The 60970-nt window shown below is 43.2% G+C and overlaps 2 protein-coding genes across 13 annotated transcripts; one reads left to right on the plus strand and one right to left on the minus strand.

Moving 5' to 3' along the window:
* Positions 1–15655: 15655 nt before the first annotated feature.
* On the plus strand, positions 15656–25904 carry M6PR (mannose-6-phosphate receptor, cation dependent). 7 transcript variants are annotated; one of them, XM_032270368.1, is made up of 8 exons: positions 15656–16273; positions 19260–19856; positions 20458–20624; positions 22112–22221; positions 22487–22617; positions 23447–23573; positions 24351–24469; positions 25378–25904. In XM_032270368.1, the coding sequence occupies exons 2-8, from the start codon at positions 19678–19680 to the stop codon at positions 25604–25606; spliced, it is 1062 nt and encodes a 353-aa protein (XP_032126259.1). In that variant the 5' UTR covers positions 15656–16273; positions 19260–19677; the 3' UTR covers positions 25607–25904. The 7 variants fall into 7 exon arrangements, with proteins under 7 accessions (XP_032126259.1, XP_032126258.1, XP_032126263.1 ...); XM_032270367.1 differs by having other exon boundaries at positions 19677–19856; XM_032270372.1 differs by having other exon boundaries at positions 19695–19856.
* On the minus strand, positions 24837–53641 carry PHC1 (polyhomeotic homolog 1). 6 transcript variants are annotated; one of them, XM_032270362.1, is made up of 16 exons: positions 53324–53593; positions 51753–51761; positions 49714–49874; positions 47949–48059; positions 46769–46849; positions 46084–46233; positions 45042–45197; positions 35791–36283; positions 33396–34174; positions 32425–32572; positions 31958–32169; positions 30944–31058; positions 29224–29332; positions 28865–29015; positions 28198–28429; positions 25966–26969 (listed from the first exon to the last, which is right to left on the minus strand). In XM_032270362.1, exons 2-16 carry the CDS (start codon positions 51754–51756, stop codon positions 26815–26817), a joined length of 3057 nt encoding a protein of 1018 aa, XP_032126253.1. In that variant the 5' UTR covers positions 51757–51761; positions 53324–53593; the 3' UTR covers positions 25966–26814. The 6 variants fall into 6 exon arrangements, with proteins under 6 accessions (XP_032126255.1, XP_032126252.1, XP_032126253.1 ...); XM_032270364.1 differs by lacking the exon at positions 51753–51761 and having other exon boundaries at positions 24837–26969; positions 53324–53641; XM_032270361.1 differs by lacking the exon at positions 53324–53593 and having other exon boundaries at positions 25965–26969; positions 51753–52393.
* Between the last annotated feature and the right edge of the window lie 7329 nt (positions 53642–60970).

Below are 60970 nucleotides of genomic sequence, written 5' to 3' on the forward strand. Positions count from 1 at the left end.
TTATTTCTTAATTTTTTCTACTGTTAAAAAAGCATGTTTTGTGGAAAAGCTCTAGATAGATTTCCACTGGAATAAATTTGTCAAAGCCCAAATGAATAACATAAAAGGGATAGAATGAAGGTCTCCTTAAGAGCACAACATCCATTTTGCTGTATTGTATATTAGGAGTGAGATCAAGTAGACCTAAATTAACAACATTTTCATTTAATATAACAGATATGACAGAGAGAACAACTAGAATAAATTGCCAGCAAGTAAAACAGAGTGGGTTTATTTAGAAGATGTATTAATAGAAGATAAACTATTCACATGAAAAACCAGAGGTACTTAAGCAACATCAGCCACTAAAAAAATATAGTGTTAGCAGAATAAAAAAAAAAAAATACAAAGTTTCAGTTATGCAAGATGAGTAAGTTCTGGAGATCTAATGTATAGCTAGGTGACTACAGTTTACAATCTGTACTGTATCCTTAAATTTTGCTAAGAAGGTAGATTTTAAGTGTCTCATTATGAAAAAAAATGTGATGAGTATGTTAATTACCTTGATCGTAATATTTCTCAATGCACACATATATCAAAACATCAAGTCATGTACCTTAAATATCTACATTTTTAGTTGTCAATTACATCTCAATAATGCTGGAAAAAAGTCTCTCCTATTCAGTTTGGCAAGGACAAAATAAAAATGAAAATAATGATAAATTTTTTTAATGTGTAAAAAAATAATTTTTTGAATATGTATTATCAGCGCCTGGCCAATAACACACATTTGTAAAAGACTGATCAAGAAACAAAGAGAAAAAACAGGTCAGAAGTGGTGGCTCATGCCTGTAATCCCAGCAATTTGGGAGGCTGAGGCGAGCAGATCACTTACGTTCAGGAGCTCGAGGCCAGCCTGGCGAACACGGTGAAACCCCATCTCTACTAAAAATACAAAAATTAGGTGTGTGCCTGTAATCCCAGCTACTTGGGAGGCTGAGGCAGGAGAATCACTTGAACCTGGGAGGCAGAAGTTGTGGTGGGCCAAGATGGAGCTGCTGCACTCCAGCCTGGGCAACAGAGCAAGACTCTGTCTCAAAAAAAAAAAAAGATTAATACAAATAAAAATAACAAAGAGAAAAAAACACAAATTACCAATATCAAGAATGGAGTGGATATATTCCTATAGATTTTGGACATTAAAAGTATAATAAGGTAATATTGTATCTTCATGTCAATAAATTTAACAAGTTAGATTAAGTAGACAAATTATTTTTAAAAAATACAATTTACTCTTTTCCTCCATGGCCCTCTGAGGATAGGCCACCATCATAAATGACACAGTAACTATCCACACTAGAAAGGTCATGACCAACCGACTACTTCAGAGGAAACAAATGGTCATTGATGTCCTTCACCCTGGCAAGGCAACAGTGCCTAAGACAGAAATTTCAGAAAAACTAGCCAAAATGTACAAGACCGCACTGGATGTCATCTTCTAATTAGGATTCAGAACCCATTTTGGTGGTGCCAAGACAACTGGCTTTGGCATGACTGATGATTCCCTGGATTATATAAAGAAAAATGAACCCAACACGGACTTGCAAGACGTGGCCTGTGTGAGAAGAAAAAGACCTCAAGAAAGCAACAAGGAACGCAGGAACAGAATGAAGGAAGTTGGGGGGCTGCAAAGGCCAATGTTGGCAATGGCAAAAAGTGAGCTGGAGATTGGGTCATAGCCGAAGGAGTAAAGGTGCTGCAATAATGTTATCTGTGGCCATTGTGGATTTTTCACTAGAAGAGTAATAAATTAAAAACTTTCCAAATAAAACCACAATTTAACAAACTGACACACACACAAAATAAATTTTTGAATAGCTCTGTTACCACTTTAAAAAAAATGGAATTGATTAATACAAATCTACCCACAAAGAAAACTTCGTGCTCAGGTGACTTCAACAGCATACCATATTAAACTTTAAGAAATAAATAAACGCCGGGCGCGGTGGCTCACGCCTGTAATCCCAGCACTTTGGGAGGCCGAGGCGGGTGGATCGCGAGGTCAAGAGATCAAGACCATCCTGGTCAACGTGGTGAAACCCCGTCTCTACTAAAACTACAAAAAATTAGCTGGGCATGGTGGCGCATGCCTTTAATCCCAGCTACTCAGGAGGCTGAGGCAGGAGAATTGCCTGAACCCAGGAGGCGGAGGTTGCGGTGAGCCGAGATCACGCCATTGCACTCCAGCCTGGGTGACATGAGTGAAACTCCGTCTCAAAAAAAAAAAAAAAAGAAATAAATAAACGTCTCCTTAAAAAAATAGAAAATGTAAGTATGCTCTCCCAATTTGGTTTAGGAGGCCATTATGACTCTGATTACCAAACCTGACCAAAAAAATTGCAAGAAAAGAAAATTACAGACACTCCACCTTCAAGATTATAGACACAAAAATCTTTAACAAAATATCTATAAAAACATAAAAGAAAGAAATAATCATGACAAAGTACAGTTTATCCCAGAAATGTACAATGTAGGTTTAACGTTATAAAAACAATCAATGTAGTTCGCCATATTAACATAATGAAAAAGAAAAAAGATTTAGATCATGTGAACTGAAGCAGAAAGAAGTATGAAAAAAAAATTCAACATCCATTCAGAATAAAAAAGGTCTGCAGAAGAACAGAAGGAAACTTTCTCAATCTGATAATGGCTTCTACATAAAACCTACAACTAATCTAACACACTTAAGGTGAAATATTGAATGTTATCTCAATGGCATTAAGAACAAGGCAAGGATGTCAGATTTCAGGAACTCTGTGCAACACTGTACTAAAATCCTACAGAAAAGCAAATAAATAAAAGATGAAAAGGAAGAGGTGGGATTTACCAGTGAAGCCATCTGGACCCAAAGTTTTCATTGTGGGAAAACTATATAAATTCAAATTCTTCAGGGGATGGGGAATATATAGGCTATCTATGTTTCCTTGAGTGACTTTGGTAGTTAGTGTCTGTCAATGAATTTGTTCTTTTCATCTAAGTCAGAGGTCAGCAAACATTTTCTGTAAAAAGTCACATAGTAAATATCTCAGGCTTTTCTGGCAATGTGGTCTCCCATAACGACTCACTTCTGCCACTACAGTACAAAAACAGCCATAGATAAAATGTAAATAGTTGTGTCTGTGTTCCAACAAAACTTGACTCACAAAAGAGATGGCAAGCCAGATCTGGCACACAAGCCAGACTTTACCAACCGCTTACTGTCGGTTTTTGTTTGTTTGTTTGTTTGTTGAGACAAGTTCTCCCTCTGTCACCCGGACTGGTGGGCAGTGGCACAGTCACGGCTCACTGCAGCCTTGACCTCCCAGGCTCAGGCAATCCTCCCACCTCAGTCTCCAGAGTAGCTGGGATCACAGGCATGCACCCCCATACCTGGCTAACTTTGGTATTTTTTGTAGAGATGGGGTTTCACCATGTTGTCCAGTCTGGTCTCAAACTCCTGGGCACAAGTGATCCATTCGCCTTGGCCTCCCAAAGTGTTGAGATTACAGGCATGAGCCCCACTGTGCCCGGCCCTTATTATTCTTTTCATGGCTTGGAATCTATAGTGATTTTACCTCTATGATTCCTGATAAATGGAAATGTGTGCCTTTCTTCTAATCAGTTTGTCAACATTTTATCAATTTTATTGATCACTGCAAAAAACTAGATTATACCTTCATTTTCTCTGTTGTTTTTCTATTTTCTATTCCATAGATGTCTTGTGCCTCTTATTAGGTTCTTCCTTTTGTCTACTTTAAGTGGAATTTGCTCCTCTTCTTCTCATTCCTCAATGTGAAAGCTTTGATCATTGATTTGAGACTTTTTTTATTTTCCTAGAATAAGCAAGCTCAACCAGAATTTCCACACTTTCAACTGCTACCATAGGCAGCCCACTGCCAAGGAGAAGCCAGCGACCTCAGAGGTGGAACACCTTCAAATCCATGACACTGGGTTCTTTCTCCACACCTCCTTTTCTTTGCTATCTCCTACACCAAGCCCCCTCAAATAATCAAACTACCTCAAAACACTGAGTGGGTCAAATGAAAGGAGACCTTAGGGAATCTCCTTTGAGCTTAGGGAATCTGAATTTTTTATAATGTGCTACAAGCAGTATTATATTTTGTCCCAAAAGGATACATGATATTTATTATACTGGACAATAAACAAATCTGCCCTTGGCCCCAGAAGGAGACACTATTTCTGTATTCTAAGGCTGTTCATTATTCAAATATCCTTGAAAAGACAGCGTGGAACAAAAGGTCAGTTAGTGTCTCTGCTCATAAGACATGTAAAAATGTAAGTGATCCATGGAGAACTGTTTCCCACCATATTAAAGCTTTATCAGGGCTTTATATAAATTTAGTGCTAATTTGAACCTGCTAGTGAGTCAAAAGTCTTCTCGGAACTTTACTGAAAACCCCATACATTTAGAACATCTTTCCACTCTGGTAGGTGAAAACACTGACTATTCCTAGCCCTGTGTGAGATCTAGTTGTTCTGCCTACTCCTTTGAAGTGGTTCGGCTCAGAACTCAACCAAAGGCTTGAGAGGATTCCTCTGTAGTTACCTAGAGCTCACTCTGCAAATCTCTCCTCTCTCTGGTACTCTGACCCACAAATCTTCGCTGCCTTAGTCTTCTCACACTCCACACTCTCTCCCTCTGAAGCTCAGTGAAACTGCTAGGCTCTGTTTGGGTCTCCTTCCTGCACTGCACCTTAGATTGTGTCTCCATGCATTAAGCAGGGGGAATTGTGGTTCTCACCTAACTCCCCTCCTCTCAGGAATCACTGTCTTGTGTTATCTGCTGTCCAATATCAGAAAGCCATTGTTCCATATATTTCCCCCGGTTTGCCAGTTTTTTAAGACGGAAGAATAAATCCAGTCCCAGTTATACCATCATGAACAGAAGCAGAAGTCTGAAAATAGATATTAACTAGCAGAGAAATTTGTTGTCTATATATAAAATCCTAACAAATCTAAAAAGCAACTGCCAAAATAAGTAGCAAGGTAAAAGAATACAGTTACAAATACAAAAACCAATTGTGTTTCTATCTACCACCAGCAAACATTCATGAAATATTTTTCACAATAACTTCATTTATAAACATCAAAAAATAAAGTACTTTGCGGGGATGGGGACTCGCAGCCCTGCAGCCTCATCAGGCTCATCCCCACCCAATAAAAAAAATTTTTAATAAAAAGTAAATAAATAAAGTACTTTGGGACAAATGTAACAAAAGACAGATAAGTCCTCTACACTGAAAACTGTAAACATTGCTGAAAAAAATTAAGACCTACCTATATAGAGTTGTACCCTATTTGTCACATCCCAAGGGGCTCTTCTTGCCTGCTGCCCTGAAAAAAAAATGAGAATAGCAGGTGTTGCAGCAAAGAGTTTAATAATCGCAGGGCCAGCCAAGTCAGGAGGAGAGACACTTTTCAAACTCATCCCCCTCCAAGAATTCAGAGGCTAGGGTTTTTTAACCACTATTTTGGCAGGCAGTGGGCTGGAGAAGTGAAACAACTGAGTGACCAGGAATGAAATCACAGGGGCGTCTAAAACTGTGTTCACGCAGCCAAGTCATTTCCTGGGACGGGGCTCAGGACCACGTGGCGTCTCTTGGTCTGCTGAAATGCTAAATCTGAAAAATGTCTCAAAGACCAGTTCTTTAGGTTTCACAATAGTAATATTGCCTATAGGAGTAGTTGGAGAAGCTCTGAATCTTGCCACCCCGGATACATGACTCTGGGGCAGTAAGCAACTTATATAACAAAAACAAGCTAAGCAATGGCAGATCATTGTTTAACTATGCCTATTCTTTAGCAAAATTCAAGCCCCTACCATAATTTTAACTTTGTCTTATTAATGCAGCTTCAATCTCTGAACAGAAGTGGGGTGGGTTTTCCTTGTCTCAAAGTTTAACTGTAAACTAAATTCCTCATAGTTACCTTGGCCCCCACATTAGAATGAATAATGAAAAAAAAAAAAACAATTTAACCTGTGAGGTTAGAGCAAGATGGACTCAACCATACTAGATTTCTCTCATTACTCATAGTTCTGCAAATGTGGTTTCACATTCATTAACTATAAGACTCAACATTAAGATGTCAACCTTCCCCAAATTTATCTACAGATTCATATCAACCCCAATTGTAACCCCAGCAGGATTTTTTTTTTAATACAGGGTATCTCTCTGTTGCCCGGCTGGAGTGCAGTGGTGCAACCACAGCTCTCTGCAGCCTTGACCTCCTGGACTCAAGTGATCCTTCTACTTTAGCCTCCCAAGTAACTGGGACCACAGGCACATGCCACCATGTTCTGCTAAGTTTTAGTTTTTTTTGTAGAGACAGAGTCTCGCTATGTTGCCCAAGCTCGTCTTGAACTCCTCAGCCCAAGTGATCCTCCCATCTCAGCCTCCCAAAGCACTGGGATTACAAGTGTGAGCCACTGTGACTTCCTCCAGCAGGATTTTCTAACAGAAATTGACAAGTTGCCTCTAAAGTATATATGGAAATGCAAAGGACCTAGACTAGCCAAAACAACCTTGAAAAGACAAGAAAGACTTATAGTACCTTTCTTCAAGACTTAATATAAAACTAGAAGAATCAAGACAGTGTGTTATTAGCATAAAAATAAACAAAGATATCAATTAAACAGAATTAAGTCCAGAAATAGAACTATATTTATACAATCGAGTGTCAACAAAGCTCTGAACTAATTAAGGGAGAAAAAAATAGTCAACAAATGTTGTAGGAAGTTATTATCTATCCATATGGAAAAAAAACCCTCAGCCCTACCTCAACCATACACAAAAATTAATTCAAAATAGATCATAGGACAGGCACACTGGCTCATGCCTGTAATCCCAACACTTCGGGGGGCCAAGTTGGGAGGATCACTTGAGGCCAGGAGTTTGAGACCAGCCTGGGCACTATAGCAAGTCCCTGTCTCTACAAAATTTAAAAAATAAATTACAGACATAAACATAAAACTATAAGGATTCTTAAAAGAAAACGTAGAACTCAAATGCCTACCAAAACAAGAATGAATAATATGAGAAATACAATAGTTCCTCACCCTTATCTGCAGTTTTGCACTTTTTTTTTGAGACAGAGTCTCATTCTGTCACCAAGCTGGATGGAATACAATGGCGCGATCTCCGCTCACTGCAACCTCCACCTCCCGATTCAAGCAATTCTCCTGCCTCAGCCTAATAAGTAGCTGGGGCTACAGGTGCATGCCACCATGCCCAGCTAATTTTTGTATTTTTAGTAGAGATGGGGTTTCGCCATGTTGAACAAAATGGTCTCGATCTCTTGGCCTCGTGATCCACCCTCCTCAGTCTCCCTAAGTGCTGGGATTACAGACGTGAGCCACCGTGCCTGGCCTGCAGTTTTGCATTCTACAACTTCAGTTACCAGTGATCAGTGAAGGCCTAAAAATACCAGATGAAAAATTCCAGAAATAAACTACTCATAAGTTTTAAATTGCATGCTGTTCTGAGTACTGTGATAAAATTGTGCACTGTCCTGCTCCATCTCCCCTGGGACATGCATCACCCCTTCATCCAGTGGAGCCACGCTGTGGCCACTCCCTGCCCATTACCATCCCTCTCAATTATCAGATTGACTGCCGCAGTATTGCAGTGCAAGTAACTCTTATTTTACTTAATAATGGCCACAAAGTGCAAGAGTAGTAATGCTGGCTATGCAGATATGCCAAAGAGAAGTGTAAAGTGCTTCCTTTAAATAAAGGAAGTGTAAAGTGCTTCCTTTAAATAAAAATGTGAAGGTTCGTGACTTACAAAAAAAAAAAAAAAACCAACTGTATTCCGAGGTTGCTAACATCTATGGTAAGAATAAATCCTCTATCTGTTAAATTGTGAAGAAGGGAAAAGAAATGTGTGCTAGTTTTGCTGTCACAACTCAAACTGCAAAAGTTACTGCCATGGGCTATGGTAAGTGCTTAGTTAAGATGGAAAAGGCATTAAATTTATGGGAAGAAGATATAAATAGAATGAGATATAAACATATTCTCATTGAAGGCAACTGGGTTAGATGCTGTCCATGCCAGGGGCCTTGGGACACGTCCCCTGAGAAGGGAAGCCTACTGTACTCACCAAAACACAAAACAAAACCTACAACTGATACATACAATGTCACAGATATTACACTGAAAGGAGTCAAACAAACAAATGCAAAAGGAACATGGTATTGACACAGGATTTTTTTATGTCGTTCCACAGCTAGAGACCTCCACAGCTGAGGCAGGGCGCGGGGAGAGACCATTTTCAAAATTCACTCATGACTACTGGGCTGGCTCCACCCACTGGGCTTGGCAGGCTGTGCTTGGCTCACTTGGCTCACACTGCTGGCCCAGATCTCACACCTGCCAAGGGCAAGCCAGGCATGCTAGCTGCTACAGCAGGGCAGGCACCTCCAGGCACCAGCTTCATGTGAAGCTGTAGCTGGATCAGGTATACTGCAAGCAGCTTCTGCTTTGGGCTCTGGTGAATGGACAAACAGAATGCACTGGTGCCGCAAAAAAACTCAGAGACACCAGCAACCATGGAATCTCAAAGGCTGGGTGTGGTGGTTCATGCCTGTAATCCCCACACTTTTGGAGGCTGAGGCGGGCAGATCACTTGAGATCAGGAGTTTGAGACCAGCCTGGCCAACATGGCAAAATCCTGTCTCTACTAAAAATACAAAAAATTAGCTGGGTCTGGTGGCAGGTGCCTATAATCCCAGCTACTCAGGAGGCTGAGCAGGAGAATCACTTGAACCCGGGAGGCAGAAGTTGCAGTGGGCCACAATCGCACCACTGTACTCTAGCCTGGGTGGCAGAGCAAGACTCTGTCTGGAAAAAAAAAAAAAAAAAAAAAAAGTGTGTGTGGTGGGGGTGTTACAGCTCTGGGTTAGGGAATCCAGAGGTGTGCACCCCAGAAGAATCTCAGCTCATTTCTGTTACAGTTCATTTGTTTCTACCATCCACAAGCTTCAGCAAATGGGAGCAAGTCCCAACTTGTTCAGTCCTGCCAGCCTGCAGCTCCTGGCTGGCCTGGCCCCACCATCACTTCCTGTAATGTGGGGTAGCCACGTGGTGCCAGGAGAGGGCAGAATGGTTACAGCATTACAGCTTCTTTTGCAACTGCTGTTCAGCAGGTCCCAGGCTCTTGTCCCACATCCAAGAAGAATGAGGTTACACTGACAACTGCAGAGTAACCAAGGTGGAGAGAATGTTCATTGAGGACAGAGCAGCTCTCAGGGAAGAGGAGACCCAAAGGTGGGTAGTCCCACTGTGTGGCTGAGTTGGCGTGTGTGTCGGGGCGGGGGGAGTTATGGGCTCAGAATAAGGGAGTGCATGCTGATTGGTCCATAGGTGGCCTGTAAAAAGCACCATTTGATTGGCTAAAAGACATTGAGGAAATTTTCACTTGGATCTTGGATTCTACCCAGAACCGGCAACCAGTTTTGCAGGCTTCAGGCTGTCTTTGGCTTGAAGGTCGAGTTTCACCACAGACCTGCCCCTATTTGCCTAGGAATTTGTCTACTTCCCACCACTATCAGTATCTGTCCATTTATACTAAGTTCTAAAATAGATGAAACTAATCTACAGTTAAAAAAAACTTTTTAAGACCAGGCTTGGTGGCTCATGCCTATAATCTCAGCACTTTGGGAGGCTGTGGTGGAAAGATTACTTGAGCCCAGGAATTCAAGACCAGCTTGGGCAAAATAGGGAAACCTTATCTCTACAAAAACTTAAAAAATTATCCTAGCATAGTGGTGCATGCCTGTGGTCCCAGCTACTTCACAGGATAGGGTGGGAGGACTATTTGACCCTGGGAAGGCAGTTAACGCAGTGACCCATGTTTGCACCATCACACTTCAGCTTGAGTGATAGAGACTCTGTATCAAAAAAAAAAAAAAAGTCAGATTGATAGTTGCCTCTAGGACTAGGAGAAAATGATTAGAAAGGAACATGAAGAAATTTTCTTGGATGATGAAAATCTTCTAAATCATGATTACAGGGGGATGACAGCTATGATGCATTTGTTGAAATTAATTGAATTGTATCCTTAAGAGTTGTACATTCCATTATGCAGTCATCAAAAACGATGAGTTCGTGTCCTTTGTAGGGACATGGATGAACCTGGAAACCATCATTCTCAGCAAACTGACACAAGAACAGAAAATCAAACACCGCATGTTCTCACTCATAGGCGGGTGTTGAACAATGAGAACACACGGACATAGGGAGGGGAGCACTACACACTGGGGTCTGTTGGGGGGAAATGTGGGAGGGACAGTGGGGGGAGGGGAGTTGGGGAGAGATAGCATGGGGAGAAATGCCAGATATAGGTGAAGGGGAGGAAGGCAGCAAATCACGTTGCCATGTGTGTACCTATGCAACAATCTTGCATGTTCTTCACATGTACCCCAAAACCTAAAATGCAATAAAAAAAAGAAAAAGAAAAAAAAAAAGAGTTGTACATTCCATGATTTATATATTTTGCCTTAACAAGAGAAAACAGAACTTTAAACAAATACAGAACTCTTGCTAATAGGCTTGCTCTACACAATCGTATGGCTTGTATGGCTTATCAGTTATAAAATCACTTCTTGTGCTTTCTTATCTGTGAATAAATATATATATATATATATATATGTGTGTGTATATATATATATATAGAGAGAGAGAGAGAGCATAATGGGAACTTGGTTCACTCTTGGAAATACACAATTTCCTAGCTCTGTCTGCTGAGAAGGACTGAAGCAGTGACACACAAGTAGCAACAAACACAACTCATAAACACATCTTGGTGTCGCAATACCATTTTCCACTAAAAGAACCAGGACCCCTTGGTGAAACAACTGACTCTAGGATAAGGGTAAGAGAACTAAACGACTTTTTTTTTTTAATATACATTTGAGGCACACAGCAGGATATTTTGATACACATATACATAGTGAAGTAATTACTATAGTCAAGCAAATTAACAAATTTATTATCTCATGTAGTTTTCTTTTTTCTTTTTTTTTTTTGGTGTTAAGAGTACTCTCCTGGCAAAGTACCAGTATACAATACAATATTAACTACAGTCCTCATGTTATCCACTAGAATTTAACTGTAACTTTGTACCTTTTGACCTACATCTTCCCATTTTCCCTACCCCCACCCCTGGTAACGATCTTCCTACTCTGTTTCTATGGTGATTTTTTTTTAAAGATTCTACATACAACTGAGATCATTTGGTATTTTTCTTCCTGTGTGTGGTTTATTTCATTGAGCATGATGTCCTCCAGGTCCATTCATGCTGAACGCTACAAGATAAACATGGAACACCTTATGTGCCTGAAAGTAAAGAATTCCTCAAAAAATGATATGGACATGTCAGAAGGATAAAGGAGCCACCAGTAAAAGGCTCCCATTGGCTGTTCAACAGACCCACAATCTCCAGCAACTTCTCTGCCTCATCAGTGGGTGGGCTGCATGTTCCTGTGGTGGGAACCACACCCTCCCTTCAGATATCTGAATCTCGAATCTTGCAGTTGGGTTAGGGAGCATTTCCTTTAAGTAACTCCTTTGTTAACACTTCTTCAGCCCTAGAAGTAACAGCTCCTTTTTGTAGCTGCTACTTCTGTGTAAGAGAATCCTCTTTTAGTAACTGATCATCTTTTACTAGAAAACAATTATTTAAATTTTTCCTGTTGAAATCACCAATATGGTATCTGTTTCCAAATAAACCCTGACTGATAGAAAAATGTATCACTTCTCTTGCATTTCTATCCAAAAAAATGCTTACTTAAATATAATCGTGAGGAAATCATAGCGGCAGGAGGCAGACAAATGCCTAGGCAGACAAGAGTAGGTCCACAGTGAAACCCCATCTCTAAGCTGAAGACAGTTTAAAGCCTGAAAGCCAAGCTACAAGTCAAATCCAAGGACCGGATTAAGAACCTCTCTTCCTAATTGGCACATTTTTCTCTGATCGATCCCCACTTTTCACCTATTTTACATATACCTACCCTTTCCTAATTGGTTTTCTCCACTGTTGTGCCCACCTTTCAGTGGTGTCTTCATTTTAACTTTTTTTGCATACTCACAAACCAGTCAGCACAAACTTCTCATTCTGAACCCATGAAAGCCCAGACCCAGCCACACTGGGTAAGAAACCACCTGACTGCAGGGGTAGGGGACAACCTCTACCCAGGCATCCCCTATCCACTGAAGAGCTGTTCCATCACTCAATAAAATTCTTCTTCATCTTCATCCTTCAAATTGTGAGCATATCCTCATTCTTCCTGTAAGCAAGACAAGAGTTCAGGAACCACCGAACACGCAGGTACAAACTAAACCCAGGCAGCAGGCTGAGTGAGGCCTGGGGGCAGGGAGGGTCACTAGCCATGGAGGGGTCCCCAGTTGGCAAAGTGACCGAGAAAAATCCTACATCAGAAAATATTAGACAAAACCAAAATGAAAGACATCCTACAAAACAAGTGGCCAGTACCTATCAAAATTTCAAAGTAAAGTAAGATCAATGACAATTAATTATAATGTGTGATTCTGGCTTGGTTCCTATGATTGTTGGGAAATGGGAAGTAATTATACAGAGCATCTATTGAAACACATGATAAAATTCTGAATACAGACCATGGATCTGATAATAATATTGTATTAACATTGTAGTTCCTAATTTTGATAAGAGGATATCCTTGTTTCTAGGAAATACATACTGACATATTTAGAACGGTAATGGGAAGTTTATTCTCAACCTGTCCAAAATTAACTAATGTACATGGAAAGGAAAGAGGTGAATTTTTTAAGTAGAGTGTGTACCAGAGTTCTTTGTGCTATCCTTGCGTCTTCCCTATAAATGATAAATTACATGAAAATTGAAAGTTATCAAAAATTATATTAAGTCCTTGAAATATGGTAAACATGATCATTTTGAAAAGCATCTGATCCAGGCCTAGTGGCTCATACCTGTAATCCCAGCACTTCAGAAGGCTGAGGCAAGCAGATTATTTGAGTTTAGAAGTTTGAGAGCATCCTGGGAAAAATGTGAGACCCTGTCTCTACAAAAAATACAAAAATTAGCTGAGCATGGTGGCTTGCGCCTGTGGCCCAGCTACTCAGGAATCTGAGGTTCCGGGTCTGTTAGTTACCTTCCTCTCTTAGGATAATACTGAACAGGAGGCATCCTTCCCATTTGATTTCAGGACAACAATCCTAGGGCTGCTTTCTAAACAAAGTGAACAATTTACCTTGTGTGAGAGAAGGGAGTGTGGGTATAGGTTTATTGTGGGGATTGTGCTAGAAAATGAGGCTAGAAAAGAGGCAGGCCAGTAATGCAAGTAACAACAGCAACCAAACCCCTGCTCATTGCGATTTTTGCCCCAGCAAGAACCTCGAACTCAGTTCTCAGAGGTGAGATTTTTAACACAGAGAGCACCCAGAAGGGGCACTGAGGTCTGAGAAGCAAGGAAGTGACCCAGGTTGTTTGCCTCTGGTTGGAAAGGGAAACCCACCCTACTTCCACTCTGACAGCAAACAAGTTAGTCAACCTACTCAATTGCATTTCTGGCCCATTCCCCATTTCCAACATAAAACACTTCCTCCTTTCTAGCCCAATGCTACTCTAGGCAGTAACCAAGAGGCAAGATTTCTTAAATCAAAAGTTGAATTCACCAACAAACGAACATCAATTCCAGAATAGATTGTAACAGGGATTTTTGTCTTTCTTCTCTGTTGTATCCCCAAGACCTATATTATACATTATGTGGTTTGGGCACATAGTAATTGCTTGGTAAAGCTGTGTTGAATTACTTGATAAAAGCAAGTCAGTAGAAATAAATGTTCAACATTGGTGGTATTGGTTAAATAGCAATGCATAGAACTAAATATTATGTTATTAAAAAGTTTATTTGTAAAGTTAAGGAGATGGAAAAATATTTGACATAAACCTATTTTTGAGATAGGTGCTCACTCTGTCACCCAGGCTGCAGGGCAGTGGCACAATCATAGCTCACTGCAGCCTCCAACTGCAGCAATCTTCCAGCCTCAGGCTCCCAAGCAGCTGGGGCTACAGGTATGCGCCATCATGCCCAGCTAATTTTTTTTTTTTTTTTTTTTTTGAGAGAAGGGGTCTTACTATGTTACCCAGGCTAGTCTTGAATTCCTGGCCTCAAGTGATCCTCCTGCCTCGGAATCCCAAAGTGCTGGAATTATGGGCATAAGCCAGTGTGAGGCTGATACATGAAATTTTTGAAAAAAGGAAACAACATATATTCATTAAGGAAATACACACCTTCCTGGTGAGTTTATGTATGATTTTTGTTTTGTTGTTTTCTGGGTTACCTGATCACAAATTACTTTTATTTTCAGAAAGAAAATAATCTTTCAATTTTATTTTTTGATTGAGGAAACATCCAACCTAGATATGATTACTACCCAGCCTGAACTGAATGTATTGCTAATAAAGAAACGCAGAAGGGCATACAGTAGGTACAGCGTAGTGCTCCATATTTAAATACTGGCTCCGTAACTTAATAGCTGTGGGACCCACGGTGTTACTCAGCTTCTATCTGCTTTAATTTCCTCATCTGTCAATTTGGGAAAAGATACTTCTCATAAGGTTGGTGTGAAGATCAAGTGAATTAATTATCGCTTAAAGCATTTATAAAAGTGCGGGGCACCACTGAGGGATGCATCCGTTAGCTTTTGTTATTATTAGACTCAAAACACTGTAGTAGCTCCAATAAGAGAGGTAAGAATCAAAATCCACTCATCCGTATACAGCCAGTGAGGCACACATAAAAGCAACGTTAAGAGAGGAAGTGGAATGAAAACATGCTAAAGCTGGGTAGGTACAAGCCACAAGTGGGGGTCCACAGTTAATTCTGAAGAGTGAATCCAGGAAGTTACAGGAGCAATAATTTTTGAACAGTGTTTAAGAACGAGCAGGACTTCAACAAGTGGCCAATAAGACACAAGGAACCCGCCAAGGATCTTAGCAGAGGCACAAAGACTACCATCGGGTTGCTCGTTTCTACCTACCTTGCAAAAGAAACCTCTGGCGAACAGAGGTGGTTGCAGAGCATGCTTATCAAACAAAACGCCACGAGGCAGTAAGGAACGACAGAGGTAACAGTAACAGTCATAATTCACCCCAAGGTACTCAACTGGGAAAAGGAAGTACAGAGGAGAGGTGTCGTTAAGAAAGTCAGGACATAAGCCGGGCGCGGGGGCTCAGGGCTGTAATCCCAGCACTTTGGGAGCCTGAGGCGGGCGGAGTGCCTGACCTGAGGAGTTCAAGACCAGCCTGGGCAACACGGTGAAACCCCGTCTGTATTAAAATACAACAAAATTAGCTGGGCGTGGTGGCGGACGCCTGTAGTCCCAGCTACTCCGGAGGCTGAGGCAGGAGAATTGCTTGAACCCGGAAGGCAAAGGTTGCAGTGAGCTGAGATCGCGCCACTGCACTCCAGCCTGTGCGACAGAGTAAGACGACTCCTCAAAGAAAAAAAAAAGACAAAGAAAAAGAAAGCCAGGACGCACATGGCCCCGTCGCTGCACTACTCTAGTCCAGGGGCCAGCAGTGGAGTAGAGACTCGAAGCTTGCACGCGGCGGAACAGCGTCCCTCTCAGGCGGCGAACGGTGTAGGAAAGCGTACGGAGGAGACCTAGCGCGAGAACTACAACTCCCGCCGAGCCCGAGGGCGAGCTGTGCGTAACTTCCGCTTCCGCCGCCCCTCTCACCCTCGTCTCTCGGACCCTAACCGAGTAGCGGTCCGGCGCGTGACCCCGCGTGACCAGGGCGCGCGAGCCGAGAGGCCCTGGAGGCGGAACTTTGGGACCCCCATTGGGAGAAAGACGAGCAGAAAAGGCGAAACGAGACAACCTCGATAGTGATTGGAACTAATGGAACGAGGGCGGAGCTAAACCTACAGATCACTGGCCAATCAGAGTTTACGATTATCAGGGAGACCGGGAAGGGGAAAGGGGCGAAGTGGTTCTGTGGTCACATGGTGCAGGGTTTGGTGGGAGGAGCGGCTGCCCAGCGGCCTCTTGGCGCTTCCTGTTTCCGGTTCCCAGAGTGGGGCACAACGAGGCGCTAGGGGCGACGCTGGCCTCTGACACTAGCTCCGGGACCGGGGTCTGCGGCCGGCTTCTAGCAGGCCCCGTCTCCCATCCCCAGACGCATATTCACTGGGAATTGTGAGCTTTGGCTGCTCCAGTTTCCCGCGACACGTGAGTGTGAGGGGCGTGGAGGAGGCGGGCTGGGGTGCGCTCACACCTCAGCGTCTGTGACAGGAGCCGGGATTGCAAAGTCTCCCTTGACCATGGTTCTAGCCAAGAATCTGGCCGAGGAGCCCTAACGGTAGAATGGAGGCGGAGGCGTGAGGGTTGAGAGTCACGGAGTTCCGAAAGGTTTGAGAAAGGACTTCCAAGACCACAGAGAGGATTTACGATATTTGGAAAGTAAGATTCCCCAAGTATGGAGTCCGTTGGAGGTGTTCGTGGATTTATTTATGGAAGGAATTTTAGCCTGCTTCACGGTGGGAGGTCAAGTGGCATCATTTGGAGAAGATAACGGCTCCAAGCAGTTGGAAAGTCGGGACACTAGACGGAGCGAGAATTTCTAGCACCCTGGGAGAGGTTTGAGGGGATGCGACTATGGTGTGGCTGATGGAGGGATTATCGTGTGTTCTCTCTTGTGGGGAGCTTCCGCTCTTGGGACATAGCCGCTACTTCTCAGAGGCTCCTTCTCTCTTGAGTTCTTTCAGCATTAGGCCTTTTAGCCAGTTGAGGCTGCTTTTCTAAAAGTGTAGGCTGCTGGAGGAAGAGGGATAAAGGCTACATCAGAAAGGAGCCCGCGGGAAGACGGTAGAAATTCCACTGGAAAATGGCCATGGCGGTCTTAACAGATGGGGAAGTGAGTACTACAGAGGCCCAGTGGTGTAAGCTGCTTCCCAGTTGCTGGCTTTGTCATTGGCCACCCTATTAAAGGAGAATTTTTAGCATTGCCAAGTAAAAGATGTGTTGTTACAGAATAAGAAAATTGAAAGAGATTTTTCAATATCATAAAATCCTGCTTGTTTCCAACGTATCTAGACAAACTCTTGTACCTTGAGAATCTAATTGTAGCATATTAAAAAGGGGCCACCCATCCCTTGCATTTCAGTATTTTTTTGATTGCTGCACCCCTGTATTTATAAGTTTTCCAGCAGATAGCTTTATGCCACGAATCATCTAAATTGCCCCAGTAACTTCACACACATTTAATATCTCTGTAATGTACAGCAAGTAATTTAACAAGTAATTCTGTAAAGCATCTGTTTTCTCGTCTTTGAAGTATGAAAAAGTATACCTATTTTTCTGGTTCGTGAAGATTAATGAATATAATCTAGGTAAAACATTTAGCACTTATGCCATTGAATCAAAGAGAAGCAGCTTAAATTTATAGCTAACCCTTAAGCAGGAAAGAAGAATAGAGTATGAATTTGTTATCGTCCTAACTTTGTGAATAATAAGCGAATGAAAGATAGTTCAACTCAACTAATGAGGTGTTTAACCTTTCATTCTTCCCAATTTTGTGAGATTCTTTGTTCTAATTTAGGAAAAGAAATCATCAACTGTCAGTTTTTAATTACGTCCTGAGAGAATGTAAGGAAAATGGCAGGCTAAGTCAGTCTAGAAAAAGGAGTGAATTTCTTTTTAGTGAATCAGCTGGTCAAGTTGTGTGTTGAGCAGTGGGTTAACCTAGGGAAGGTGGAGTTTGAGGTCTGAGTTCTTTATTTCACCTCATTCAGTCAGCTGTGTGAGGAATCACTTCCCCTTCACTTCTTAGTCGGCAGGGGGAATAAAAAGAACCCACAGTTTTGGCTGCCTACTGTCGTCTCCAGAAACTTATTATTTTCAGAGTGGAAATACACATATAGTGGTTAAACATAGACCATGAGTTTTGGAGCCAGACTCTCTGACTCACTCCACTAGCTGTGTCTCAGTTTTATTATTGGTAGAATACCAACAATAATTGTATTTACTCATAGGGTTGTTGTGAGGATTAATTAGTTAATTATTATATGTTAAGTGCTTGGAACAGCACCTGGCCCAAGGCAGTAGTCTATTGTTTCCTGCTGTTGTGGTTTCAGTGCTTTAAATGTGTTATGAGGGCCTTGGACCTCTTGGCTAGATATGATTATTCTGTGGAAAATACCATAATATTACAGTAGAGAATTGATGTTTGGAGTACAAGAAGTCAAGTAGACGATTGCCCAGCATTTGTTGCCCTAGTGAGTGTGGGAAATAGAAGGTCAGATGTTAGTTTGTTTAGGGGAATGGGGTAAGTGCATTCAGGGTCAGGGTCGGAGCTTCCATATCCCATCTTTAAACTCACTGATACTCATGAAAATTCTGCCTACTTCAAGTTTTATGTTTTAAAAATGCGGTGGAGTCAGTGGATCAGCATGAGAAAGAACTAGAGGACTTTAAAAGAGTATTTAAACCAGCCAGGCATGGTGGCTCACACCTGTAATTCCAGCACTTTGGGAGACCAATGTGGGTGGATTACAAGGTCAGGAGTTCAAGACCAGCCTGGCCAATATGGTGAAACCAGGTCTCTACTAAAAATATAAAATATTAATTTATTAACATAAAAAATTAATTAAAACATAAATTAATATAAAATATAAATTAGCCTGGTTTGGTGGCATGCACCTGTAGTCCCAGCTACTCCGGGGGGCTGAGAATTGCTTGAACCCAGGAGGCGGAGGTTGCAGTGAGCCGAGATCACACCACAACACTCCAGCCTGGGCGACAGAGCAAGACTCTGTTTCAAAAAAAAGAGAGTATTCAAACCAAAGTCCAGACTTGCAGCATTTTATTGTAAGTAAGAAAAGTTTAGAAAAGTTAAATCAGGAAATTTTTTGTGAGACTGTTGGAATAAACAAGTAGCAATGGCCTGACAGATCATTAACAGATATCAGAGTGAACTGTTTTGCAAGGGTAAATCAGTCCTGGGTATGAAAGTGGTAAGAGAAAAGAAAATATTAGTGGTTTTTTTGTTTTGTTTTGTTTTATTGCCAAAACCCAAAAACCTTTGCACCAACCTAGTAAGTTTGGGATAGAGAGCTGTGTGTTTTTATTTCTAGAGCAGTATAAGCAGCAGGTGAATTGAATTTACAAAATTGTAAAGTGGCTTGGTGATTCCCACTTTGTTGTCACTGATTTGCAGTGTAGAAAGACAACTGTACTTATTGTAAGTCTAGAAACCCTTGAGATTTGTGACCTGTAAAGGCCGAAGAGGTTTCAGAAGACTTCATCAAGCCATCAAACAGTAAAGTGGCAAAGATGGCTCCATCTAAGCTGTCATCCTTCTTTTTTGTTCTTTCCTCATTACCCTCTTTTCAACCTTGTAGTTTGTTCTGAAAGACTCACCTATACATTCGACTAAAAGTTACATATAAATGAGTTTTCTGCTGCAGGTGCTCTTGTTACAGAGATATTAAAATGTACTGTGTTGCATATGCCAGAGAATCTTGTACTTTCTGCATAATCAAAGTGCCATCCATTTATTAACATTCATATGCTTCATCTCTTTCCCCTCTCCTGATCCTACCCGCCCTCCCCAACACACACTCTCTCCCAAAAGGATGTTCCCCTTCTACAGCTCCTGGAGGACTAGACTGCTGCTGCTGCTACTCCTGGCTGTGGCAGTGAGAGAATCTTGGCAGACAGAAGAAAAAACTTGCGACTTGGTAGGAGAAAAGGGCAAAGAATCAGAGAAAGAGTTGGCTCTAGTGAAGAGGTTGAAACCACTGTTTAATAAAAGGTAAATGAGAAGAACCTTAAAGAGCTTGAGAAAATATTAAAGTGTCTTACTGATTTTATTTCATAACGTGCTCTATTTTATAATATAGAGTGAATTCACAGCCCAGTTTTTAGTTGCCATGTGCAGTTTTCTCATCTTTCACAGAAAAGTAGCTGCTTCCAAGACTGGATCCAAGAGACCAGCTTGTAGAAATTTAAGCATTATTTGGTATCTACATATAGGACTTTAGAAATAGCAGATAAACATATTTAGGTCTACACATGTCATTGTAAGTGTGAGGAATCTTCAGATACATAAATCTGAAGTTGGTCACTAAGAAATGAGAGTATCCCATGAACATGGACCTTTATTCATGGGCACGTGGTTACTAACAGGTATTCTAAAAATAACTAGAATATCGAGCTGTCTTGGGTGGTGCATTTTAATAATTCATCATTAGCAATAATCTGTCAAGGTTATGAATATCTTACAATTAAACAAATATTCACTCAGCCATGACCTCAGATAAGTAAATCGAGCACATTGTTACATTTTGTTTTAATTAAAGGAAAGGGATGCTGTTATTCCTAACTGTCCTCTTTCTTCCCACTTTTCTTTACAGCTTTGAGAGCACTGTGGGCCAGGGCTCAGAAACATACATCTACATATTCAGGGTGTGCCGGGAAGCTGGCAACCACACTTCTGGGGCAGGCCTCGTGCAAATCAACAAAAGTAATGGGAAGGAGACAGTGGTAGGGAGGCTCAATGAGACTCACATCTTCAATGGAAGTAAGAAAACTCCCCTTCTTACCATTGATTGACTGATTGATCCCAAGTCAATCCCTCTGACAATCTTATATGTCTTGGCCCTTTCCAGGCTCTTCAGTATATCATGTGCGGTTTGACACACCTGAGACTATAAAATGCCACAGGATGCCTAATTCCACAGCTCCTCTGTAGCCACAGCTCAGGACATTTGTGCATTAAAGTGAAAAATTTATGCAAAAAGAAGACTCCAGCCAGAATTCTATAGCCTGGAGTCCTTTTATTCACCCAAATACTTTTTTTTTTTTTTTTTGAGACGGAGTTTCACTCTTGTTACCCAGGCTGGAGTGCAATGGCCTGATCTCGGCTCACCGCAACCTCCGCCTCCTGGGTTCAGGCAATTCTCCTGCCTCAGCCTCCTGAGTAGCTGGGATTACAGGCACATGCCACCATGCCCAGCTAATTTTTTTTGTATTTTTAGTAGAGACGGGGTTTCACCATGTTGACCGGGATGGTCTCGATCTCTTGACCTCGTGATCCACCCGCCTCGGCCTCCCAAAGTGCTGGGATTACAGGCTTGAGCCACCGCGCCCGGCCCAAATACTTTTAATGAGTTTCACACTAGACTTAAAAATATCAACCACCACCATTTTTCATCAAATTAATCAAAGTTTACCAGTTAAATTTTAAGAGGTCAAACTTTTTTTGCAAACTAGTCAGTCTACAAAACTTTACCCACTGACTTTTGTGCTATGGTGGTGATATTTCTTAAAAGTCATATTGCTGGAGGGGACTAAGTAAACACCTATGGCCCAATTCCCTCCCATACAGATAAATAACTAAATTATACAGGGTAGCTATTTACTCCTGATAAATAATACAATTAAAAAATAACAAAAGGATTTGGGGGTCATGTGACCAGGTTCTCCTCCTATTTCCTAATCCTGTGACTAAAAAGTCATATCACCTTTTGACCTTTTCTCATGGGCAAAACTAGGAGCGGAATCTTCACTTTATTCTCCTCACAATTATTGAATCAAATGATATTTTGCAAAAGAACTTTGAAATGCTAAAGATAAATGCATTCCAGTCTTAAATATTAACCATTTTGAATTTTTCTGGGGCTAAGTTGAAATCTTAGATGGGCTTACCTCTTGTGCTTAGCAATTGTATGAAACCTCTTTTTTTGCTTTTAGCAGGTATTCAGAAAATGAATCAGTGTTAAGGTATAGATCATAATGGTTTTGCATTGTCAGTTGCCTACCTTTAGTGTTAAAAATTAAGATTATTCTTAAATGAGTATCTGATTCTTGTTGTCTTAAGGGAACACAAGGCTTTGTAAGGAAATAAGTTTTAGTTTGGCATTTCTGATATACCAAATTTGTACTGATGAGGGTTGTTTTATTTATAACCAATTGCAGTGAATTACTCAATACCACTCTGCCATACCACCCAGATCTGCCTCTGCTTTTCCCCCACCCCATAGCTCCATTTTCCTTGTCCCTCCTCAGGTAATTGGATCATGCTGATCTATAAAGGGGGTGATGAATATGACAACCACTGTGGCAAGGAGCAGCGTCGTGCAGTGGTGATGATCTCCTGCAATCGACACACCCTAGCGGTGAGGCGCCCTGGGTTGTATGAGCCTAGGGAGGAGATGAGAAAGGAATGACCTGAGGTGGGGGAGAATATCCAGAGGGGACACGATCCATTGGGATGGACATGAGAAAACTAGGAGCTCAGTTTCTGTGTCAGACAAGCATCTTCCATGGAAAATAGGCTGCTGAACCAGGAAGAAGCAGATGTTTTTTGGGTTTTTTATTTTGTTGAATAGGAGTCAAAATATTTTACCACCTAAATGTTGCGCTATGCCATTTCATTATCAGGACAATTTTAACCCTGTGTCTGAGGAGCGAGGCAAAGTCCAAGATTGTTTCTACCTCTTTGAGATGGATAGCAGCCTGGCCTGTTCCCCAGAGATCTCCCACCTCAGCGTGGGTTCTATCTTACTTGTCACGTGAGTATGCCTTCCTTTATCAGAACAGACCTTCCTTTTGTTTTTAAGGTCAGTAATTATATGGTGATAAATGAGCACAACTTGTATGTGTATATGTTATGCTATAATTGACGGGGATGACTTTTAAATCCTCTGGCTATAAAATCATTCTGCAGTGGCTCACACCTGTAATCCCAACACTTTGGGAGGCCAAGGCGGGCAGATCACCTTAGGGCATGAGTTCAAGACCAGCCTAATGTGGTGAAACCCCATCTCTACTAAAAATGCAATATTAGCCAGGCATAGTGGCACATGCCTGTAATCCCAGCTACTTGGGAGGCTGAGGCAGTAGAATCACTTGAACCCAGGAGGTAGAGGTTGCAGTGAGCCGAGGTTGTGCCTTTGCACTCCAGCCTGGGCAACAAGAGCAAAACTCCATCTCAAAAAAAATTCTGACTATGCAAGTTTCTTAAAAATGAGATTTAATGTTTAGTTTCCAGTATAGATTTGCATTTGGAGGTGCTTTTTTCCCCTACTGGAGGACTAGGCAATTTTTAATAGTGATTAGATTATTAGAACTTTTAGAGAATGTAATCATATACTTAATGGTGATTATTCTTGGCCATAGTCAGAATCTCACACTCACATTTTGTCTGAGCCTTTGCTTCCCTTGGACTAACGGCACTCTAATTGATTTTCTGAGTTACCAGCCTCCATTTTCATTTAATATTACTACTTATTTTTCCTTTTCAGGGAATGTAGTTTAGGAAACAGCTAACAATAAATATAGACGTTAACCTGAGTTTTACTGTTACTCAGTTCTTAAGTATAGATGTCTCTTTCTATACAGGTTTGCATCACTGGTTGCTGTTTATGTTGTTGGGGGGTTCCTATACCAGCGACTGGTGGTGGGAGCCAAAGGAATGGAGCAGTTTCCCCACTTAGCCTTCTGGCAGGATCTTGGCAACCTGGTGGCAGTAAGTAACAGGGCAGCTGGTGGAATTGGTAGCCTGCAAGCAAGCCTGGGTGACCAGCCATCCTGGTTTGCTCACACTGAGGGGGTTCCTGGGACAGAACATTGAGTGCTAAAACCACAAAAGTCCCAGCCAACAAGATAGTCAGTTGCTGTACTACAAAGTGGTAAGTAGCATAGCCTCTGTTTCTGGCCTCAAGACACTGCTGAAAGAACAACACAATGACCACGTGGGCTCTTCTAAATCTGATTTAGCTTTTAAGTGGGCCTGGGTAGGAAGAAGGTGAGGCCTAATTAGAAGAAACTTTTTCTCCTGATGCCCCAAATTGAATTTAGGCCAATCATCAGATCTTTTAGGTTTTCTCATTATCCCTGTAGAAAACCAATTCTTGGCCGGGCGCGGTGGCTCAAGCCTGTAATCCCAGCACTTTGGGAGGCCGAGGCGGGTGGATCACGAGGTCAAGAGATCGAGACCATCCTGGTCAACATGGTGAAACCCCGTCTCTACTAAAATTACAAAAAATTAGCTGGGCATGGTGGTGTGTGCCTGTAATCCCAGCTACTCAGGAGGCTGAGGCAGGAGAATTGCCTGAACCCAGGAGGCGGAGGTTGCGGTGAGCCGAGATCGCGCCATTGCACTCCAGCCTGGGTAACATGAGTGAAACTCCATCTAAAAAAAAAAAAAAAAACCAATTCTTGCCACATTTCTCGACCTTATGTACACTTTCTCATACTCTAAGTCGGATGCTCCAAATTATTTCCTTCTTTTTTTTCCCTACAGGATGGCTGTGACTTTGTCTGCCGTTCTAAACCTCGAAATGTGCCTGCAGCGTATCGCGGTGTGGGGGATGACCAGCTGGGGGAAGAGTCAGAAGAAAGGGATGACCATTTATTACCAATGTAGATTGCACTTTTTATGTCCAGCCGCTTCCTTGGTCCCCCAAACCAAAGCTACATAGCCAGATTTCTCAAGCAGTCTCAACTCCAGTCTCTCATTTCACCCTTACTACTGTTCTTGCTTTCCAGTTTGCTTTTAATTTGCATCTTCTCACTAGTAGAACTGCCTTCCCTTTGTTCTCTATTTTGTTTTTTCTCTAGAGAGGTACAGTTGTGAGAGTTAGTATCATAGGGCCTGTGAAAACAGAGGCTTTTGCACTCTGTTGACATCAGAAGGTACAATAGGCATATGGGCAGACTGATGTGACAGGCTCACCGGCCCTTTGTTTTTTAAACACATTTTCACAAGTTTTGAGACACTGGATTTCTTTAATTAAAAAAAAAAAAAAACCGCCAGAAACATTATTTATACAGGTTTGATTGCTTTCATGTTGTTACTCTGTACCCTATAGTAGTCTCCATGAGAATCTGGTATTTCTTGCTGCTTGGAACTACTTTGCAGTGATTATTTGGTTGCAGTCCAAGTACTTTCGTTTAGTCTGAGCCTGGAGATGTTCTAGACTTGCTTCTCCCACCTCTGGGATTAGGACAGGAAAAATGTGAAATTTCCGTATTACAGGATCATAAGGTACCATCACATCATTTGTGGAAATCGGGGTGACTATAGCTGGGACTGGGCCATGGATTGTGGTCTTATCTGTCCACATATAGCCTCTCCAGAAATCCAGTCTGTTGGAAAGGAACATTGGAACTCCTGTGCCACAGGTGTTCCAGAAAAGGGAGGTCAGTTTACCTTGTGGTGGGATCCTGATGGCTTTCTTCTTCCATTTGTAGTAAAAGCTGGTAAAGCTTTTCTTACTCCTGTTTCCCTATGCCAGTATTTCTAAACATGTGTCGCACTTTCTTCACAGGCATGTGGTTTTGACCTTTTTTTTCAATCTTCTGGAAAGGGAATGGAAGCAGAAGGGGGACATTGAGGGCTCTGCTGTCTTCTGCGCTGGGTGTGGATTGCTGCTGCACCTGTCCCTTCTGCTGGCTCAGGGAAGTGTCTTCTTGCCCACATTTCTGTGGGGAAAGGTTTTTAATCCTCTGATGCTTCCATCTTCCTGTTTAGGCCATGTGCCCAGAAACCTGGACTGATCTTTCTGTAATAGTGAACCCCTGGGCCACTGAAGAGTAACATGGCTCCACTGGACACAAAAGAGGGATGGAATCAATAGGCAGGGGCATTTTATAAGCCTTAGGAAAAGAAAATGATATCTTTGGACTTTTCAATACTATTGGAGTGATTTTTTTTCTTTCTAAATGGGAAATGTTATAAAAGCATCTTTTTTGTTATTTGTTTGCATCCCTCCCCCACACCCTGGTGTTTTAAAATGAAGAAAAAAATATCACTTTTTGTACAAAAACTCTTAATGATTAAAAAACAAACAAAACACACTGGCCTAGTCATTTGTGTGAAAGTGGGCAGAGACTGGAATAGAGTAAGACAACTGAGACCAATTTTCATCCTTTTACTGAGGAAGAAAAAATAATATTTTTGTTGTATAAGGAATAGCGCCTAAGGCAGGTACTCATACTCCTGATCTCAGCCCCACACACTCTGGTTTTATAAAGCTATAGGACAGAGCAGAGTTGGAACTGAAAAGCAGGGTACAAAATAACACATAAGTTGGAGGGGAACAGTGGGATGCAGAAAGAATGACAACAGCCACCTGTGTCCCGGTCAAACACTTTTTCAGTCCCTGCAGCATAAGAAAGACGCCAACCAAGTCTCTACACTGGCTGGAGATCCTGCCATGGATGCAGGACAAAATCTTCAATCATAAGGGAGTCAGTGACAGCAAAGAGAAGGCTCTGAGCCACAGCTACACTGGGACAAACCAGAGGGAAGAGGGGAAGTACCAGATTTTCCTACTTGTGTCTCACAAGCTAGAAAAACCCTACCTCTCCCATTGGGGAGGCAACCTATATTCCACCCATTTCCTTGCCTTACCATACTACGTAATTCTCCCCTTGGAGAATTGAGACCTGGGCTATGCTCCACTCCAGGATAAGGCCGAGCAGTCCTAGTTCTCTAGACTGCCTCTCATAAAGATTGGGTTAAGGTAGGTTGAAATGGTGAGAATTGTAAAATAAAACAGAACCCAGAGAAAATGTCAAAGCTGCCGCCATGTAGCACCAGCAACTAATTCTTGCACTTTTCTTCCCTGTCTCAATAATCCCCTACGAAAGGTTACATGATTGGAACAGCTCTTATCTTCCCTGCAAAGTCTCTGCTGGTACCAGGTTATAACCTGGACAGTGGGGAGTGTCTGCCTTAGGCTGGTTTGTGCAAGAGGGCCACCTTAGGTCTCCTTGAGGACATTTATCTTGGCGCAGATCTTGAGGGCAGGGCCCAGCTTGATGTTCATGGCACTCATTAGATGTTCTTCTTTAAGCAATAAAAGGGCCTGTCCATCAATCTCCTGGGAACGAAATTCCTCGGCAATCTCTTGGCAGCCTAGAAGAAATGGTGAGAACATGTACGTAGCACCAGATGACAGGCGGAGGGAAACGAAGTGAAACAGGTCTAGCAATGATTAGTTCCAAAGTACTTGTCCTAAATTCAGTAATACGAAGTCGGATGGCAAGCTTTAAAAGCAAAATGAAATCAGAAAGTAACTGGCTATTTTAAAAAATGGCCAGATGCAGAGGCTCACGTCTGTAATCCCGGCATTTTGGGAGACCAGGATGGGCAGATTACTTGAGAGCCCAGGAGTTCAAGACCATCCTGGACAACATGGCAAAACCTTGACTCTACAAAACATACAAAAATTAGCTGGGCATGGTGATGCATGCCTACAGTTCCAGCTATTTGGGAAGCTGAGGCAGGAGGATCATTTTAAGCCCGGGATGCAGAAGTTGCAATGTGCCAAAATTCATGCCACAGCACTCCAGCCTGGGCGACAGAGTGAGACTGTCTCAAAACAACAAAAACCAAGGTCCGAGATCAAGAAAGGAAAAGCAACTAAACTGTTTAAACATAGAAATAACTTCAAATAGCTTGGAGATAGGGGAAAGGGAGAGGACAAAAATAAAAACACGTTTTCTTTTGTACTGGCAAAAAGATTCTTTGTGATATTTTTGTTTAAGGGCCCAGAATTCAGACAAATATCAAGAAGGGAAGGGTGATTTTCTTTTCCAGAGAAAACTCTTTGTCAAGAATAGCATATTAGGCTGAGTGCAGTGGCTCATACCTATAATCCCAGCACTTTGGGAGGCCAAGGCAAGAGGTCTCTTGAGCCCAGGACTTCAAGACCAGCCTGGGCAACACAAGAAGACCCTGTCTCTGTTTTTTTAAAAAAAAGAATAGCAAACAAGCCCTCTCTGAAGAGTGGGGCAACAATGGCCACTTAGTTTCTAACACCCTGCTCCACTGAAAAGTTTTCTCCATGGGAGGTATCGTAGTTAATTATATATAAAAAATATTTTATCCAAAAATTTAGTGAGAAATGCAGCTACATCATAAGATACAGGAATCAAACACTGTAAAATTGCTGACACTATAGAAGATAATGTCAACCCAGAAAAAAATTAGGAAGTCAACTTGAATAAATTATCAGGAGTAGAGCCTCTATATTAGCATTCAAACTCCTACTGCTTAACAGTCAATTACTGTCCCTCTTATCAAGGCTCCTGTGGAATGACATAGAAAACAACCTGGGTTCTGTTGAAGAGAGGGTCAGTACCTTGGAGAGAAGCAATAAACTCATACACCTCTTCTACACTCCAACGGCTGGGATTACTAGACAGGAACACAGGGTTGATGCCATGTAATTCCGGTGTAGGTGGAGCTGTATTGGGGTTCCCCAGGTCACGTTCTCCATGCCCGGCTCTTACTGATAAAGGCCCAGGAGATGTTGGAGAGAGTGCTTCATCATAACTGGAATTATCTGAACCCCGGCTAGAGTCCTCTTGACCCTGTAGGGAAAACCAGCAGACCAGTGAGGTCAGGAACAACAGTGTCATAAGTTGGTTTCTCTCTCTTCGCTAACCACCCTGGGTTGGGCGTAGGGGAAAAACTATGTGAAATAAGCCGCACTTTATTTGCAAACGCCCGAAATCTACTCTCAAGTGTCGCTCAAATAGAAATAACTTCCCTGATTCTCCCCAGGACCTACGGTGGATCTAGATTTTCTCTACTCAAGTACAGTATGAGGATTAATGGATACATGAACCAGTAGTTAGGTAAGAGGAGACAAAGGGGGTCAGAATCTCTTGGAATTTGGAGTAATGCAACCAATGTGAAACCAGAGTTCTCATCTCACACGCTCTTACCTGGGCAAACATATTGCCCTGCAGGGAAAGAAAAAAGACCCAGTTTAAAGGCATCTGGCTCTGCAACAAGCAGCTCACCCGGTGGCACTTGCCCTGAATCTTGGCACGGGCAATGTCAGAGGAGCTGCGGCGGGGCCCACGCCTGCGAACTCGAGCATAGTTGGCTTCTTGAAACTCTTTCATTTTTTTCCTCTTCAGCCGGAACTGATGGCTACAGCTCACATTGTACCTACAGGACAGGGCATATATAGGATGTCAATGGTGCTACAGAAGACTACCCTGCTCTAAATGTGAGTGGCTGTTTATGAGCTGATTTGGGGAAGGGAATAAAAGCAAGGAGGGAGACATGAAGTATCAGCTATGAGGTGATCCTGGGGAAGGGATGTAACATTAGATGGAGAGAACAGTGCTGAGGGCAAGGAGGGCGCCCAAAGTACCTCTTAGCGCAAGTCATGGAGCAGAACCTCTTAGAGCCACGAAATTGCTCTGCGGGGGCGTACTTCCCACAGTACTCGCACTTCAGGAGATTCGCCTTCTTATCTAACTCTAAAAAACAAGGCATGCTGGACAGTCAGCATGGGTTTCTGCTGCCCCTCAGGAAATCATTAGGTTCAGAGCTGGATTTTAAGATTATTCTCAGGGTTTATTCCAAAAAACGTACACAACCTAGGTTGAGAATCCCTAAAACACAAAGTTCAAAATCTAAAACCATGAAGACTTGTCCCTTGGGAACTTTATGAAGTCTTCCTAACCTTAAGACAAACTGTTTACATTTTAAATGTCTTTTTTTTTTTTTTCTTTTTTTTTGAGACGGAGTTTCGCTCTTGTTACCCAGGCTGAAGTGCAATGGCGCCACCTCGGCTCACCACAACCTCCGCCTCCTGGGTTCAGGCAATTCTCCTGCCTCAGCCTCCTGAGTAGCTGGGACTACAGGCACGCGCCACCATGCCCAGCTAATTTTTTGTAGTTTTAGTAGAGACGGGGGTTTCACCATGTTGACCAGGATGGTCTCGATCTCTTGACCTCGTGATCCACCCGCCTCGGCCTCCCAAAGTGCTGGGATTACAGGCATGAGCCACCGCGCCCGGCCCATTTTAGATGTCTTACTAATTTTATCCTAATTCATAGTCTGAGATTTCAGATAGGATTCCATTTCTGAGTAGGAGAGAAGAACTAATTATTAATGCCTAGAAAGATACAAGATCTTTCTACCACAAAGATTTCCAAAAGCACGGAGAAAACGTAAATAAGAGTCCTTAAGATAGATTATAAAATCCACAATAAGGAGAACTGGAGCTTAAGGATATAAATGTTCTATTTTAGATCATCCTTTGAAAAAAAAAATTTTTTTTGAGACAGGGTCTCACTCAGGGTCACCCAGGCTGAAGTGCTGTGGCACTCTCTTGGCTCACTCCACCTCCCGGGCTCAAGTGATCCTCCCACCTTGGTGTCCAACGTAGCTGGGACTACAGGCATTAACAATACCCAGCTAATTTTTATATTTTTTTGTAGAGACGAGGTTTTGCTATGTTGCTCAGGTTGGTCTCAAACTCCTGAGCTCAAGCAATCCTCCCAAAGTGCTGGGATTATAGGTGAAAGTCATCACATGCAGTCAAAAAATACATCTTTAAAGAATAATTCTAAAGGTTACTTTAGCTGGATAAAATTCCCCTTATCTTATATAACTCCTTTTCTATGATTCTACATACTCTTGATATATAATATGGTTTCTATGTGTAGATGGACTTCACTTTATTCCTTTTTTTTTTTTTGAGACAGAGTCTTGCTCTATCGCCCAGGCTGGAGTGCAGTGGCACGATCTCAGCTCACTGCAACCTCTGCCCCCCAGGTTCAAGTGATTCTCCTGCCTCAGCCTCCCAAGTAGCTGAGACTACAGGCGCATGCTACCACACCAGGCTTATTTTTGTGTTTCAGCAGAAATGGGGTTTTACCATGTTGGCCAGGCCGGTCTTGAACTCCTGACCTCAGGTGATCCACCCACCTCAGCCTCCCAAAGTGATGGGATTACAGGCATGAGCCACCGGGCCCGGCCTTATTTCTACTTTAAATAAATAGGTAACTACTATTTTATACTGAGTCCTCAAACACATCTCCATGAGCCTCCTTCCCCAAATGGGTCTCTAAATAAATACTCACCGGCAGATGGGCTGTCCACTCCCAAAGAGCCACCTGACTGATTCTCAGTCAGCCCGGTCGGAAGGCCAGTCTGTAGTGGCTTTTCAGACTCCTTTAGTAACTGAGAACAACCCACCTGTCCCAGAAAATGTTAAGAGTTAAGTTAGCCTGATTCCTTTCTGCCTCTCTATAGCTTTCCTCAACATTTCCCAATCAATATTATGTCTTTACTTGGATCTCTGAGTTAATGACCAAGTCTGGTTCAGAGAGAATCACTTTCAATATGATAATCAAGGGTAACAACTGGTCTCTACAAAATGTTTGGAAATGGAAAAAAAAAAAAGTCACTGGCTTTTTTTTCCCCAGATAAGCCATTGGAGAACAGGATTCCACACTGGCTACCTATTTTGTCCTCTTCCTTCCTGTGGTGCTGCGAATGCACTAGGAGTCAAGACACCTGGTTCTGCAAATCCTAGGAAAGCTCCTTAACTTCTCTATTGTAATTTTATTCATTATAAAACAAACTAGTTTATCTAACTAAACATTATAGTTTTAAAGGTTACTTTCTTCCTTTTTTTCTATTCTTCCTTTTCCTTTCCTTCTTTAACTAAATAGCATATTGAATCACTCTCTAATTAAATAGTTCTGTGCCTTTTTTTTTTTTTGAGATGGAGTTTTGCTCTGTCGCTCAGGCTGGAGTGCAGTGGCATGATGTCAGCTCACTGCAACCTCCGCCTCCTGAGTTCAAGTGATTCTCATGGCTCTGCCTCCAAGTAGCTGGGACTACAGGCGCATACCGCCACACCTGGCTAAATTTTATATTTTTAGTAGAGACGAGGTTTCACCACATTGGTCAGGCTGGTCTCGAACTCCTCCTGACCTCAGGATCCACCTGCCTCGGCCACCCAAAGTACTGGGATGACAGGCGTGGGCCCCTGCTCCCGGCCTGTGCCTTTTATTTGTACTGGAGTTTGAAAAGACGGCAATCAGACTAAGTCCCCACTTCAAAGTCCCACATTATGGCCCTGCCCTCACCGGGAAAGGTTCTGCTCCTTCCTGGATAACAAAGCCTTCAATGATGTGGGTGAGAATCTGGGGCTTCACGATGGCCTGTGGGGGTTTTGAGTCACCCATTTGTCTAGACACCATGGCTAATGTAGGAGGTGGTACTGATGGGGCGGGGGTCAAGGCTACTAGTTCACTGCTTGGGGTATTAGCATTCACATTAGCCACTGGTTCAGCTTTTTCTGGAAAACAAACACAGATTAAGCAACAGACATGAGATGACATATTGATCCACGTATTAGTTGAGGCAGCATGATCTTCCACAATAACCTATGTTCACTCTTGCCAATTCACTCTGAATTCCCTGTTTTTGGATCTATTTATTTGTCCACCAACTTCTGGCCCATATTCTACTCAACCAGATTTATCTTTTAGCTCACTCAGAATATTTCTCTACTGTGTGCACTCCAACAGCACTTTAGAAGTCAGTTACTCACCTCCAACAGTGCTCTTGTCCTCCATGACTTGTGGGCTCTCTGCTACTGGAGATGCCTTGGCAGGAAACATTGAACCCAATGTGGAGACATCATCTCTCTCCTCCTCAGAGTCAGCCTTGCGTTTGACAGCCAATGTCTGGGGTTTACCCTATATAGTAAAGGAAACAAAGATGTACAAATGAAGGATAATAAAGAACCACAATTATTACTATACTTTCAAAGAAACTTTTCTTGGTTCCAGATTTCCCAATTTGTCTACTTCCCACGGCACACTAAAATTCCTGGTCATTCCTAATAACTTTACATCAGGACAAAAGAAAATGTAACATGATTGAGTCCTGACCTAGGTCTTGAGACCCTGTATTCATGCAGACCAACCACGAACTGCTATTTTTTTCAAAGACTGATTTGGTTAAGGCTATCTTGATCTAATGTATTACATATCAAAAAAGCCAGAATAGATGGCGGGTGCAGTGGCTCACGCCTGTAATCCCAGCACTTTGGGAGGCCGAGGCGGGTGGATCACGAGGTCAAGAGATCGAGACCATCCTGGTCAACATGGTGAAACCCCGTCTCTACTAAAAACACAAAACATTAGCTGGGCATGGTAGCGCATGCCTGTAATCCCAGCTACTCAGGAGGTTGAGGCAGGAGAATTGCCTGAACCCGGGAGCGGAGGTTGCGGTGAGCCGAGATCGCGCCATTGCACTCCAGCCTGGGTAACAAGAGTGAAACTCCGTCTCAAAAAAAAAAAAAAAAAAAAATCCAGAATAATATCAGTAACACATTTAGGAGTATAAAGTTCTGATATTATATACAATAATGTCACTCTCTTACAGAAGCAGCAGATAAATACCAGTATTAACCCTCTTAACTCTTTATTCCCCTATTAAACTAAGTTCTATTTCCACTCGGCCCCAGGTCCACTTTCATGCATAACAGTGCCCTCAAAACCATCAGACATCACTCACCGGCAAGTGCACAGACTGCATATAGAAGGCAGCAGGGACCTGAGCTACAACAGGTGAGGAGGTGGTAGCCCCACCCTTTACTACATGTGCTGTCCCCTGCACAGGAGCAAGGGTCATCCCAGGGGCCAATGTGGGAGGGCACTCCTGCAGCGCACCAGGAGCCTGGGATGAGGGCGGCGAGGAGGCCAAATGGGCCTGACCAGACTGCACTGTACCTGGCATCCCCCGGGAATTGGGTACAGCAGCTGCCAGCTGTGCCAGTCCCAAAGCCTGTGCCTGGGCTGTGCCTGGCTGTCGAGTGCCTACAACTTGCACAGGGATATGGGGTGGTGGTTGCTGGGTAGCTGACATCTTGGCAGCCCCTAATTGAGGTGGCTTGATAGGTGCTACAGGTGGTTTGGACTGGATGGGAATTGGTGGCTTAGGAGCTGCATCAGGTGGAAGGGACAAGGGTGAAGACTGAAGCATGGGCTGAACGACCAGGGTTTGGGCTTGCTGCTGAGACTGGGAAGGTGGGACCTGCTGAGTGGGTGGGACCTGTGGTGGCTGAGGGGCAGTGAGGGTTGTGGCTTGTGGCTGCTGCTGCTGCTGCTGCTGCTGCTGCTGCTGCTGGGCCAACTGGAGGTGTGTAGCTGTGTGAAGGAGCTGGGACTGACGGTGCTGGAACTGCTGCTGGTGGTGGATGGCAATCTGCTGCTGGATCACCACCTGTTTCTGCTGGAGGTGGATCTGCTGCTGTTGCTGAATCAGTGAATGGGGCTGGATCTGTGTGTAGGTGGCTGGAGGAACAATCCCAGAATAGAACAAAGAGAAAAAAGAGCAGAGAATAACAATCATTCTAAATTCAAAGTACAATCATTTTTCCAAGATATACCTAGTTTTGGAATCGTGCAGTCAAAACTAATTTAGCCACTATAAAACTTGGACATCACTTCATCCATACTCTTTCCACTGAATCACACATTACCAACTGCCACTAGTCTTAAAGACCTCAAAGAAAGAACTCCCTTGCTCAATCATTTCAAGATCTTTAGCAATTTCTTGTGCCTCTTATCTTTGCCATACTTAAATATTGTATTCTTTTACTCTATACTCAGCAAAGAAGAATGGTTAGCCCCTCCTCCATTAGAGTTGGAATTTCTCAAAGACTAAATCCATGTTTTATTCATTTTCACATCCCTGGAACACAGCCCAGGGACTGACACTTCAGAAGCACTTAATATGCACTGAAAGAATAGATACCCAGAGTTAAAGATAGCAATGTCTTCCCATCGATGACTTGGATTTTACAAATCATCAGCTTAGATCACCATCTAAGAAGTCTTAAGAGTCAGCACCTGTGAGCGCTGATCTAACTCAGTTTCCTCCATTGTAAACTGGGGTTCACAATCTCTGCTTCTCCATATTGTACCAGATTGCCCAAAGATCAAAGCATGTGATAAGAAAGGACTTTAGAAACAGAATTGCTACAGTATGTAAATACCAAGTATAGTAATAAGTAAGTAACTCAATTTTTTGTGAGTAAATTATCTAAATATATCAACGACTAAGGTGCTAGAAACAAAAAAAGGCAAAGATCAACATTACCAAGTAAGATATACACATCTAACCACATCTAACCCGCAGTCTGAAGGCAAGTATAAACTATCAGAGTCTTCCCCTGTTGCCCGGGCTGGAGTGCAGTGGTGTGATCCTGGCTCACTGCAGCCTCTGCCTCCCCGGTTCAAACTTTCTCCTGCTTCAGCCTCCCAAGTAGCTGAGACTACAGGCATGCACCACCACACCCAGTTAATTTTTGTGTTTTTAGTAGACAGGGTTTCACCATGATGGCCAGGCTAGTATCGAACTCTGACCTCAAGTGATCCACCCACCTCAGCCACCCAAAGTGCAGGGATTACAGGTGTGAGCCACCGCACCCCGCCTCTCTGTCTAGTAGTCTTAAGTGCTCTAAGGCATTTGTACTGTATCTGCTCTACAGTGGACCAAGTAACCACATTAAACAATGAGGAGAGAATTCATCCCTCATAGTAAATGTTAAGTTACACAAAGACAGGGAATCTGCTTTCCAAAAACGTATCCCTAGTAATTCCTAGAACACAGTAGGCAATCCAGTAAGATAGGATGAATGAATAGGCAGTGATAAACTGAAGAACTCATGGCCTAAGAAAGTGGACACGGCAACTTGGAAGCAGACGACTGCCTGGTAGAAACAGTTAAGATCTGTTTCTGTCACTTGTCCTCCTGACCCTGAACTAATATGTTCAAGGCTGATACGATTCCCATTCCTTCCACTATTTAGGGGCCAACAGAAACAGGCAGGGGGAAGGCAAAGAATATACTCTGAATATTTCACATGAATTCTGAGAGAATAATGACATTATGAGTGACAATTTACCTGAGCTAATAAGTGTCTGACTGGGCGCAGGCGTGGCTGTCCGTGTCAGGTTCATGCCCACGTTCTGCTGCCCTCCACCATCTGCTTCTGCCTTCTTGGCTGCTGCACTTTCTGCCTCTGTCTGGCTGCCCTGGCTCACAGTCACTGTTTGGGCTGCAGGCAAGGGCTGCACTACTCCTGTGCCCTTCCTGGGACAGCTCCCACCACCCATTCCTGAGGAAGGCAACTGACCCAGGCCACCATGTGCCTGGCCACCTCCACCTGGACCCATGGACCCTGGGATGCTATTCCCACTGCCTCCACCAGCTTGACTAAGGTTAAGGGACTGGCTTGAGGCCCCAGAGGAAGCCTGTGCCACAGCCAGGGCCTGGCTAGAGGCCTGGGAGAGGCCAGAGACAGGGGAGGCTCCTGGAGGAATGGCCTTCTGAGTTGAGCCTTGCATTTGAGGTCCTTGGGCTGAGGCCTGTTGATTCCTTACTGCCAAGTTCTGCACCTGAAAGACAGGAAAAAACAGATTGAGAAAAGGAGGACTAGAGGCATGAAGGTCAAAGATTTAAAAGCAGCCAAGACAGCTATTGTGTCATATTCCACAGACTACCTCAGCTTGAATCTCTGCCTTTACAATATACTTTAAGGCCTTCCTACCTCCTAGGGAGGAACTCTGGAACCATATCTGATTTTTCAGCCACCTTCATTCACTAGCAAGTTTATCATCAAGTGTGGTCATGTATTCCTTCAAAGTATCTCTTCAGTTATCCCTCTCCTCTCCATTCAATCATTCAGCACCTCCCAAAAACCTACTATGCTTCAGGTACTGCACTGGATACTGGAAATGCAGAGGAAAGACACAGTCTGCTCTTAATGATTACTTTCTACTAGAGAAGACAAAAAAAATGATCAATTATGATACAATAATATGCATAGATATGCACCCAGTACCATAGGAGTACAGAGGAGGAAGAACAACTGAGACTGGGGAGATCAAGGAGGGGCTTCCTAAAACAAGTGAAATTGATCTGACCCTTAGTAGGTAACGGTGAAGGTGGGGGTTTAAAGATATTGGTAACAGCATTTGCAAGACCAGAACCAAAAAAGGATTATTATTTAGGCCAGGCACAGTGGCTCACGCCTATAATCCCAACACTTTGCGAGGCCAAGGTGGACAGATTACTTGAGCTTAGGAGTTCGAGACCAGCAACACTGCCTCTACAAAAAACACAAAAAAGTTAGCCAGGCATGATGGCAAACACCTGTAGTCCCAGCTACCAGGGAGGCCAAGGTGAAAGGATCACTTGAGCCTGGGAGGCAGAGACTGCAGTGAGCTGAGATCCCGCCACTGCACTTCAGTCTGGGTAACCGAGTGAGACCCTGTCTGGGGAAAAAAAAAAAAAAGGATATTATTTTTAAATACTATAAAAAATATGTATAATTTCTAAAAAGGCTGTGAGCATTTTTCAAAATTATAAATACTTCATTATGTTTGGGTAAGTTATCAAGAATGGAAAGAAATGAACCTTAGAAGGTAGGTTGTGGCTAGGGAGGTAGGAAGGTGTTGGGCCATCAAGGGCCTGATGTGCTGAAATAAGGAATCTGAACTTTAGTTTGGGAACAGCAAGTTTATCTGTCTTACTCATCGTTATATTCCAAGCACCCGGCACGGTTCCGGCACGTCAGTACTCCAAAATATGGATAAAAGTAAAGAATGATGTCTGCTTAACTTATTATAAGAAGCCAATAAAGGTTATTAATCAGAATAAACATTTGTTTATACATTTATACATTTCTGATGAAAGTATAAATCAATACACTTCCTATTTTAGAAAATATTTGTTATCATATCCTAAAGTTGAACATTCACACACCCTCTAACCCAGGAATTCCACAAGAGAAACTCTTGCCATGCACCACAGGAGGCAGATATAGGAATGTTCACAGTGGCACTATTCATAGCAACCACGACGCGGAATCAACCCAAAGGGCCATCTACAGAAGAGAAGATTATAAACTATAGTATATTCAAACAATGGAACAGTATATAGAAACTACAATTAATAAACTACAATGACTGCAACAAAACAAATGAATTGTGACAATATGTTATTAAGAAAGCACTTTCCAGAAGTATACATACAGCACAAGTACCTTATACATTTCAATGCAATTACAATATATATATGGTGTCTGGGGTTTGCTTCAAAATATTCCATGGGTGGAGAAGGTCCTGAATGCACCGGCCATGTATCGATAATTGTTGGGGCTGAATGGTAAGTACATAGGAATTCATACTTTTTCTATTTTTGTATATGTTTAAAATTTTTTATAATAAAAAGGGCTTTTTGGAAATATTGAGATGCAATAAAACTATATAAAAAGCACCCAAGGGAAGAACAGACTTAGAAATCAGAAAGCTCATTACTATGGGCAAGAGAAGGCAATAGATGAAACTGCATACTGCTTATTACATTATTAAAAATTACTAAATAAATTTTAAAAGGCTATGACGAGACCAACTGTGAGAAAGTGTCATGACCCAAAGATTAAAAAATAATTAGTAGTAAAAACATATATTTTCTTATTTTAAAAAAAGAAGTTGGTCGGGCGCAGTGGCTCATGCCTGTAATCCCGGCACTTTGGGAGGCCAAGGTGGGCAGATCACAAGGTCAAGAGATCAAGACCATCCTGGCCAACATGATGAAACCCCGTCTCTTCTAAAAAATACAAAAATTAGCTGGGCATGGTGGCATGCGCCTACAGTCCCAGCTACTTGGGAGGCTGAGGCAGGAGAGTTGCTTGAATCCAGGAGACGAAGATTGCAGTGAGCCGAGACTCCGCCACTGCACTCCAGCCTGGTGCTTGGTGACAGAGCAAGACTCTGACTCAAAAAAAAAAAAAAGAAGTTAGTAAAAGTTTCCTGATAGTAATGCAGAAAAGAATTACAAGTAGGTAAGACTGAAGTCAAGAAGACCGTTTAGAAAACTAGTACAATAGACTGGGTGCAATGGCTCACACCTGTAATCCTAGCACTTTGGGAGGCCAAGGTGGGCAGACTCCCTGAGCTCAGGAGTTCAAGGCCAGCAGGGGCAACATGGTGAAACCCCATCTTCTACTAAAAATACAAAAAATTAGCCGACACAGTGGCATACGCCTGTAATCCAGCTACTCAGGAGGCTGAGCCATGAGAATTGCTTGAACGCAGGAGGTAGAAGTTGCAATTAGCCAAGATCGCATCACTACGCTCCAGCCTGAGCAACAGAGCAAGACTCTGCCTCCAAAAAAAAAAAAAAAAAACCTAGCAATCCAGGTGAAAATAATGAAAACCTGAATTCAGGCAGGAGCAGTAAAGAAAAGAAGAGTTGATGGCTTTTGAGAGATATTTACAAGAATCATCAGAATTGGGTGCTAGAGCACATAATATTATCTGGCAATTATTAATATCTAGGTTTTTCATGAGCTTCATTTCCATAATGGCTATTTCAAACTTTCCCACTCTCTCCCTGTACCTCAGACTACCTTGTCTTTCTTCTCCTACTCTTCACCTCTTAAAGAAAACAAAAACCATTATATAAGCATTACTTCATCAGTTCCATCACCAAATCTATACATTTATCTGCATACACACCCATCTCCCTTGTCTTCTCCTTCCTATCAAAAGGCAATCAATCCTGTGCACTCTGTATCCCATCTCCTTCTGTCACCTCAAGAAGCATATAATATCTACTGCCTCGTCTTCCACCTCTCCCTCTCCACTGGCTACCGCATCACCATGTATGACCTGCCCATTCCCCTCTCCAGTTCCATCTTCCTTTCCTAGTGCTGCTAAACTCTCAATAGCTGTTTATAGTCACTGTATTCATTCCCACAAGCCATTCACAACCCTCAAACTCATACTACTTCGGATTCACCACCCCTCAAGCTCAACTGAAACAGTTCTCTCCATATTAATAAGGCCATCTTTCTTTCTCTCTCTACATTAGAAAGAGTATGTTCCCTGCCTACACACACTCGCATTCATGCACACATGCACATGTTGTAACATTTGGTTCCCCTGCCTTCATGAAACTACAGAGTCCAGATTTTCCTATCTGCTGCTCTTCCTCATTCCCTTCTGTCAGCCCATTACCCTCTACCAATCTTGAACGGCTTTTCCAAAGGGGGTTTCATCCTACCTCAGGGTCCCATATTAAACGTTCTTCTCTTCAATCCATACTATCACCCAAGGCAATTTTTTTTAAGACGAAGTTTCCCTCTTGTTGCCCAGGTTGGAGTGAAATGGTGTGATCTCAACTCCGGGTTCAAGCAATTCTCCTGCCCAGCCTCCCAAGTAGCTGAGATTACAGGCATGCGCCACCACGCCCAGCTCATTTTTGTATTTTTAGTAGAGATAGGGTTTCCCCACGTTGGTCAGGCTGGATGGTCTTGAACTCCTGACCTGCCTCGGCCTCCCAAAGTGCTAGGATTACGGCTATGAGCCACTGCGCCCAGCCCCTTTTTTTTTTTTTTTTTAAGACAGAGTCTCATCTGTTACCCAGGCTAGAGTGCAGTGGAGCAATCTCAGCTCACTGCAACTGCCACCTCCCAGATTCAAGTGATTCTCCTCCCTCAGCCTCCCGCGTAGCTGGGGCAATGGGCAAGCACCACCATGCCCGGCTAATTTTTTTTGTATTTTTAATACAGATGGGGTTTCACTATGTTGGCCAGGTTGGCCTCAAACTCCTAACCTCAGGTGATCCACCCACCTCGCCCTCCCAAAGTGCTGGAATTATAGGCATGAGCCACAACACGCTGCCTCCCCACACAATTTTAAACACTGAAGAGGGTGAACTAATTTAGTAGATGAGGAATTTCAATTATCATCTATATGCCTGCTACTCTCAAATGTTTATCTCCAACCCAGACCTCTCCTCTGAGCTCAAGAACCGCATAATAAAACTGCAGTCTCAGTATCTCCTCAGGGATGGCTCACAGGCACTTCTAAGTCTGCATGTCCAAAACTGAACATCACTCTAAGTACACTTCTACACTCGTCGTCTCATAAACAGCACCGCCAGCCACCCCACTGCTACGTCAGATCTCGTATCTGGTATCTCCCTCAATATCCACATCTACTAAATTAGTTTACCCTCTTCAATGATTTTTCTGTTATCCTCAAATCTATGCATTTCTGTCCATCTCCATTGCTACCTCCCAATATAAACACCATCTTCCTTTAACTGTTAGAACAGTTATTCTCCCTTCAGTCACATTCACACCGTATCTGTTTAGTCTCCATAGAGGAAATCACCATGGCATTTAAAAAGCAAAACAAAAGAAAAATATATTCAAATTTCTCCATGATACTTCCATATTTAAAATCCTTCTACAGCTTCCAATTGCTTTTTGCAAAAAGCCCAAAATCCCTAACACAGCCCCCAAGGCCCTGCAAGATAAGGTTCCTCCTACCTGTTTAGCCCCACTTTGCCAAAGTTCAAGAATACAAGACTTTTTTTCTTTTTGAGACAGAGTCTCGCTCTGTTGCCAGGCTGGAGTGCAGTGGCGCAATCTTGGCTCACTGCAACCTCCGCCTCCTGGGTTCAGGTGATTCTCCTGCATCAGCCTCCCAAATAGCTGGGATTACAGGAAACCACCACCTAGCCCAGCTAATTTTTGCATTTTTAATAGAGACGGGGTTTCACCATGTTGGCCAGGTTGGTCTCAATCTCCTGACCTTGTGATCCGCCCACCTTGGCCTCCCAAAGTGCTGGGATTACAGGCGTGAGCTACCACCCAGTTGAATATAAGACTTAATTCCTCAAACAAATCAAGTTCCTTCCCTCCTCAAGGCCTTTGGACACAATGCTCTCCTTCCACTTCCTTATCTGGCTAACTTCTACAGACCCCAAGTTAAATGTCACCTCCTTGACTGCTATACCCCATACCAAAGCTAAATTAGGTCCCTTTCTAGATTCTCAGAGTACTCAGTAGTTTCTCAATTATTTCCGCATTCAGGTGATTATTAGTTAAATGTCTGGTGTTTCAATGGTCTATGATCTCCACAAATGTAGTTATCATGACTTTCTTGGGCGTCCAAGGCTAAGAAATGTTTGATATATTAATAAGAGTAGTTACTCCTAAACACTCACTGCGTCCTCCTCACAACACACCCTGAGGTAGTTACATTACAATACCTATTTTACAGATTTTTTAAAAAATGGTAACAGAAAGATGTCAGATCATTTGCACAAGCTCACATAGTAAGTAGTGGAGCTGGAATCTGACCCAAAAATCAGATGCATATTTTTAACCACTGCTCTCTGTTCTTCCATATATTGACACTCAAATATCTGATGAATGAATGGGTGGATAAATCGAAGAACCAGATACAGAAATGGGACCAATCTCATTCTTGGCTCCCACTGCTACCACCATAGTCTAAAATAAAGCCTTGCCTTATAGTTAGATGACCCCAAGAGTTTCTTTGCACGTTCCCTAACTTATCTTCTTCAGAAACTCTTAGAACAGTTACTCTCCTGTAGTTCTATAGTTCTTTCTAAGTACTTTCCACATCCGTTAATCTGCTGTTCAATAGCTAGCAATGGTCCCTGAAGCCTAACAAGTTAACTACAACCTCCTTTACTTGGTTTGTATGCCCCACACTAGCAATGACCTCTCTTCTATCATCAGGCCTGTTGATTCTATTTAATGTATCCCTTCATCTCCAATGCCCACCACACATACTCATACTTGAATATATGACTACACTCTCAACGCTTGCTGTTCTCTCCTCAGTTTTCTCACTTCAAATCAAATCCAGTCATCCTCCAAGACTCTGCTCAAGTATCCCAATAAGGCATTGCAAAGTAATGAAACCAACTCTTTTCCAAACTCATATGTCACTCCAAGTTAGTATTTTGTAGTTTAGCACTTTCTTTTTTTTGTTCTTTTTTTTTGAGACAAAGTCTCACTCTGTCACCCAAGCTAGAGTGCAGTGGCACGATCTCGGCTCACTGTAACCTCCGCTTCCCGAATTCAAGCAATTCTTCTGTCTCAACCTCCGAGTAGCTGGGACTACAGGCGCACACCACCACGCCCGGCTAATTTTTGTGATTTTGGTAGAGATGGGGTTTCACCATATTGGTCAGGCTGGTCCCAAACTCCTGAGCTCAGGTGATCCACCCCACCTTGGCCTCGCAAAGTGTTGAGATTACAAGAGTGAGACACCACGTCCTGCCTAGCTTAGCACTTTCATTCTCCAAGCTCTTTAAAGACCCGACTCAATTTCTTTTTTATTCCTGCAAAATTTCTTTTTTTTTTTTTTTTTTTGAGACAGAGTCTCGCTCTGTTACCACACTGGAGTGCAATGTTGCGATCTCCCTCCCGGGTTCAAGCCACTCTCCTGCCTCAGCCTCCCAAGTAGCCAGGACTATAGGCGCACGCCACCACGCCCAGGTAATTTTTTTATTTTTAGTAGAGACGGGGTTTCACCATGTTAGCCAGTATGGTTTCAATCTCTTGACCTCATGATCCACCTGCCTCAAACTCCCAAAGAGCTGGGATTACAGGTGTGATCCACTGCACTCAGCCAATCCTGCAAAATTTCTAACACAGTTATTCCTTGGTATCCACAGGGGATTAGTTCCAGGCCCATGGACATTAAAATCTGCACACATTCAAGTCCATTTTATAAAACAGAGTAGTATTTGCATATAATCTGTGTACATAGTACATTTTTCTGTATACTTTAATCTCTTAATTACTTATGAAATCTAACACAATGTAAGTACTATGTAAATAGTTATATACTCTGCTGTGTTTTTACTTGTATTATTTTTTATTCTTGTATTGCTTTTTTTTCCCCCAAATATTTTCAATCTGCAGTTGGTTGAATCTGCAGATGTGGAAGCCCCAGATGCACACCCTGCAGGTACGGAACCCAAAAACAGGGAGGCCAAAAGTGCACATAGGAAGAACTCAACATTTTACCAGCTTACTGATAAAGGGATGAAATAATTATTGTAACATCCTAGGGCCGGGCGCGGTGGCTCAAGCCTGTAATCCCAGCACTTTGGGAGGCCGAGGCGGGTGGATCACGAGGTCAAGAGATCGAGACCATCCTGGTCAACATGGTGAAACCCCGTCTCTACTAAAAATACAAAACATTAGCTGGGCATGGTGGTGCATGCCTGTAATCCCAGCTACTCAGGAGGCTGAGGCAGGAGAATTGCCTGAACCCAGGAGGCGGAGGTTGCGGTGAGCCCAGATCGCGCCATTGCACTCCAGCCTGGGTAACAAGAACAAAACTCCCCCCCCACCAAAAAAAAAAAAAAAAAAAAAAAAAAACATCCTAGGTTGTGTCCCATCCATAAGAAGCTAAAAATTCAGGCTCAAAAATACATGTATTTTGGGAATAAGTCACGGGAAGTAAGGGTGAGAAAGACCTTTACACGAAAAAAAGCGAACAGGAAGTGGAGACTAAAAGTTGAGAACTAGAGTAACTCAAAAACAGAAGCAACCAAACATTCCTCCAGTGACTCAGCCAGGTCAGCTTTACATCTAACTAACAGAAGAATTCCCTCAACAATCTCTTCTCTTCTGACAGTACTGTGAGAGAATTAAGGCTCTCCAAATAGCCGAGCATGGTGGCTCACACCTGTAATCCCAGCACTTTGGGAGAACGAGGTAGGCAGATCACCTGAGGTTGGGAGTTCCAGACCAGCCTGATCAACATGGAGAAACCCCATCTCTACTAAAAACACAAAATTAGCCGGGTATGGTGGTGCATGCCTGTAATCCCTCCCAGCTACTCAGGAAGCTGAGGCAGAAGAATCACTTAAACCCGGGAGGTGGAGGTTGCAGTAAGCCAAAATCATGCCATTGTACTCCAGCCTGGGTAACAAGAGTGAAACTCTGTCTCAAAAACAGAGCAAAACAAACAAACGAAAAAAAAATTAAAAACACGAAAAAATACTCTCCGAATAAAACTGACTCAAAGAGGACTAGAAGGATGGTGAGAAAATTTACCCTATCTTGAAACTAAGACGTCCCAGATCCACATGACTATTTTCATTTAAATCTCCTTGTCTTTCGAACTCAAATTAACTCAAAGGTTATATGGGATTCAAGTGCTATGGTGATCAAAGGAAGGAAAAACAAAAAACAAAAAAAAATAAGAATTCTGCAAAGTGTAATGGGGCAGAGAAGGGTGGACCCAGGTCGATGGTCATTCTCTTCATTCTGCCCAGTGCCCACCCATAGGTAAAGTGGTTGCCACAAACCTGATCTGCATCTGCATGAACTCCAGGAGACTGAGCAGATGGCACCTCCTGCTGGACTGCAGCCACTGCACCATTAGGCATCAGGATGAGCTGGGAGGCCAGAGGCACATTCCGACCCAGGGTTCGGTTTACCTGCAATAGGTTTCCCAGCTGTGGCTGGCAAGGAGAGGAAGAGAAAGAGCAAAGAAGACAAGAAGGAAAGAAGAAACAGAAGAGATGGAAAGGAAGGACCACAAGACAAAATAAACAGAAGATATTAAACAGCTGTGCCCCGCCCATTTCACACCAACCCAAGAGCCTCATACTCTCCACATGCGATGAATCATCCAGAAAAAAACCTAGAATGCATAGAAAACTACAGATTGATGTCAAAGAGTCACACATCAAAGAAGTAGAGAAAATTAGGATTTTAGAACAAGTACTTTTATATAGTAAGTAGGTGGGATAACACAGAATTTGTATACTTGAGCCATAGTTTTAAAGGTAGATTATATCTAACACTAATTTAGTCAAATGTTAGGCCAACATTTTCTAGCATAAGATTTTAATTTAATCTACAGGCTACCTGTGAACACGGAGCATCACTTCTAGGGTAAGTAAAGTATGGGAAGCAGATCCCAGCTTGTCTCAAGACATCTGGGTAACCATGGTTTAAAAAAATGGCTTTTGGCCGGGCGCAGTGGCTCACGCCTATATCCTAGCACTTTGGGAGGCTGAGGTGGGCAGATCACCTGAGGTCATGAGTTCAAGACCAGCCTGGCCAACATGGTGAAACCCCGTATCTACTAAAAATACAAAAATTAGCTGGGTGTAGTGGCGCATGCCTGTAATCCCAGCTACTTGGGAGGCTGAGGCAGGAGAATCGCTGAAACCCAGGAGGCAGGGCTGTAGTGAGCAAGATCGCACCACTGCACTCCAGCCTGGGTGACAGAGCGAGACTCTGTCTCAAAAAAAGAAAAAAAAAAAATGGCTTTCACTCAAGTCTTTGCCAGGGCCAGACAATTTTGCCCCTGGGACAATGGTGACTGCATCTGTGGCTTACCCGTAGATACATCTGGGCCTGAGACTGGTTGAGGGGTGGGGAGGTGGTGTTCCCCAGTAGCACAGATTGGGTCAAGGTGGTAGCACTGGGAGAGCTCACACTCTGGGATCGGCTGATGAGCTGGGCGGCCGATGTGGTGGCCAGATTGATCTGTGTGGTATAGAAAGGAGCCAAGACTAAGGATTTAGGAGAAGTAAAAGGAAATGTACATGACTGACAAATTCAGAGTCACACAGTCGAGAACAGAATTTTTCACTTTCAGGGAGTCAGGGGAAATGAATAATGTCTTCCTATCTGAAACTGTCATCCTGGCTACTGTAGGGTATTACCGAAGTGAAAAAACCCAACAGTCTCTAACCACTAGTGTTAACAGTTAAGAAGACAAAACACTGAAACAGAACAGATTTTACTTCTCTCGTTGAAGGGTCCAGGAATTAGTCCCTTTATTTTGTTATCTCCTCCTCTTCCCCAGGATTTGCTTTTCTTTCTTCCTTAGACTTCCTCTTTAGAGACTCCAATATAGATTAATGTTGGTTACTTTCCCTTGTACTAATAATATTCTCTACTTAAGAGCAGTAACCATTGATGGCTCAAAAAACACTCTCAGATCAGCAACACAAAGTAATTTAACCCAGAGACAAAGACCCAGGCAGAGAAGCCTCTCAGTGGAAGAGGCAGTACTCACTGAGGCCTGGGTAGTGGTAGTCTGCTGCTGTGTAGTGCTGGTGTTTGGGGAGCTGGCCTGCCGACTGGCAGCAATTGTGGCCTGTTAAAGGGAAAGGGAAACAAGAAATAGCAAAGACAGTGAAGGAAAAAGCCCTCAGTCTTCTAGTGATAAATCACAAGCATGAAACAGAGATTTCACGTTATGAACAGAGAGATTCCACTCTAGGGTAAAAAAAGTATATTCACTAGGCCAATAGTCCTCACATTACCACATATGTTAACCAGTTAGGCCCACATAACTCTCCTGGGGCAGAGAGGCAACCTGTCCTGCTCACACTCTCTTTTAGGTAGAAAAAGATTTTTTTTTTTTTTTGAGATGGGAGTCTTGCTGTTTCACCCAGGCTGCAGTACAGCGGCATGATCTCAGCTCACTGCACCTCCGCTTCCCAGGTTCAAGTGATTCTCCTTCCTCTGGAGTAGCTGGGATTATAGGCATACACCACCACGTCCAGCTAATTTTTGTATTTTTAGTAGAGATGGGGTTTCACCATATTGGCCAGGCTGGTCTCAAACTCCTGACCTCAAGTGATCCACCTGCCTTGGCCTCCAAAAGTGCTGGGATTATAGGCGTGAGCGAACACGCCCAGCTGGAAAAAGATCTTTTGATCGGGTCATATCATGAGTCAATGAAAGTCTAGTTCCAAGGCATCCAATATAAATATAATGTGAACCACATATGTAATTTTCTACTATGCAAATTTTTAAGAAGTAAAACAGGAAAAGTTAACTTGCATAATTTATTTAACCCAATATAAAATATCACTTCACATGTAATTAATATTTTTAAATTACTGATATTTTACCTTTTTTGTACTTAGTAGTCTAGCTCTAAAATCTTATAAAACATCTCCATTTAGACTAGCCACATTTCAAGCACTCAACGACAGTATGTAGCTAGTGGCTAACATATTAGACAGTGCAGGTCTAGAACATAGCCACTCTCGATCTAAAAAGTGATTCTATAGTTCTTACTGCAACCCCAGAAGCTAAGATGCATCCATCCTCCCACAGGACAGAAGGCAGAGGAGACTGTCTGCAGCCTGGCTTAGTGTAGGATGCAATATGCCCAAAAAATCTTCCCTACCCACCTGTAGTGCCTGTCCCCTCCCTCTCGGGCCAGCTGGCTGCTGACCTCTCACCTGCTGGACGGCAGCCAGGCTATGCAGCTGGGCATTACTGAGCTGCTGCTGGAGCATGAACTGGTGGAAGTACTGAGCTGCATTGGGCTGCCGCTGCAGTGCCTGTAGAGCCTAGGAAAAGAGAGAGAGGATAAAACATTTAGAATGGACCACTCCTAGCTCCTAGTCTATGTAAATCACTGTATTTGTGTGAAAGGTGGCCATGGGAAGGACAGAAACCAGAAAAGATGGGAGACTGGGCTAAATTGTCAACAGCTTATTTTCCTTTATTTTTTTAGAGCAAGGTCAACTTGCTCCATCACCCAGGTTGGAGTGCAGTGGCATGATCATAGCTCACTATAACCTCCAACTCCTAGGCTCAAATCATCCTCCTGACTGCCTCAGCCTCCCAAGTAGCTAGGACTACAGGTATGCACCACCATGTCCTGCTAATTTTTTTAAACTTTTTTAGAGATAAGGTCTTGCCGTGTGACCCAGGCTGGTCTTGAACTCTTGGCCTAAAGAGATACTTCTGCCTCAGTAAGTCTATATAGTCCTTTAAAGACTGAAAGAAACAATTACAGTCATATACAAGAGTGGTCACAGCAATAGGCTATACTGTATAACCTACGTGTACACTAAGTCATGTAATCTGGGTTTGTGTAAGTACACTCTATGACAGTCACACAACTACATATCACCTAACAATACATTTCTCAGGATGGATTCCTGTCATTAACTGAGGCATGACTGTAATTCTACGGTTTATTCTCATATGTAAGAAAAGTAAATCAGTGCAATTTACACAAACTCTGATTCCTCCACCTGGGAGCTGGAAATACATGCCATAGCAAAGACCAGATAGCTTGAAAATAAACAAGATGTCGATGAATGTAAAGACAATAAGAAAAAAAGCTGGGCATGGTGGCGTGTGCCTACCGTTCCAGCTAGTCAGGAGGATAAGATGGGAGAATCTCCTGGGTCTGGGAGTTTGAGGCTGCAGTGAGCCCTGACAGCACCACTGCACTCCAGCCTGGGTAACAGAGTTAGAGTTATCTCAAAAATAATAATAATATTCAAAGGAGAAAATGTAGAAGTATATTTTAGGTATACAGTAAAGATAATACAGCCCTAATGGGTTGGAAATAACGAAAAAATAAATAGTGGCTTCTAAAAGATTTCATCAGGTAAAATTTTCAACGAATTCAACTAATTGGCATTTTCACCCATCTAAAGTACAATGCTAATACATATTTATAAAATGAAACTAGTATTTTGGTTTTAATGCTAACTGGACTTTTCTGTATTCTTATTCTTTAATAATTAGAACTATTTGCATAATATGTATAGTTATTCTAGTAACCAAAATATTTGCTAAAAGACCTCATTCCCTAACAGAATTAATAAAATCATGGAATTTGCTATTTGTTTAAAAATAAGTCTCTAAAGAGTTCCATGATACTTCTATTACTCAAGGGGATTTACAAGAATGGCCAAAGATTAAAAACCTGGCAATCCAGGGTGAGAAAGGGTTAGTCAGAATCTAGCTACATAGACTGAAGTTTATTTTTTAAATCCTTATTTGAAAGACTGGATTTCCCTGTTTGCTTGCCCAAACCTCTATAAACTCCTAAGAGTCTCAGAACTGGAAGAGACCTTAGTCATCATCTAACCCAACATTCCCCAGTTTGTTGAAAAAGAACTGAGCACAATTATTTTCCAGCATCACTGCCTATACAAGTCAAGACTCACAGACCACTGTCCCTCAGAGCCAAGCGAGCCTCACCTGCACTGCTTGTCGTTCATATAGTGACATTTGAGCTATCTGGGGCCGAGAGCTGCCCCCTGAGCTGGAACTCCCATTGGTGGAGTTGGAGTTCTGCTCGCTCTCAGTCTCCATGATAGTGGTGGTCCAGGGTCCCCAAGGCTGGTGCTCTGACTCAAGACCTAGATGGAAGCAACAAAAGGTTAAAATTTATATCTTGATCCCAAGCTGTTATTTCATGTTACTATTCAAGAACACGGGAAATCCATAAGTTATCTACGAATCTTTCTCCTCTTCCATAAGCCATGATTTCTCATCTTAGAACTCCCAAATCTTCAATACACTCTTGCAACCATGTCTTCCCCATGCTACCATCTTTTGAAGCTACGCAGTCTCAGAAGAAACAACCTTTACATATTCCCTCATGGGTGTCATTAAATAAAATGGCCAGAATGTGAGATGGCACCTTACAACACCAAAGCCAGCTTATATTCCCACAGCACTTTTTAACAGTTTAAAATCTTCCCACTTAAAATTTTGGTTATCTTATTTTTGTCTCCATCTGCATTGTTATCATCCGAATGAGTCACCATTTACTGGTGAGCCACTAGTTGCCTCCTTTCGCTGGGCTAGGCACTTCAGCTATATTTTATCTCTCATAGCAGTGCTGTAAGGTAAACACTATTATCCTGATTTTACAATTTTGAAAATGAGGTTTTCTGAGGTTGAAGAAATTGTCCTAGTAAGTATCAAGTCTTCACACTAATACGTGCTTCTTCAAACCAAGCTGTGATTAAGGCAGTGTCTCTCACTATGATAGTGAGTACTCATTATCCTCATTTTATGGAGGAGGATCTTAAGATACAAACACATTTACTGGGTCATGGAAGGTCATAAAACTAGGAGGCAGAAGAGCTCACCTGCAGCCCACATAGCCCAAATAGCTGCCTGGTTCCAGCTCAGGCTACTAATAACACCTCGGGCATGTCGCTTTCCCTCCTTATACCTGTTGCCTCACTGCAAAGAAGGCTTCATACTGACTGTAATATACCATTTTAAGAAATGACTCCTGGCCGGGCGCGGTGGCTCACGCCTGTAATCCCAGCACTTTGGGAGGCCGAGGCGGGTGGATCACGAGGTCAAGAGATCGAGACCATCCTGGTCAACATGGTGAAACCCCGTCTCTACTAAAAAATACAAAAAATCAGCTGGGCATGGTGGTGCGTGCCTGTAATCCCAGCTACTCAGGAGGCTGAGGCAGGAGAATTGCCTGAACCCAGGAGGCGGAGGTTGCGGTGAGCCGAGATCGCGCCATTGCACTCCAGCCTAGGTAACAAGAGCGAAACTCGTCCTCAAAAAAAAAAAAAAAAAAAAGAAATGACTCCAGAGTATGAAACATAGAAATATACACAGTGAAAATCCTCAAGAAAGTAAGATGCAACTTTTTAGTCTACTAACAGTGTCAGAATTTACCCACTGGGGACTACACTTAAATTTGCAAAAAGACACATATGAAAACATTGCTAAGAACCAAGCAAAGAAACAAGAGATGAGAAGAAATATTCTTCCAAAGCAGCACTAAATGACAATAAGGTGTTTTTACTCATTCCTTTGTTTTTCTCTTTTGTTACGCTACACACTATTTTCTCTACTTCTGAGGCACTGGGCTACTAGAAATATCAGGTCACCAAAATGCTATTTGGCTTAAGAATATAAACATCAAACCAGAATTTCTGCTAAGGGTTGTCAATAGTTTTATTAGGGTGAATGGATTGGTTTAAGATTGCATCCAAAACAAACAAACAAACAAGCAAAGTAAACAAAATCAAACTGCTTGGCATTGGCAATAAAGCTGAGGATATTTCTCACTATCATTCCCAGTATCATCTGATCACACCATTATCCCCCCAAATCTTTAGTTTCATTTAGGACTAGAAAATGTCACTGCAAACATGTATATAACCCAAAGAGTACACAGGAAAAATCATAATCAGCTTCAGCTAGTCTACCTTCTCCCCACATCTTTTGCCAAAATATCAAAGCACTAAACGGATACAGACCCATGAATCCTCATTATCAGCATGTGAAGAAAAAAAGTGGGTAAGGATTAGAGGCAGCACGGCATAGTTTTATAGGTTACTGGATTTAGTTCACTGGACTCAGAGACATGAGACCCCTTTACTAGGTATAGAGACCATAATGTCTACATTCCCATGTGAAAATACTTACAAACTGTATGACCCCTCGTCTCCCCCAAAACTGAATTCTTATTAGTAATTTTTGTTTTGTTTTTGGATTGTGAAACAGAAATAGAGATGTAAAGGGACCAGCTTAAAAGTCTCAATAAAATCAAAGAAAATTCCTATCAAAACCAGGATTCCTGGATCCCGGGCACATAACTGTATTCATTTGTGATCAACATTATGATTACAAGATTAAATACAAAAAAAAAAAAAAATGAAGACAACAAACAGTTTGGGCAGCACCAGGAATTAAAATTTTCAAAATTAAACTGGAAGAGAGTAAGAAGCTGATCCACAGATGTCCCCAGAGTAGCTAAGCCACAGTCATCCTAAAAGGTAGCATGTAGGCGTACACGGGTTGGATAGGCGCACAGACCTACCGAAGGGAGCTAGAAAGGGACACTGAGGTGGACTTGGTATTGGGTCGAAAGTTGGAGGACGTATCCCTAAGCATGAAACTCTTTTTTTTTTTTTTTGAGACGGAGTTTCACTCTTGTTATCCAGGCTGGAGTGCAATGGCGCGATCTGGGCTCACCGCAACCTCCGCCTCCTGGGCTCAGGCAATTCTCCTGCCTCAGCCTCCTGAGTAGCTGGGATTACAGGCACGCACCACCATGCCCAGCTAATTTTTTGTATTTTTAGTAGAGACGGGGTTTCACCATGTTGACCAGGATGGTCTCGATCTCTTGACCTCGTGATCCACCCGCCTCGGCCTCCCAAAGTGCTGGGATTACAGGCGTGAGCCACCGCGCCCGGCTAACACGAAACTCTTATCATGTAGAAAGGATGGGACATAGGAAAGGGGAGGGGAGACGGGGTTGGTTCAGGGAAGACTGTGCCAAAGACATGGTAGTAATCAGGAGAACAGGGAGAGTAGACGCCCAGGGGTCCTGGTTCTATATGGAACCTTGATGGAAATGATGTTTCAAAGAGAAATCAAATACACCGGGCAAAGGGGGTGGATCCGGTGGTGCGCCGGAGTGAAGTGACCCAAGTGAGCAGGGACATGTGCATACAGATAGCAGGAGACGGGCAGAAGTCAAGGAACCGGAGGCTGGGGAGCCCAGCGGACCACGAAAGCAGGGAGGTAACCGGACAGCATGCTCGGCTGAAAGGACCGAAGTCAGAGAAGGAAACAAGAGTAAGAAAACGAGCAGTCCGAGACAGCGAGGGGGACGGACAGACAGCATGAAGCGCAGCGGAATGAAGAGCCAGAGGACTCGGGCAGGCAGAGCCGAAGGACCGCAGGGCTCAGCGCCAGCGGTGGGCAGGGAAGCAACTGGGGAGGCACCTGGGGCGTCACGCAGACGAGGTGGCTGAGGAAACATCCCGGCGCGGCCAAGCCCCCCGAGGTCGTGCCCCTCCCCGGCCCTCGGTCGCCCGGTTACCTTCTCGCCTGGCTCCGCACCCACGTCCTTCCCGGGGGCGTCCACCTCAAGTGCCGGGGTCCCCAGTCGCCAGGCTGGGCTGGGGGCTCGCTCGGCCTCCGCGGCGGGCTTCCCTCGCCTCCTCCCCTTCCTGGAGGGGCGGGGGCGCCGAGGGCGGGGTGGGAGGTGCCCGGCGCGGCCGCGGCTCCCCGCCCCTCCCGCCGCTCCGGGTGCGGGCCCGGCCGCGGCTCAGCCAGGCCTCCGGGGTTCGCTCCGGGCCTGTCACTTCCTGCCCGGCCGAGAAGGTGGGGGCCGCAGGCCGGGGGCTGCGGGCCGGGCGAGAGGAGGGGGCTGCGGGGAGGTGCTTCCGGGGCAGCCGGACCCCTCCCCCGTCCCCCCGCCTCCCCTCGGCGCCCTCCGCCCCCTCCCTCCCGCGCGTCCCTCGCTTCCTGCCGGCGCCCGTTGCCATGGCGACGCAGCTCCGGGCCTCTGCGCTCCAGGCCCCGGGGTTCTTTCCTCTCTCGCTCTCTTTCTCCTCTTTCTTCCCCCCTTCTTTCTCTCCGAGTGCTGCTCGCCGGTTGGGGGGACGGAACTAAGAAAGTGCTGGCCTCTAGTGGGGGAGAAGAGAGGGAGGTGGGAGAAGGGAGGGAAGTGACGTGAGAAGGGGAGAAAGAAGGTATTTTCTGGAGCCGCTGCGAACAGGGGTAGAAAGAAAGGATCAAAGGCACCAACAGGCAGAGAGGGAGGAAGAGCGAGGCAACCACCCTAGAGAAGCGGTGGACTGGGAAGGAAATGAGGCAAAGGAAAGGAAAACTTTGAGAGCAAGGAAAGAGGTTGATTGTTCAATCCCTCACCTCAACTCCAAGAAGGCGGGAAACAACGCTGCAGAAACAGCGAACCCATTCGCAGTTGACTTCATTTTCTTTCTTTTTTTTTTGTTTTTTTTTCTTGGGAGACGGAGTTTCGCTCTTGTTACCCAGGCTGGAGTGCAATGGCGCGATCTCGGCTCACCGCAACCTCCGCCTCCTGGGTTCAAGCAATTCTCCTGCCTCAGCCTCCTGAGTAGCTGGGACTACAGGCACGCGCCACCATGCCCAGCTAATTTTTTGTAGTTTTAGTAGAGACGGGGTTTCACCATGTTGACCAGGATGGTCTCGATCTCTTGACCTCGTGATCCACCCGCCTCGGCCTCCCAAAGTGCTGGGATTACAGGCTTGAGCCACCGCGCCCGGCTGACTTCATTTTCAAAGCAGCAACCTAGTATAACTTCCTTTGGATGGCATTTAAGTTTGTCATTTCAGGGATTTGTGTGTGCTTCCATTTAAATATATGCATAAGAGTTCGAATGACAAAAACGGGAAAACGCCAGAGTATAGAGAGAGATGGAACAATGGGGCTGTTTCTGGGAACGCTAAACATTTGATGGGGGAGCCTTTGTCATTGTATTTATGATATCAATTTACCGGTTTTTAATTATTCTCTCAGTCCTTCAACATTCCATAAGTATTTATAGAGCACCTACTATGTGCTAAACCATGGAAGCTTGCATTGCATCAGTGCACAAAACAAAACTGCCTTACTGCCTTCATTAACCTTTACAGAGGGGCTGGAGGATGCCTCGTGGATTAACAACTGGGATTGATGCTGCTTCTCTTGCTGTCGTCCTAGCCTTTATTTTCTCTTATCAATCCACCCTTTTTCTCTCCTTTAAAAGCCCATGCATGGTGTGTTTTTAGAGGAAAAATAAAAGTATTATCTTTGCTTATAAATTCTATCCATTTAGATTTTGCTTTGAGAGAGGAGTACTTGGACTCCAAGCTCTTAATTTGTGGCAGCCAGATTTAAATCGGAGAACGATCTCTGCCAGGCTTCTAGGAACTAGTCAGACAAGTACGGGCGGGAAGAAACCGGAGGGCAGCCAAAGGACTGGAAAAGCGAAGACATGGGGTTTGAGGAGGTGAAAGGGTGTGTTGCCAGGCCGTGTGATGACAGCCTTTGGCTGAGGATGAATTGAAAAGATTCCGACTGGGACAACTAGTGGTGGAAACGAGGTAAATAAAGCATCAGTTGTTTAATTCACACCTGGATTTTTGGCATGTCAAAGGAGTTAAAGCTTTCTTGCAGAAGTTTAGAAATGGATGTTGAGCCTAAGCGGAATTTTCTAGCACCAATGAAAAAAAAGCATCTATAGATTTTTCAGATTATACAACATTAATGTCAAGAAACATGACTTGTGCTTCCTTGGTTTCCCTGGGAGAATGATCACCGTTAAGTGTCTAAAGAAGGTTTATAAGCTATTCCAAGAATAAGGAATGCAGATGCCAGAAGGTATGCACTTGTTTTTCAATAGCCTATGAAACTTGCATACCAGGAGGGTAGGTACATGACCATATTGCATTTCAGCCTCCTTACAAATGGAGCAGAATAACTGCAATTGCATATAGTTAACATTCTACCGCTGAAGATTTTTTTGTGTGCTTACTGGGTCACCGGCTCCTACAGCTGCTCGATAATGTTAGGGGGATAAACGATAAATATTTTGTTGCGTGCCTCTTGTAAATTTATCCTGAGAAGAATCTGTCATGGGGCATGCTATATTGACTATAGGCCGGTAGTTTAACTTTTATATGTAAAGGTGTGTGTTCCATATGCCACAGTATTCTTTTCAAGTTCATTTTTCTCCAAGTCAGGCCAATATTCTAAGGTCATAGGTCTAAACAGTTTCCACCGAAAAAGATTTAGTATAAAAAATTTATCAACAGCAAAATAAAGATATAGGAAAATCTTCATAAGAAAATCATTTTCATAGACTCAATCAGCTTGAGAGCAGGCATTGAAGAGCTTATCTTGGTCTAAACAGCAAAACAATTTGTGTTCCTAGAGAATACTCAACTGACTTTTTTTTTTTTTTTGAATTTTTCTAAACTTTCTCATTTTCATTTAATGACTCTGCTGGAATTAGTCTTTTCTTTTTCAAACAGAATGGTTCTTCTGAATGGAGGCTACATAATTTCTTTACTCTGCATAACACTGAGGGCCATTAACCTAAACAGGTGAGAAGGAAAAGCATTTAATCTGGCGTATAGAAATTGAAGCCCTCCTGCAAACTTCTCCAAATAAGGAAGGATCCTGATTTTAAAGGATATTTGGCAGCAACTAACGCAAACAGATTAGAAGGTAAGCTAATAAAACTTCTCATATCAACTGAACATTGCTTAAGCATTCCTCAAGCTTCTGTAAACCCAGCATTCTGCAATAAATTGTGAAGGAAGAGATGTCCTCTACCCAAAGGTGTTAGCATCATTGGCATGTGTCTAACTACAAATCATCAAGTAAGAATGTGTGACCATGTTTTTGTGCAAATATGAATAGGAAGACGTAGAAAAAAAAGAAAATCATGACCTTACCCTGCCCACCATCAGCTGTGGCTGTGAACCACCATACACATCCCACCCATATCTCACTATAATTCTGCATGCCACTTTAAGGTCTAGTTGGGAGAAAATGAAGACTGAGTGGATATATGGGCTCTTAGATATTTAAAGCAAAAAGGCAAAAAAAAAAAAAAAGAAAGAAAGAAATTTAAAACCAAGCCCCTCAGGTGGGGCACGGTGGCTCACACCTGTAATCCCAACACTTTGGGAGCCCAAGGCAGGTGGATCACCTGAGGTCGGGAGTTCGAGACCACCCTGACCAACATAGAGAAACCCTGTCTCTACTAAAAATACAAAATTAGCTGGGCATGGTGGTGCATGCCTGTAATCCCAGCTACTCGGGAGGCTGAGGCAGGAGAATCGCTTGAACCCGGTAGGTGGAGGTTGCGGTGAGCCAAGATCACGCCATTGTACTCCAGCCTGAGCAACAAGAGCAAAACTCCGTCTGAAAAAAAAAAAAAAAACAAAAAAAAAAACCTAAGCCCCTCAATTTTCAGTGAAGAAAATTGAAGTCTATGAAGTCTAAATGATAAATGTAGAAGAGGGATATTTCATAATCCCTAGCAAACAGAAGATGTCCAATAAATATTAGTTAACTGAATTAATTTCCTGGATTCTTGCCCTTCTCTCATAGAAAAGAATATGAAATTAAAAGATATAAAGATACCTCTCATCCCTTCTACTAATACCTTCCGTAGTTCCTTTCCTCAGGCAGAAGTTTAAAATTAACATACTAATTGGTCAGCCCAATAGTCCAACCATCATTGCCCACAAAAAATATAGATGTACCGCCACATCCTTAAGGAGCATAAGACTAACAATAACATACACTTCATCAGTTTAGACAGTTATAATGATGACAAATTATGCACTTTCCCTTAACTTTGGTTTGCTTTCAGTAAAACAGGGCTAACAGTAGTTGGTGTAAATAAGTGAGATGTTTATAAAGCACTTCACGTGGGACCTGATGCATAGCACAAGCTGTTATTAATTTTCCTTAGTAACTAATATGTTTTTATCATCACCAAATATGACTAAACTACCCTTTATGTTTTATTCAGCTGACATCACAACCTTATTAACTCACAATTTAGTTGAGTTATGCATTAATTAGTTCATGAATTTACTATTATTTTATATGAAAAAGAGTATTCCCGGCTGGGCGGGGTGGCTCATGCCTGTAATCCAAGCACTTTGGGAGGCCAAGGCAGGTAGATCACTTGAGGTAAAGAGTTCGAGACCAGCGTGGCTAACATGGTGAAACCCCATCTCTACAAAAATACAAAAAAAATTAGCCGGGTGTGGTGGCGCGTGCCTGTAATCCCAGCAACCTAGGAGGCTGAAACAGGAAAATCTCTTGAACCCAGGAAGCAGAGGTTGCAATGAGCCGAGATCGTGCCATTGCATTCCAGCCTGGGTGACAGAGTGAGACTTCATCTCCAAAAAAAAAAAAAAAGAAAGAAAAAGAATATTCCCTTCCTTGTCTACTAAATTTACCTCTTTCAGGCTTAAAATATGTCTTCTAGTCTCCTATTTCAGGATTTAGGGAGCAAAACCATGGGGGACTAAGCACTAAATTTATACCTTATGGGGTTGTGTGTCCTAGGCCAAGAGAGCCAGATACCTGGGAAAAAATCTACAGGAAGAACAATTCAAAATATACCTAGAGCCTCCACTCATGGCTTCACATATGTTATTGCATTCAACTCACTCAATAACCTTTTCTGCTAGCTGTTTTTAATCTTTAATTTACAGATGAGGAAATTAAAGCTCTAGAAGATTAGGTAAGTTGCTCAAGGTTCATGGGGTAATAAGTAACGGAGTCAGAATTTAAATTCAGGTCTGTCCAACTTCAAAGCTCATAACTACATTACATCCTTCACAGTGTGAAAATAGAGTGTTGCAAAAGATCTGATTAAAATGCTTAGCACATACATAAATGTTTGCACAAAGAAGCTTGGCATTTGCCATGGTAAATACCTGCAATGGAAGGCCCACTCTGCCTTTGTTAACTAGAGAAATAGCTCTAGTTATCGGTCTGTAAAGACCCTGTGGAGATGTCTCTGCAGAAAATAGAGATGTATATATTATTTCCCTAAATTCTCTGTTTCCTCTCTTGTCTACTGATAAACTGTAGTAAGCAGAATAATGCCCCACACCAAGGATGTCCCCCATCTGTGAAACCTGTGAATATGTTATGCTCCATGGCAAAAAGAAATTAAAGTTGCAATTGGAATTAAGGTTGTTAATCAGTTGACCTTATGCAATAGAGAGATTATCATGGATTACCTGGGCAAACCCAGTGGAATCACAAGCATCGAAGGAGGCAGGAAAGACAGGTTGAATGATGTGAGAAGTATTTAACCTGTCATTGCTGTCTTTGACGCTGGAAGGGAGCCGCACGCCACGTAATGTGGGAAGCCTTCAGAAGCCAGAGAAAGCAAGGAAATGGATCCTTCCCAGAGCTTCCAGAAAAGAACACCACCCTGCTGTAGAGGCGTGTCAGACTTCTTTCTTTTCTTTCTTGTTTTATTTATTTATTTTAACTTTTATTACATTCTTTTTGAGACAAAGTCTACTCTGTCACCCAGGCTGGAGTGCAGTAGAATGATGTCAGCTCACTGCAGCCTAAACCTCTCAGGTTCAAGCAAGTCTCATGCCTCAGTTTCCCAAGTAGCTGGGATTATAGGCACCTGCCACCACACCCTGCCCAGTCAATTTTTTTTGTTTTTTTGGAGACCGAGCCTTGCTCTGTCACTCAGGCTGGGGTGCAGTGGCACATTCTTGGCTCATTGCAACCTCCACCTCCCAAGTGATTCTTCTGCTTCAGCTTCCTGCCTCCCATGTAGCTGGGACTACAGGTACACGCTGCCATACCCAGCTAATTTAGAAGAGACGGGGTTTCACCGTGTTGCTCAGACTGGTTTCAAAATCCTCAGCTCAGACAATCCGCCCTCCTTTTTTATTTTTTTTGTTTTGTTTTGTTTGTTTTAGACAGAGTGTTTCGCTCTTGTTACCCAGGCTGAAATGCAGTGGCGTGATCTCGGCTTACCGCAACCTCCGCCTCCCGGGTTCAAGCAATTCTCCTGCCTCAGCCTCCCGAGTAGCTGGGACTACAGGCGTGTGCCACCACGCCCAGTTAGTTTTTGTATTTTTAGTAGAGACAGGGTTTCACCATGTTGACCAGATGGTCTCGATCTCTTGACCTCGTGATCCACCCACCTCGGCCTCCCGAAGTGCTGGGATTATAGGCGTGAGCCACCGTGCCCAGCTTACTCTGTTTTTTTTTTTTTTTTTTTTCTGAGACGGAGTTTTGCTCTTGTGGCCCAGGCTGGTGTGCAATGGCAATCTCGACTCATCGAAATGTCCGCCTTCCAGATTCTCCTGCCTCAGCCTCCCGAGTAGCTGGGATTACAGGCATGCACCACCACACCTGGCTAATTTTGTATTTTTAGTAGAGACGCAGTTTCTCCATGTTGGTCAGGCTGGTCTCGAACTCCCGACCTCAGGTGAACCGCCTGCCTCGGCCTCCTGAAGTGCTGGTATTACAGGCATGAGCCACCGTGCCCTGCCTAGGACATTTTTGTTTTTAATTTTTTCGGTGCATAGTCCCTGATCTCTATGTGCTGCGCAGTGCAGAGCAAACTGGCCCTTGTTTCAGGCAATTTAAACCTTCTTTTCAGATGCTAAATTCCTCCTTGTGATACTCTACTGGCTAAGGGACAAAAGGCTTACCAGGCATCCAGTTCTCATTACAGTCCATGGCTGTTCTTATAAATCTCATAGTGTTTTGGAGGGGAAACCTGCATTTGGTGTACCCACCTTAGGGCAGAGACGTCTGAAACTCTAAGATTGGACCCCACAGGAGAATGCTCCCTGAGTTCTGCGAAACTTAAACTCTCCAAACAGGATGCTCTTGGCAGGTTCTGAGGTCTAGTATTAAACCCTCTTTAGAATTTTCTCTTGCAGACCAGGCACGTTGGCTCACCCCTGTAATCCCAGCACTTTGGGAGGCCAAGACATGCGGATCCTTTGAGGTCTGGAGTTCGACACCAACCTGACCAACATGGTGAAACCCTGTCTCTACGAAAAATACAAAAAAATTACCCAGGTGTGGCGGTGCATGCCTGTAGTCCCAGCTACAGGAGGCTGAGACAAAATAATTGTTCACTCCGACGAGGTGGAGGTTGCAGTGAGCCGAGATCAGGTGTCACTGCACCGTAATCCCAGCACT

This window comes from Sapajus apella, unplaced genomic scaffold (genome assembly GCF_009761245.1).
Source record: "Sapajus apella isolate SASKATOON/1434 unplaced genomic scaffold, GSC_monkey_1.0 scaffold209, whole genome shotgun sequence".
In the NCBI taxonomy this organism is placed as follows: domain Eukaryota; kingdom Metazoa; phylum Chordata; class Mammalia; order Primates; family Cebidae; genus Sapajus; species Sapajus apella.

What these genes read in the sequence shown, in the direction of transcription:
- M6PR (XM_032270368.1), top strand. Translation starts at nt 19,678, where the DNA reads ATGTTCCCCTTCTACAGCTCCTGGAGGACTAGACTGCTGCTGCTGCTA. An exon ending in ATCTTGGCAACCTGGTGGCA is followed by an intron (nt 23,574 to 24,350) that starts GTAAGTAACAGG and finishes TTTTCCCTACAG; the next exon opens with GATGGCTGTGACTTTGTCTG. An exon ending in GATGACCATTTATTACCAAT is followed by an intron (nt 24,470 to 25,377) that starts GTAGATTGCACT and finishes CTTTCTTCACAG; the next exon opens with GCATGTGGTTTTGACCTTTT.
- PHC1 (XM_032270361.1), bottom strand. An exon ending in TCAGACACTTATTAGCTCAG is followed by an intron (nt 34,175 to 35,790) that starts GTAAATTGTCAC and finishes TTGTTCCTCCAG; the next exon opens with CCACCTACACACAGATCCAG. An exon ending in TCCATGACTTGCGCTAAGAG is followed by an intron (nt 29,016 to 29,223) that starts GTACTTTGGGCG and finishes CCTGTCCTGTAG; the next exon opens with GTACAATGTGAGCTGTAGCC.